This window comes from Mobula hypostoma, chromosome 11, assembly GCF_963921235.1.
Source record: "Mobula hypostoma chromosome 11, sMobHyp1.1, whole genome shotgun sequence".
Classification (NCBI taxonomy): domain Eukaryota; kingdom Metazoa; phylum Chordata; class Chondrichthyes; order Myliobatiformes; family Myliobatidae; genus Mobula; species Mobula hypostoma.
In genome coordinates, this window is record NC_086107.1 from 25,108,832 (window position 1) to 25,180,920 (window position 72,089).

General features: G+C 40.9%; 1 protein-coding gene and 1 long non-coding RNA gene across 2 annotated transcripts; one reads left to right on the forward strand and one right to left on the reverse strand.

The window, feature by feature from the left end:
- Positions 1-14,183: 14,183 nt before the first annotated feature.
- Positions 14,184-30,536, reverse strand: LOC134354249 (uncharacterized). Its single transcript, XR_010019746.1, has 4 exons — positions 30,399-30,536; positions 18,440-18,520; positions 16,862-16,892; positions 14,184-14,793 (listed from the first exon to the last, which is right to left on the reverse strand). It is a non-coding gene; the product is annotated as an uncharacterized LOC134354249 (long non-coding RNA).
- A 105-nt stretch (positions 30,537-30,641) lies between these two features.
- Positions 30,642-56,340, forward strand: lin7c (lin-7 homolog C (C. elegans)). Its single transcript, XM_063061763.1, has 5 exons — positions 30,642-30,711; positions 38,858-38,976; positions 39,622-39,693; positions 42,346-42,555; positions 53,277-56,340. The coding sequence occupies exons 1-5, from the start codon at positions 30,675-30,677 to the stop codon at positions 53,436-53,438; spliced, it is 600 nt and encodes a 199-aa protein (XP_062917833.1). The 5' UTR covers positions 30,642-30,674; the 3' UTR covers positions 53,439-56,340.
- The last annotated feature ends 15,749 nt before the right edge of the window (positions 56,341-72,089 follow it).

The window sequence follows — 72,089 nt, forward strand, 5'->3', positions numbered from 1 at the left end:
CCACTCGGACTGGCTAACTCAAGGAAGGACAGTACTCATAATGAAGGACCCTCACACAGGAGCAACACCATCAAACTACAGGCCTATAACCTGCCTGTCAACAGCATGGAAGTTCTTATCAAGCATCATATCAAGCTGAAGGAACATGTGTGTAAATTCTTGAGCCCTGCTCAGAGGGGGATTGGTAATGGAACGAGAGGCTCCAAGCACCAACTACTGGTAGACAAAGAAGTCATGTGAGACTCCTAGAGCTCCAAGCACTAACTACTGGTACACAAAGCAGTCATGTGAGACTCCTAGAGCAGGCAAACCAATCTAAGCACAGCCTGGATCGACTACCAGAGAGCATACGACTCAGTACTCCACACGTGTCCTGGAATGCCTGCCTCCCTACAAGGTCCACAAGACACCAAGGACCTTCATCAAGAACTCATGGGGCCATTGGAGGACAATGCTAGAAGTTAACTCAAAGCCAATAGCACAAGTGACCATCAGATGTGGAATATACCAGGGAGGTGCACTCTCCCCAGTGCTGTTCTGCATAGGTTTGAACCCCCTCAGCCAAATCATCCAAATGAGTAGATATGGGTACAGGTTCAAGTGTGGAGTGACCATCAGCCACCTCCTGTGCATGGATGACATCAAGCTATATGCCAGAAATGAAAGAGACATTGACTCACTAATGCACCTGACAAGGGTGTACAGCAGAGACATTGGGATATCAATGGACTGGAACAGTGCAGCCTGATGGTAATGAAAAGAGGCAACTTCATCAAGACTGAAGGAGTCAAGTTAACTGAAGGCCATATCCCAGAGGTACACGATACCTAGGGATCCTGCAGGCGCATAGAAGCCACGATGAGCAAACAGGGAAGGCTGCAAATTCAAGTACCTCCAAAGAGTGAGACAGGCCCTAAGAAGTTGAGCTGAAAGGGATCGACAAGATCAGAGCCATCAATACATTCACCCTACCAGTCATCAGATACCCAGCTGCAATAGTGTGCTGGCGAAGGAATGAACTGGAAGCCGCTGACGTCAAACCCAAACTACTAAATATGTACTCCCATATATATTTTTTTTACATATTTCACCCCATATGGGTGGTGTATATGTTTATTTTTCTCTCAATCTCAGGTCCTCTACCAGAGGCCTGGGAGCTTGATGACTCGGCGCGGTACCCTCGCTGTTCCTAGCACTGCGCTCTCCTGGACCAAGATCTCAGATGTTGTTCCCGGGATTTGTTGGAGCCACTCTCCCAGTCCAGGTATCACAGCTCCAAGTGCTCCTATCACCTCTGGGATTATTCTGGCTTTAACCTTCCACATCCTTTTTATCTGCTCTTTCAAACCCTGGTATGTCTCCAGTTCCTCATATTCTTTCTTCCTGATGTTTCTGTCATATGAGATTGCAACATCTATTACGATTGCTTTCTTCTGTTCTTTGTCCAGTATTACTATGTCTGATTGGTTGGCCAGCACCTGCTTACCAGTCTGTATTTGGAAGTCCCACAGGATCTTAGCTCTGCCATTCTCCACTGCCTTCTCGGGTGTTTCCCATTTGGACTTGGGAGTGTCCAATCTATACTCAGCACAGATGTTCCTGTACACAATTCCTGCAACTTGGTTGTGCTGTTCAGTGTATGCTGTCCCTGCCTGCATCTTGCACCCTGATACTATGTGCTGGATGGTTTCAGTAGGTTTCTTCCATAGAATATATCTTGAGTTTTGCCAGGTTTGATAGACCCCTGCTTCATAAGATAGTTCCTCCGTACTACCATATAGATCTTATATATATAAAACTATAAGACCATTAGATATAGGAGCAGAATTAGGCCATTTGGCCCATAAAGTCATTTCCACCATTTCACCATAACTGATCCATTTTCCCTCTCAGCCCCAATCTACTGCCTTCTCCCCATATCCCTTCATGCCCTGACTATCAACCTCTGCCTTAAATATACACAAATACTTGGCCTGTGGCGACAAATTCCACTGATTCACCACTATCTGGCTAAGGAAATTCCTCTTCATCTCCATCCTAACTGGATGTCCCTCTATGCTGAGGTCGCATCTTCTGTCTTAAGACTCCCCGCCATAGGAAGCATCCTCTCCACATCCACTCTAGTGCGGCTTTTCAACATTCAATAGATTTCATTGAGGTCCCCCCTCATTGTTATAAATTCCAGAGAGTAGAGGCCCAGAGCCATTAAACACTCCTCATATCAAAAGCCTTTCAATCCCAAAATCACTTTCATGAACCTCGTTTGAACCCTCTCCAATGTTAGAACATCCTTACTTAAATAAAGGGCCCAAAACTGCTCACTATACTCCAAGGGAGGCCTCATCAGTGATTATAAAGCCTCAACATTACATCCTTGCTTATATATTTTTTTTATTTCTGCCCAATTAGTAAGATGTCTTGCAAGTGTTTAAGAACATCTGCTATTGCAGATGTTTGGGCATATCCCAGCTGCCAGAAGTATTTAAATCACTGCCTCATAATTGTTTTGCTGTGGGCCTGGGAATGATTTCTCACTGATTTATTTTTGTGTGATTTGAAATAGAAAATAGTCCCTCATCTTTGTCTGACACTTCCAAATATGTTTGATATTTAATACAAGTAGATTGAAGGTTCAAATGAATTACAAGATGCAGTTACATTCTGACTAAATCTTACATATCAAAATTAAGATATGGATTTCAGCAGCGTGAAATGGCGTGTTGCTGGAACTCCAAAACCAGTGGTGGGCAGAGTGAAAATCTGTTTCAAAGATAAAATGTTACATTTTAAAAATTCGCCATTGTTTGTATATAGGCACTTTCAGCCATATTCTATCACTTTCAGTCACGTAAAGGCTCCAATCACAAAGAAAAGTAGACCAATTTACAAAATCTTTTACATTAATAAAGAGTAGCAAAGCCCATACAATTCTCTTGTGCAATGTGACATCTGAAAAGAAGATTTCTAGAGGGTATTTGTTAAATTCTGAAGATTTTTCATAATATATTTTGCTTAAATATCATTTAATTTGTCAACTCTATCATCAACTAACATTGTTCTTGCTGGCATACAAAAGGATTTTGTTTTAACATTTGCTCAGATCTTTGGACCTGTTTGCTTCAAGTTCTTCATCCAGTTAAATTTCTTTTTCATCTCCAATTCCTCTATAACAAAGTCCTTGGTAACTTCACTGAGCAATAGTGACCAACCCCAGTGTGTCATAGGCTGTTCTCAAACATTGGGAGGTGTATAAAGGCTGCATGTGGCAAATACCCCACTGAATCCCCATCCTCAAGTTTCTGGCCTACAGACCAAACATCTGAAACTGGAAACATGACGAAAGTGGGAAATCAGATGCAGGAGCCAAAATGCTGTTTTCACTCTACATAGCACAATGCACCCCGGCTGTGAATGTAATAATTCAGGAAAAGGCTCATTCAACAAACAATGTGGGTTAAGACTGGAAATATTTTAGAACAGAATTGAATTTCCCATTTGTCTGAGTACCTAATCTGAAAGTTATATAATTTTTTAAATCTTTTTGACTTCTTAAAAGCAAAGATTTGGTAACACTTAAGATAGGAAGTCACAGAAAGATGATGGAGGAGCAGTCCTTTCAGATCCCCAAGACTTTTTGACAATTTCATTAGATCAGGGCTAACTTGCGACCTAGCTCCATACCTGTCCCATTTCTTAACAGTTTACTTAAAATATGTGTCAGCTACTTAGAGCATCGAGGCAGGACAGCTGGTTTTCTGTTACTAAAATGCAACTGGACCAATGATCTGAAGCAATTGCTTTTTATTATGGTGTCCTCACACTGCTATAAGCCTATAATAAACATTCTTCAGTTCCTTTCTATGTTCCTCTGAAATTCAGACTTAACATTGTCAAATCTTATACAATGTGGTGAATTATAACAGCTGTTGGCCTGCATACTGACAGGCTTGGGCACATCCATTATGATCTTGAGCATTTCTTAGAGCACGGTTTTATTTTACTACTGACTGGAAATGTGTCCATGTCCTAGACAAGTCTGTCAGACTCAAAAATGAGGAAATTAATTCATAATCAGAGGACACAAAGTTGAGAAAAGTCTTCTTATAATCATTAATCTATAGCAGACATTTACCAAAGATTTACTTCAATGCAGTTTTTACTATGCTGCATTTGCTGCCTTATTTAGATTAAACATCTTATCTAGAAATGAACACAACATTCTACATGCTAATGAAAAACAGCAATCAAGAACTTAACCCCAATTTCCTTACACCTGTCAATCCTTCTGTCTGCTAAAACAATTTATGCAGCTTAGTATTTTAGCCTCTAACCTTCCCTGCCACAGAGAGACAATCTAATCCTCTAATTGTAATTAAATTTTATTTTCGTCCATGTCATAACCAGATGGCAACTAATGACTATTAGTCTCTGTATGCGTGCACAGTGAATAAAGATGTGGGAAATTATATTTATTAAAAATGAGATTAATGTGCCACCAGAAAACTTTAGCATGCACTAATAAAATTGATTGTGAAATTAGCCTCCATAGCATCCAATTTTTGGGAGCTTGATGAATGCCAATCTGCTGTCAATTTAACTCATGGGTCTTGCACATAAATATGCAGGATGACTTATGCGGTCTGCATTGTTGAGAAGGGCATTCGTGCTGGTGATGCTTACCAAGATTGATAGAATAGGCACACCACAATGTCATTTGTGTAATTCTGATATGAAAACAGCAGAGTTAAACTCGAATCAAGTAAAGCAGCTAATGCCGTATATTTAGCTTGCATGGAGGATGTTTGGCTGTAGAAATGACCCTCACCTTCACTATGTGAAGGAGTCATCCAATACATGCCAAGTTTCTTGCTCATTGATTTATGCTGTGCTGGCTGTAAAAGATTATATATCGGTCTTCCTCTCAGCCTTGAGGTAGTTTGTTCATCTACCTTGGCTGGTGCTGCAGAAGATGAGTGCTGACTTCCAGCTTTAGCAGAATACTTCGGTGTCTAATATAGGTGATTTGATGACACTTGGTATTCCCACTCATTAGCTTCTGTAGAGCCTTGAAACCGTGTTCCCAATGGGAAAATGAGGAGAGAGCATGCAGATCAGTGTAGTTTGTCAGACGGGGAAGGGAGGAGTGAAGACAGACATTCTTCAGGAAATCCCCCTTCCCTAAGATAGTGATGACAAACACAGTCCCATTGTAACCATGACTACTGTGATAGTATTGGGTTTGCTAATCCTGAAGTTCTAAACTTAAAAAAAGCCCTATTGATGTAAACAGCCACAAGTACTCTCACTACAGGGAGGTAATACTGTAACTACTCAATCTTCAAAGATTAATTCACTTCTCTCTTTATTCTCCATGGTGAGTTTAGCCGCCTAATCCCACTGTTTGAGTGGCAGGTCCTTCCTCCCTACCAAGGAGAAGATTCCTCCAGCTAAAAAGGTATTTGAAAGCACAGTTCATTTCTTTTCAGTGATACACATTTAAATCCAAACAACATTCTTAAAACACATTTAAAACTCACAGGGGAATTCTATCTTAAATATTTCCAAATTACAAATCGTTTCTAAAGCACAAAGCATTTCCATTGACTTATACTGCACCCGTAGAGTAGCAATAAACCCAGGTGCAATGACCAACATCCTACTTTCTACAGACAGTACTGCTATATACAGAGCTCGTTTGTAAAGCTACTCTACAGACAATGCTTTGTTTTAACTTCAAAGTGATCACTGTTTGCCATTTACATTTTATGAACTGAAGACTGGCTCCCATTTACAACCAGGAGCTGATCAAAGGATACAGTTCAAAGTAAATTTTTTATCAAAGTACATATATGTCACCAAATACAGCCCCGAGATTGATTTTCTTGTGGGCATACTCAATAAATCCAATAACCATAATAGAATCAATGAAAGACCACAACAACAGGGCAGACAACCAATATGCAAAAACAACAAATAAAAAAAGAAAAAATAAATAATAATAATAACAATAATCCTATCTATTAACAACCAAAAAAAGAACAACCATTGTTATCAAAATAAACAGAGGCATTTTCCAAGGCAACTCTCAAAGTCCACTATGGTTCTGTTTAGCTTTACATCCGCTCTCTAATTTACTGAATTGGGCAAAAACTGGCTATCAAATCAGAAACAAATGAACTATACCTTAACGCACCTTTTATACATAAATGATTTGAAATTATATGCTCCTTCATCAGTTAAACTAAAGCAATTAATTCAAATTGTAGAACTATTTTTGAAAGATATAAACATGAAATTTGGACTGGATAAATGCAGAAAATTAAAAATAAAGAAAGGTGCAATTGAGCTAATAGAATACAAAACAGCAGGATACAATTAAAACCTATAGATTAATATGAAACATATGGATTATCAACAAGGAAAGAAAATAGATCATGGCGCGATAAAGGAAAAACCTCTAACAGAATTTAATTCAAGGCTTAAGAAAATCTGCCAAACAGAGCTCAACAGTAAAAATATAACAAAAGGCAATTAAACACTTTCTCTCTACCTATATCAATGTATTTTTTGGCATAACATCTTGGTCTGAAACACATTTGGAAAATTTACAAAGGAAAATAAGAACTGAAGTGACAAATTTTAGAACACGCTATGTACATTTGAATATGCTTAGATTAATGCTACCTGGGACAGAAGGGGGAAGAGGAATAACAGACGTTAAAAACCTACACAACAGTCAGATAAAATTTCTTAGGATATACTCTTATCAACGAGAACAAGACTCAGCACTCCACACAAGCACACGCAATTCATATAAGAAGTATACACCACTAAACTTAAATGAGAGCACAACCCAGAAAAGTGAAGACATTATCACTATTGAAGAAAATGTTAACCAATGGAAGAGCATGGCCCTCTATGGAAGACATCCTCACGATCCGAGCAGACTAGATGTCAACAAGAAAGCATTGAACGCCTGGCTCAGAGTTGGAGACTTCTTCCCAGAAACAGAAGGGTTCATTGTGGCAATGCAGGGGCCAGGTGGTTAACAAAAACACAAAAAAAAATCAAAAAATACATAATAAAACACCAACAAATTCAAGATAATAAATGCAGAATATACAGAGAAAAACCAGAAACAATCCAACACATTACAGGATCCTGTAACAGTTTAACACAATCTGATTACTTACACAAGCACAATTAAGTGGCAAACATCATTCATCAAAAGCTTGCTGTAAAATACAAACTCATAAAAGAAACCATACCTTACTGTAAATACAAGCCTGAACCAGTTTTAGAGTCAGAACACCACAAATTATATTATGACTGATCAGTTATTACAGATAGGACAATCCATGATAACCATCTGGATATAATAATACAGGATAAACAAGCAAGAACAACTTATTTAATAGATACAGCCATTCCGAACAGACATAACTTACTGAAATCAATGAGTGAAAAACACAGAAATATGCTGAATTAAAAGAGGAAATTGAAAGACTTTGGGACTTGAACAAGGTATGCATTGATCCAACAGTAATACCTACATCTGGTGTCATCACAAAGGCACTACACAATAGTATTAAACAATTAGGGCTAAACAGTAATATCTATGTAAATTTTCAGAAAGCCACAATACTAAACACCACTAGCATAGTCCAAAACTTCCTAGTAATTGACAAATGAACATGCTTGGCTATGTGCATACCTCAGGTTTTACCAGCTTGAGCTGAGAAAAAAAATAAGTAAATAAATAAATAATCAATAAATATTGAGAACGTTATATGAAAAGTTCATGAAAGTGAGCTCATAGTTTGTGGGAACAGTTCAGCGATGGGGCAACAGGTCCACAGCAGATACCATTTCTTTGGCTCTTCACTCAATACCGGAACATCTGGACTGCAAAGATGAATACATCAGGATGCTCTTCATCAACTACAGCTCAGCATTCAATACTATCATCCCCTCAAGACTAATCAATAAGCTTCAAGGCCTTGGCCTGAATACCTCCTTGTGCAATTGGATCCTCAATTTCCTCACTTGCAAACCCCAGATATTTCAGGTTGACAACAACATCTCTTCCACAATCTTCATCAGCACAGATGCACCACAAGGCTGTGTGCTTAACCCTTTGCTCTACACTTAAGACTCTGTGGCTAAGCACAGCTCCAATGCCATATATAAGCTTGCTGACAACACCACTGTTGTAGACCAAATTAAAGGAGGTGATGAATCAGTATATAGGAAGGAGGTTGAATATCTGGCTGAGTGATGCCACAACAACAACCTCTTACACCACATCAGCAAGATGAAGGAGCTGATAATTGTCTTCAGGAAGAGGGAACCAGAGATCCATGAGCCAGTCCTCATCTACGGATCAGAGGTGGAGAGGGTCGGCAACTTTAAATTCCACTGTGTTATCATTTCAGAGGACCTCTCCTTGGTCCACTATGCAACTGTAATTATGAAGAACGCACAGCAGCACCTCTACTTCCTTAGGAGTTTGTGAGGATCCAGCATGACATCTAAAATTTTAATGAATTTCTATAGGTGTGTGGTGGAGAGTGCATTGACTGACTGCATCATAGTCTGGTATGGAAACACCAATGCCCTTGAATGGAAAAATCCTGCAAAACAAGTAGTGGATACAGCCCAGTCCATTACGAGTAAAGCCCTCTCCACTGTTGAGCACATCCACATAGAATGTTGCTCCCTTAACCCCATTCGGGACTCCAAACAGTCCTTCCAGGTATGGCAACAATTCACCTGCCAATCTGTTGGTGTCAGCTATTGTATCCGGTGCTCCCAATACGGTCTCCTCTACATTGGTAAGGCCCGACATACTGCTTTGTTGAGCACCTCCGCTCCATCTGCCAGAAGTGGAACTCCCCAGCGGCCCTCATTCCCATTCTGCCATGTCAGTCTATCGCCTCCTCTTTCGCCACAATGAGGCCACCCTCAGGGTGGAGCAGCAATACCTCATAGTCCATCTGAGTAGTCGCCAATCTGATGGCATGAATTCTGATTTCTCATTCCAATAAAAAAATTTCCCTCCTCCTTCCCTCTTCTTCTATTCTCCACTCTGGCCTCTTACCTCTTCTCCTCACCTGCCTATCACCTCTCCCGGTGCCCCCCTTTCTTCCTTTTCTCCCATGGCTCACTCTCCTCTCCTATCAGATTCCTTCTTCTCCAGCCTTTCACCTTTCCCACCACCCTGGCTTCAACCTGCACCTTCTAGTTAGTCCTCCTTCCCCTCTCTCCTCACTTTTTATTCTGGCATCTTTCACCTTCCATTCCAGTTCTGAAGAAGGGTCTCGGCCTGAAACATCAACTGTTCATTCATTTCCATAGATGCTACTTGACCTGCTAAGTTCCTCCAGCATTTTATGTGTGTTGCTCTGGGTTTTGACGATCTGCAGAATTTCTTGTGTTTATGATACAGTTGGAAGTTTAACTTAAACTGTCAGCTTACAAGCGTCAGCTGCTGTGTTTAGAAAGCCGAGCTTGGCAAAAACGTGAGGCCCCTGGCCCAGGAAGCGAATATCCAACACACCATAGGCCAGATGAGACCCATAAAGCTCGTGTTGGGTTGATTATGTTTAGAAATAGATTTCAAAAGGAAAAAGCTGCAGATGCTGGAAACTTGAAACAAAAGCAGAAAATGCTGGAGATATTCAGCAGGTCAGACCGAATACGTACAACCAGAGACTGTAAACATTTCAAATGAGAAAGGTCATCTTCAAATCTTGACTGTCCTCTCCCCACAGATGTTACCCATCCTGCTGAGTATTTCCAGCATTTCCTGTTTTGAAAAAGTTTTCATTATGCTTTAACCAAACCTTTGAGAATTTTGAACTATTTTCAGTGCTGTATATTCTACATTGCCTTTGGATTAACCAAAACTGCTCTTCACATTGCCTAATAGACTTGAAGGGTTTGCTAATTCCCTGCAGGTGAAGATTTTCATTTCTCCTCTCCTCATTTATCAAGAGCTTTGTCATGGTGTCCGGCAAATTAACAAGATTTCTGGAGCAACTGGAACTAGTAGTAGAAGTCATTATTCTTAATATATCTTTATAAGTTATTCTTCTCCTTACTTTTCACATGACGCATATTACAGCCTGTTCTGTAAAATTATTTTATTTCTAAATGTTTCAAGGTTCAATTTGATAAGCAAAGGGTGAAACATTGCCAGAGTTGGGACACACTGCAGAGTTGAGATCAGTTAAGATCGTACTGTAAGGCAGAGCAAACCCGAGGGGTTGTGTGGTCTGGTCTGGTCTGGTCAGATTCAGACTTACTCAGATTTATTCATCACATGTACAGGGAAACAGAGTGAAATGTATCATTTGTGTTGACAACCAACACAACCTCAGAATGTGCTGGGAGCAGCCTGCAAGTGTCGCCACATATTCCAGCGCCAACATAGAATGCCCGCAGTGCTCAGCAGAACACAGGACGTAACAAATAACAATATAACAGCACGAGAAGCCCTTTTCCTCCCTCCTACCCACCAGCACACATGGACAGTCCTAAAGCTCCAGGACTGAATCAGAAACAGAACCAGGTTTACTATCACTGGCATATGTCGTGAAATTTGTTGTTTTGCAGCAGCAGTATAATTTTAAAAATATAAATTACAATAAGAAATATATATTTAAAACTTACAATTAAGTAAGCATTGCAAAAAGAAGAAAACAATAGTAAGGGCGATGGGGATCCTTAACGATGGATGCTACTTTTTTGAGGCATCGTGTCTTGAAGGTGTCCTCAAAAGACAGCCATTTCCAGTCCTGTGCAGTGGCCTCTCCATACCATACAGAATCATTTACCAGAATCAAGCGTAATATCACTTGCATGTATATGTCATGAAATTTGTTTTGTTTTGCAGTAACAGTACATTGTAATGCTGCAAAAAGAGAGGAAAATATACTGAGGAAGTGTGCATGGATTCATTGCCCATTCAGAAATCTGGTGATGGAGGGGAAGAAGCTGTTTCTGAAATATTGAGCCTGTGTGTCTTCAGGCTCTTGTACCTCTTCTGATGTCATGCCAATTCTCCTCAAACTCTTAATGTAATATGGCTGCTGTCATGCCTTCTTTGTAATTGCATCAATATGTTGGAGCCAGGACAGATCCTCTGAGATGCTGACACCCAGGAACTTCTGATCCCTCAATGAGGACTGGTGTGTGTTCCTTTGACTTCCCCTTCCTGAGGACCACAATCAATTCCCTGGTCTTACTGACATTCAGTGCAAGGTTATTGCTGCAGCACCACTCACTAGCTGATCAACCTCACTTTTGTACACCTCTTCGTCACCATCTGAAATACTGCCAACAGAAGTTGTGTTGTCAGCAAATTTATAGATGGCATTTGAGCTGTGCCTAGCCACACAAATGTGGGTATAGAGAGAGCAGAACAGTGGAGCTAACATGCATCCTTGAGGTGTGCCAGTGTTGACTGTCATCGTTATTTCCAATCCGCACAGACTGCAGTCACCTGGTGAGAGAGTCAAGGATGCAGTTACAGAGGGAGGTACAGAGGCTCAGGTTTTGGAGTTTGCTGATTAGAACTGAATGGTATGATTGTGTTGAGCACTGAGCTGTAGTCAATAAAAAGCATTCCGACATAGGTATTACTATTGTCCAGGTGATACAAGCACCAGTGGAAACCTAGTGAGAGGGCGGCATGTTCAAAGGCAGCGGTCTCTCAGTGGTCAACCAAAGAGCACTTTTCTTTTTAAAATGTGTATTTTTATGATCATAAGACTCTGCTGGACGCAAAGAGCTACGGGTATAGTAGGTCTACCTCATCAGTGATCTGCTTATTGTTCAGAGCAGCTGGCCAGGGTGTCGAAGAAGCCAGCAATCAGGCCAGAGAAGGAGAAGCCGGCCAGCAGGCCGGAGAGGGTTCGGGGAAGCTGACCTGGGTGCAGACCATGCTGCTGCCTGCAACTCGAAGGCATCGGAGTTGGTGCACAAAAGCAGCATGCAGTGTAATCATGAGTGACTGTATAGGGTATTTCTCTTGTGATTGCAAGACCGTGTTGTACATTGATAAAGTAAGATGTCGCAGGCCAGTTTCCCTTGTTTGGTAGTGAGACAGGCCATGAAGCAGCAGCTTAGCCTCGGTTATGGCAAGGACAAGGCCTCAAACCACAAGTTTGCCTGCTGCTGCAGTCCAGTTGAGGAGTGCCGGAGGCGGTGAAGCATGGCATCCATGCTCGGTTGGGGGCTGGTCTTTCCTGTGCTGCCCTCCAGTGTGCAACTGGTGGAATGACAGGCTGGATTGCCAGGAGTTGTACCAGCAATTTGCATATCGGTCAATGTTTTCTTGCATATCGATGTGTCTTCTCTCACTATTTTGAATGTATGTTATGCACCTTGGCCCCAGAGCAATGCTGTCTCATTTGACTATATCCGTGTATAGTTTGAATGATAATTAAACTTGACTCGATTCGATTCACTCTACCCCTGTCTCCAGCCTCCATTCTCCAGATTTTGGCTATCAGGATTCAACTTCCAGACTTACGATCGACTTTTAATGGATGCCCTGCCACTGCTGTCTCAGTAAAGCAGCTAACATAATCAAAGATCCCACCACACCTTGACCATTCTCTCTGCTCATCCCTCCAAACAGGCAGAGATAGCAAAGCCTGAAAAGACACATCACCAGCTCAAGAACACATTCTATTACATTGTTGTAAGACTATCGAATTGTTCCCTAATATGATAAGATGGAGTCTTGATCTCATTGCGACCTTTCAGCTTACTGTCTACCTGCACTGCGTTTCTCTGTGATACTTTATTCTGCACTGTTTTTGTTTTACTTTATAACACCTCAATGTACCATTGTGATGAATTCATCTGTTTTGGGTGTATGCAAGACAACTTTTTCACTGTACCTTAGTAAATGTGACAATAATTAACCAATTTTCCATAGTGTATCAGTATTATACTTACGGTATTATTATTGCCCGCATTTACCACTATTTACCTGTTTTGAAGCTAATTAAGTTTTTTTTTCCTCTGTAGGGTTTCTCTTACCATCATTCAGTTTGTTCAATCTCTTTCATCACTCCATTAAAGTTGGTCCTCATAAAGTTACAACCCTGGATATCAAGTTGCAGGAGTGATTTACTCTAGATTATGTTTAACGTAATTATGTTATAGTTGCTGTCAGCTCAGGGTACCACAACTTCCATCACCAGTTTTTCATTTGGTTCACTTACTGTTACCAGATCAAGATATATGTTGTCTCTCATGGAAACAGTAATGCATCAAGTCAGAACACAGTCTTGCAGACTACAAAAAAATCATGGTCAGCTAAAGTTCTCCATTAGTACAAACTTGATGTTGACACCGCTATTCTTTATTTCTTGATCAAATGACAGCACCTTTTTCATCATCTTGTGACGTTCTGGTGAAAGGAAAAGGTTTAGAAGTTACAGAGAAATTCATTCCCAGCTGCAGCCCAACATGCAACTTTTGCCAGCAATTGGCTTTGTGGTGCAGTTCTCAAATTCAGTTGTATTGATCTCAATTGAACCAAGCTTGTACACAGGGCAAAATAAACACCCATTACAATTATGTTACATATTAAATGACACAAACTGGGGTTGTATTTCCGGGCAATTTTCTCCACATCTGTAGTGCCTTCTAGCGAACTAACTTCCTGCAGTGCTTAACTCGGCATAAAAGACAACATATACCTTATTCCTTTGAAATGATTTTATTATACTGAGATGCGCATCTTTTTTTCTTTCATTTTGCGTACTTTTAATTGAATAAAATTGTGAACACTTAAGCAAAACCAGAACATGCTTGAAATGTTTAGCAGATCAGAATGCATCTGTAGGAAGGGAAACAGAGTTAACATTTCAGGTTAAAGAGCCTCCAATCAGAATTGTTGACTTGATTTTTCTTCCCACAGATACAGCCCAGTCTGTTGAGTATTTCTATCACTTTCTGATTTTATCTTAAGATTTCTAGCATCTGTAATTTTTTTTTAAATTTTCTCTGCACATTCTTTTTTCCTGTATGATTAATCAGCAAAATGATGCCAGTGAACAACATGACTAACTGCAACATCCTGCAGGCAATTTACAAAACTATTTCTTTTAAATATGATTATACTACGATTGGAACCTGTAATTTATATTTTGATGGTATGTTTTTGAGCTTTGCTATCTCCAAAGGAGTTCGGCAAGGTTTGGAGCGGAGTATAAGACCTGGAGCCCATGACTGACTCCATTGCTTCTCTCCAACTGAGGCATCAAGCAAGGGTGAAGTCAATGAGGATGAGAGCAGAGGATGGGCAGGTGCTCTGCCTGTGTTTGACAGAACCTTCTGCGTTTAACCAGCCTTCTTCTCCCTCTCATTAGCTGCTGTCGGAGGAAAGTGCAGGAGTCTTGGGATCCACATTGCAAGGATTAATCAAAGAGGCTGTGCGCTTGTTTTGAGTGACTTTGGAATTCGTGTTGCATGTGTTCCTGGATTCTGGTTACTCTTTTTTCAAATTGCTGTTTTTGAGCAGTTCGATCAGAGCAATCAATGAAGTCTGGATGCTTCAGCAACGAATGCTTTGCCCTGCAGCTTGTAGTGAGCTAGCAGCGCGACACGTAACTGAATTAATCTGAATATAACTGGATTCCTGGTTTGACATTTGATATCCTTTGTGTAATCTGCTTGCTTTTTGCCATTTGCGCAATTTGTTCTATTTCCACATGTTGGGTGTTTGATGTTTTCTTGAACGGCTTCCATGGTGTTTCTTTGTTTCGTGGCTGCCTGGAAGAGGACAAACCTCAGAGCTGTAATCTGTACACACACTTCAATAATAAATGTACTTTGAATCCTTGGATATACTAATATGACTCCTGCTACAGAGTGGTGGCTAGGAGTTCAGCCATTTTGTATTTATAATTAAGCACTTTACATACAGGGATAAATATTTTTCTCTTTTTAAGTTTATTATTAATGTTCTTTACTTTTTCATCTGTTTGTGATTCACTTCCGCATTTTAAGAATTTGAAATCTCTATCACTTATTTTCTACAAAGAAATGTCACCAATCTAATCTTTCTCCCTTGCTGAAATCATCTTAAACATATCCAGATATTTTCTAGCATAGTTTCTTTCCTTATACTGTACTCCCAACTATTGTACTGCTCATACTCAAAGTCCAGAAGTTATTTTTCCTCTTATTCATACAAATATTATTAACTAAGAAGTCAAATCTCTCTCAGTACCAAATCATCAATCAGGCAAAACCTCTCATCGGTCTTCATTCCAATTCTACTCCATTGTCATTTTTACCTCAGTGAAAAGTACTTTCACTTCAGTCAACAGGTTATATCTTCTTGTCCAATTACAGGGGTAGAAAGACAAAATCCAGGCTAACATTTCAATATGGCCCTGAGATAATACAGAATTCATCCATCATATGGATGAAGTATGAAGGGGGAAAAGTGTTCAAAGAACTACATATTCTCAACTACACTATGGTAGCAGAGAAGCAAGAACAAAGCCTGATTAAATGAAAATAGTTTGTTGGACACTACAGTAATAGTGCCTCAATGATCAATTTCTGATCTACTTCTGCAAATCCAAGACATGACTGGTTTCCACTGATACTGCATTAGAAACTGAGACACTGACCATTCAGACAATGAATGATGGTGGGATCTGCAAATATCCTTATGGAGTTGGCCTCCACTGCAATCCTCCATGGTCTCTAAGTCTTGAGCAAAACAACTGGATGATGTTGGGTTTTCCCATGATGTTGCTCAAAAAGCTGTCTCTCATGTTGCTCATCCACCCAAGTGCAGAGCAGCCATATCCAGTGATAGCAAATCCTGTCCTTTAGAACCTGAATTTCCCCCAATACTTCGGCTCAAAATTTAAATTCATAATCATTACCAAGATTTAACTTTATAGCTTTTTTGGGATCACTTGTTATGCCTTCTACAGACTATTAATGCTCTTGCCATTATTACAAATCACTTATGTTTTAAGATCAACAAATCACTCTCAGATTATGTAAGCTGTCATCAACTCACAGATCCCAAACTTGACTGATACCTGCTGTGTACAAATGTTTCTCAGATAGACAGTTTATGTTGAACATACTCCCAAGAATCAACTGACTAGATTAATTCCTCCTCCAGCTGCAATCTCAGATGTTGATGCCTCTCATTCTTCATCTTCATTTGTCACCAAAGCCTGCCCTTCAGGTAGTTTCGATGTCTGTGAGACTTAGGGCAGGATTAGGCCATTTGGCTCATTGAGTCTGCTCTACCATTCAATCATGGCTGATTTATTTGCCTTCTCAACCTCATTCTCCTGTAACCTTGACACCCTTTATAATCAAGACCCTATCAAACTCTGTTTTAAAAGTGTATACCCAATGACTTGGCCTCCAGAGCCATCTGTGGCAAAGAATTCCATAGATACACCACATTCTGCCTGAAGAAATTCCCCATGTCTGTTCTGAAGGGATGCTTTTCTATTCTGAGGCTAGGCCCTCTGGTCCTAGACTCTCCTACTATTGAAAACATCCTCTCCGTGTCCACTCTATGTAGGTCTTTCAATATTTGGTTGTTTCAGTGAGATCTCTCCTCATTCTTCTAAACTCCAGTGAGCACAGGCCTAGAGCTGTCAAACACTCCTCACAAATCAATCCTTTCATTCGCACGATCATTCTTGTAAACCTCCTCTTGATGCTCTTCAACGTCATTACATCCTTTCTTAGACATGGGGCCTAAGACTGATTGTGGGATGAATGGGTGCACCCTATATCTCTACTATTATCTCATCACAGGAGCTTGAGTTGTTAGCTTCTCTGAAGAAAAGCTCACCTTCAATAGATCTGCGAGTTCCCAATTTAGCCTGCAAAAGATGCGAGTTGAATCTAAATATAACATCGAACAATACGTTTCAACATTATTCTTTATTAAGCTTCTACACGTGTGATTTACTGTACTTTGCTCTTAGAACAACTTATATCCAGATTGATAATGCTACTATCCGTCCTCAAATAGTTTTCTTGCTAATGACTTTAGACATTTCAAACAAATATTTAGATATTAATGGAACCCAGGGATTCAGAGTTACTACAGAAAAGTGGCACAAGATCAGTATTGATCTTATTGAATGACGGAGAAGGTGAATGAGCATTTGAGACAGAGGAATGCCCATTTGACAGAGGAAGGAGATCAGTATTGATCTTATTGATTGACAGAGAAGCTGAATGCCTATTTGAGCTCCATCCTGGCGGGTCCGCACCCAGTTTGCCAGATACACTCCAGATCACCCAGCCACCCGCGACCTGTGCCCTGCATAGTTCACTCTCACTTCACTCTGCCGCGACAAGCTGTTCATTCTTCATCCTGCCCTGTGCACTGGCTCACCACTCTCCACCTCTCCATACTGGCCAGTTCACTTCCATGCGCCTTCTTGCTCTGTCTCAAATGTAAGGTTACTTACTATGTGGCACTCTTGATTTTGCTTTGTCCAGATTTCTTGTGACTGGGCACACTACGTTTTCCACCCTTACCCTATATGGTCCAGCCCCTATGTTGTCTGTACTGTTTCCTCCCTTCCAGGTCCTGCTTCAGCCCCACCCTGCTTTACACAAGGACACTGACAGTCAGCTCTGCAGGTTAGGAGCAAGGTCAGGCTGTTGCAAGAAATCTCCTATTGCTGTAATTTATTGCCTTGAATTGGACACTGCTCGAGTCCATGTCATAGTCAGACTTTCAGTACGAACACTCCTAATTAAACCACCGTACAGAGGGTCGGGAGAGTGTGCTTAAGAATTAATTAAAATTTGTACCCCTGCATTTAGTGAGGAAGAAAAGGGTACTTAGCATTGTGAGTTGAATTAGATGTTGAAAAATTGACGTGTATTTGTTAATTGTCCATTTTTCTCTTTGGGTCACCTCCCAATCAGATTATATAATTCAATTCAACAGCAGTTTAGGAAACCATCCCATTGGCAGTATGATTTCTCCACTTGTGATGGACAATGCAAGATTGAAATTACCACTTATTCTTATTCAGTAACTGGAAAAGTATAACCATCTAATTCAGTATTCTCATGACTCCTTTGAAATTATTCTACTCAGACAGTTTTCTATGATTATTTAAACCCCAGAATGTTCCAGTATGTTCTGATGTTTCTCCATTTTCCCAATCTCATTACTGGAATGGCAGCTTTTATCAAGCTCATTTCTTCTTCCTAATTTTTAATACACAGCTAAACCTTAGTGTGCAGATGCCTTTTTACTTTTAACAGCAATCGAGTTTATCTTCTAACACCCAAAATAAATTTTCCTGTCCATATTTTATTCTGGAAAATAACACATGATCCTAAATGTGTCAAGTCCAAAATTTCGGCAGGAAAATGTTAAATTTAAGCTGTCACGGTGTTTCACCTGAGGTTTGCAGGCCAGTTCTTACATTCATGAAGTTGTTGCATTCCTTGTGATATCTCCTTTACTTCAAACCAGTGTTGCCTGTTTCAAAATAAATGAACAAAAATCATTATCTCATTGCTCAAGGCCAAAACATATACTTTGCCACTGTAAGAGAAACATCCATTTAAAATTAAACACATTGAACAAAAGAGATCTCAGTGGAAGTGGTTAACTCCTCTGCAGGATTAGCCACACTGGAAACGTCTCAATCAGGGAAGAGTGAATATGGTGACAGTGCCTCTAATACTGTCAAAGTCGAGGTAAATTTATTAACAAAGTGCATATAGTATATGCCATAATATACGTACCACCCCGAGATTGATTTTCTTGCCAGCATTTACAGGAAAATAAAGAAATACAATAGAATTTATGAAAACTATACACAAACAAAAAAGGTGATGAACAACCAGTATGCAAAAGACAACAAATTGTGCAAACGTAATGCCCTGGTTCACATCTTTACTGTTATGCTGAAGGTGTTTCATTTAGCAGCTCTATGAGAGCTGTCTGCTCTGCCTTCAGCCTGTTTGGGTTATTGTTGAAGATGAGGGATGATGTGGAATGTCTGCCGTCCAATTAGTGGGAGGTTTTCTTGGTGAAGAACAATAAGGTTGGTCTTGGACTTTTGTTTGAGAGAAGATGCTGGGGAGAACCAGTCATAGCATACCATCCGGTGGGACACCTGTTTGTTCGAGATGGATTGTGAGCGACGTTCGGAAAGTGGTGCGTGCTTTCACGTTGACCAAGGGCCCAGCGAATGGTGACAGAGAAGTCCAAGATGAGCTCCAACCTGTGCATATTGGACTGCTTAATTAGAATGGGCCCTTTTTTTGTTATTCTTTACTAATCCTTTAGTTAAGTTAAGATTCATCAATAGAACTCCTTTAATCGTATGCAGTGTACTGTCTGTTTTGAGGCATTAATTTGTAACAGGGTAGCAAATTACACAGCATCCACACAATCCAGGGTTTGGAGTGGGATGAGCCGTCTCAATCTCACGAGTCTGGCGGGACTTGGCTTACACAGCCAAGGAAACGGGTGTTTCACAAATAAAAAAATAATAGTACTCAGAACATGAATTGTAGAGTCTTTGAAAATGAGTCTGTAGGTTGTGGCATCAGTTCAGTGTTGAAGTGAGTGAAGATATCCATGCTTGTTTGGGAGCCTGATGGTTGTAAAGCTAGTTCTGTTGCTAACCAATGAAAAAAATCATTAAGAAAGACAATATTATACATTACATGTCATTGTTCCTAAATTATTTCCAAAAATACCAATTTAAAATTCACAATTGCTAAGTGTTAATGGAATCACATATCTAGAATTAGAAACTGTTGCATGACCTCTGACACCATTGGGTCTTACACATGAACTCTGTCACCTTCAATATTCTTAGATTGAAAGGATCAAAAAGGGGATTAGACTTTACACAGCTTCTGTGCCCCTCTGAATGAAACAAACCCTTCTTAAAGAGACGTCCTTAAAAATAAAGAGATACTTTGAATTGGAAATAAACTCTTCTTAAATTCTTTAATTTAAACTGTCCAATTGATTTAAATTCTTTTATCTATCCCAAATCAAGTTTGTGCTTCTTTCTTACTTGACAAAAGCTCTGGGTGTATGAGTCAATCTAAAAACCTGGATTTTAGAATTAAACCGTGCTTTAAGGAATATTTGAATTAATACAACATTTAAAAAATTAATTTTAATTTATGTTGCATGAAAAATGCATTTTTAGTATAGCCAAATTAAAACTTTTTACAAAGAAAGTTCTGTTGATTTTAAGCTAGATATTTTGACTTACAGCTTCAAGATCACACCATATCACTACTTCCTCACCAGTCAATAACACCATTGGTATAAATAAAGTCTGTAATGCCTGTAATTAAAACTTCAATCTCTAGCCTTTAGTTCAAAATTCAAAGATTGAGGGTACAGGCTTAATTTTTTAAAAAGAATTAAAAACATTTGTTTTACTACTGTACGTTTTAGAAATCTTGATCTATGTAATGAATCAGGAGCTCAAACGCTTGCTAAGTGCTCCCAGAACATTCACAGCTTCATGACAAAATGTTCTCAAAAATGTACACATACAGCAACGACTTCTTCCAAGAACAAAAATAAGTTTCAGCTTTGAAGACATCAGTAAATGACCCTGAATACAAGCAGCCAAAACTTTGTGCAGATGTATTTTTCACATACCAAATGTTCAGTCAAACTTTCATAAATATTTTCACACAAATTGATTCTAAACTCCCTTTCCTCATTCACATTCATATTAATTCTTCCTTGCTACGGTGTTTTTCATAGCCCGGGGGTTAAGCCGTGCCTGAGCTTTATACCATCGAACAATTAGAGTTCTAAACCACTAAATTAAGATAGTCTCCTGTAAACTGGTTCTCAACTGCTACTCCTCCCTGTGTTCAGTCATATGGACCATAACTAATTCACAAATGTTCATGGTCTCACTCTTGGTTTCCTGCAAGTTTTATCCAACCAGCACTCAGTCCTCATTCTTTTAACCCTGAAGGAGAGTCTTCATTTTGTCACGTCAGGGCGATACAACACAAAAACAACCCTCAGCTGCTAAGTCCCTGCTGAACATTTCTACACTAATCCTATTTTATCAAATTTTCTTCTCCCCACATTCCCACCAACTCACCCCAGACTGCAACACTAACCTACACATTAGAAGTTTTTAAGCAATGCTGAATGCTTGCAATCCTTTGAGTGAACTTAGTAAAATCTTTCTTAAATTCATTATAACAAGGCAAATGACAAGAAATGTTAACTTGATAGGAGGCATATTGCTCATCAGTGCTCTCACCACTTTTATAAATCATATAAACAGATTCAAGGTTGCAAATCACTGTCTCATTGCCAAACCATTTAAGTTACTATCAATTCTTAAATCCACAATTAGCTAATGGTTGCTGTGCACAAATGTTCCTCAGTTGATCTGCGATGATATAGTTTCAAGAGTTAACTCACTAGATTGACTCCTTCTCTAGATGCAGCCCAGTTAGAAACATAGAAAACCTACAGCACAATACAGGCCATTCGGCCCACAAAGCTGTGCTGAATATGTCCTTACTTTAGAAATTACCTAAGGTTACCCATAGCCCCCTATTTTTTTAAGCTCCATGTACCTATCCAAGAGTGTCTTAAAAAACCCTATCGTATCCACCTCCACCACCATCACCGACAGCCCATTCCACGCACTCACCACTCTCTGCGTAAAAACTTACCCCTAACATCTCCTCTATACTCACTTCCAAGCACCTTAAAACTGTGCCCTCTCGTGCTAGCCATTTCAGCCCTGGGAAAAAACCTCTGACTATCCACACAATCAATGCCTCTCATCATCTTATACACCTCTATCAGGTCACCTCTCATCGTCCATTGCTCCAAGGAGAAAAGGCTGAGTTCACTCAACCTATTCTCATAAGGCATGCTCCCCAATCCAGGCAACATCCTTGTAAATCTTCTCTGCACCCTTTCCGTGGTTTCCACATCCTTTCTGTAGTGAGCCAACCAGAACTGAGCACAGTACTCCAAGTGGGGTCTGACCAGGGTCCTACATAGCTATAACATTACTTCTCGGCTCCTATACTCAATCCCATGATTGACGAAGGCCAATATACTGTATGCCTTCTTAACCACACAGTCAAGCAGCACAGCAGCTTTGAGTGTCCTATGGACCCCAAGATCCCTCTGATCCTACACACTACCAAGAGTCTTACCATTAATACTATATTCTGCCATCACATTTGACCTACCAAAATGAACTACCCCACACTTATCTAGGTTGAACTCCATCTGCCACTTCTCAGCCCAGTTTTGCATCCTATCAATGTCCCTCTGTAACCTCTGACAGCCCTCCACACTACCCACAACACCCTCAACCTTTGTGTCATCAGCAAATTTACTAACCCATCCCTCCACTTACTCATCCAGGTCATTTATAAAAATCACAAAGAGTAGGGATCCCAGAACAAATCCCTGAGGCACACCACTGGTCATCAACCTCCATGCAGAATATGACCAGTCTCCAGCCACTCTTTGCCATCTGTGGGCAAGCCAGTTCTGGTTCCACAAAGCAATGTCCTCTTGGATCCCATGCCTCCTTACTTTCTCAATAAGCCTTGCATGGGGTACCTTATCAAAAGCCATGCTGAAATCCATATACACTACATCTTCTGCTCTACCTTCATCAATGTGTTTAGTCACATCCTCAAAAAATTCAACCAGGCTCGTAAAGCACATCCTGGCTTTGACAAAGCCATGCTGAATATTCCTAATCATATTATGCCTCTCCAAATGTTCATAAATCCTGCCTCTCAGGATCTTCTCCATCAACTTACCAACCACTGAAGTAAGACTCACTGGTCTATAATTTCCTGGGCTATCTCTACTACCTTTCTTGAATAAAGGAACAACAGCCACAACCCTCCAATCCTCCAGAACCTCTCCCGTCCCCATTGATGACGCAAAGATCATCACCAGACGCTCAGCAATCTCCTCCCTCGCCTCCCACAGTAGCCTGGGGTACATCTCGTCCAGTCCTGGTAACTTATCCAACTTGATGCTTTCCAAAAGCTCCAGCATATCCTCTTCCTTAATACCTGCATGCTCAAGCTTTTCAGTCTGCTGTAAGTCATCCCTAAAACAGCCAAGATCCTCTTCCGTAGTGAATACTACAGCAAAGTACTCATTAAGTACCTCTGTTATCCCCTCCAGTTCCATACTCACCTTTCCACTGTCACACTTGATTGGTCCTATTCTCTCACGTCTTATCCTCTTGCTCTTCACATACTTGTAGAACGCCCTGGGGTTTTCCTTAATCCTGCCCACCAAGGCCTTCTCATGGCCCCTTCCAGCTCTACTAATTTCATTCTTAAGCTCCTGCCTGCTAGCCTCATAATCTTCTAGATCTCTATCATTACCTAGGTTTTTTGAGTCTTTCCTAAGCTCTTCTTTTCTTCTTGACTAGATTTACAACAGCCTTTGTACACCACGGTTTCTTGTACCCTACCATCCTTTCCCTGTCTCATTGGAACGTATCTATGCAGAACTCCATGCAAATATCCCCTGAACATTTGCCACATTTCTTCCATACGTTTCCCTGAGAACATCTGTTCCCAATTTATGCTTCCAAGTTCCTGCCTGATAGCCTCATATTTCCCCTTACTCCAATTAAACGCTTTCCTAACTTGTCTGTTCCTATCCCTCTCCAAAGCTATGGTAAAGGAGATAGAATTGTGATTGATCACTGCCTCCAAAATGCTCTCCCACTGAGGGATCTGACACCAGTTCATTTCCCAATACCAGATCAAGTACAACCTCTCCTCTTCTTGGCTTATCCACATATTGTGTCAAGAAACCTTCCTGAACACACCTAACAAACTCCACCACATCTAAACCCCTCACTCTAGGGACATGCCCATCGATATTTGGGAAATTAAAATCTCCCACCACAACAACCCCACTATTATTACAGTTTTCAAGAAACTAAATCCTTATCTGCTCCTCGATGTCCCTGCTATTGGGTGGTCTATAAAAAACACCCAGTAGAGTTACTGAACCCATCTTGTTCCTAACATCCACCCACAGAGACTCCATAGACAATCCCTCCATGACTTCCTCCTTTTCTGCAGCCGTGACACTATCTCTGATCAGCAGTGCCACGCCCCCACCTCTTTTGCCTCCCTCCCTGTCCTTTCTGAAACATCTAAAGCCTGGCACTCAAAGTAACCATTCCTGCCCCTGAGCCATCCAAGTCTCTGTAACGGCCATAACATCATAGCTCCAGGTACTGATCCACGCTCTAAGCTCATCTACCTTGTTCATAATACTCTCTGCATTAAAATAGACACATCTTAAACCATGGGTCTGGGCGCATCTCTTCTCTATCACCTGCCTATCCTCCCTCTCACACTGTCTCCAAGCTTTCTCTATTTGTGAGCCAGCCGCCCCTTCCTCCATCTCTTCAGTTTGGTTCCCACCCGCCAGCAATTCTAGTTTAAACTCTCTCCAACAGCCTTAGCAAACCTCCCCGCCAAGATATTGGTCCCCCTCGGATTCAAGTGCAACCCATCCTTTTTGTACACATCACTGCTGTCCCAAAAGAGGTCTCAAATGGTCCAGAAATCTGAATCCCTGCCCTGGGCTCCAATCTGTCAGCCACGCATTTATCCTCCACCTCATTCTATTCCTATACTCACTGTCATGTAGCACAGGCAGTAATCCTGAGATTACTACCTTTGTGGCCCTGCTTCTCAACTTCCTTCCTAACTCCCTGTAGTCTGTTTTCAGGACCTCCTCCCTATGTCGTTGGCACCAATATGTACCACGACCTCTGGCTGTTCTCCTTCCCACTTCAGTTGTTGTCGTTTCCCATTCTTTATTCACATTGTCTACTGTGGGAGATGTGTGATCAGCCATCAAGCCTCCCCTAAGCAGCACATTAATTTATGAGCAGCATCATCTGCATCGCAAGTTTTCACTGTTATCCTTTCACATGGATTTGTGCTGTTACCTTCTAAGAGAAGTTTTGTCCTTGAGAAACCCATGTGGCACCATATTGATGTTTATCCTGTTCTTCACATTTTGGGAGCTGTTTCTAACAATAGCACAGAACAACATAAACCAAGGTTCTTTTTTGTATTAAGTTTCTACAATCCTATGTTTTTGTACTTTTTCTTCTCTTTAGGGGCTCTTTTTCCCAGATTTACCATTTGCACCTCGACAATTCTCCAGCCTCCATACTAATTGCTAAACTGCATGGTGTCAGAATTGAGCAGTTTTCACTGTTGTTGACTCTCAGGTTTTAAGATTGCTTCTTTTTTTTTCTTGCTGACCAAACTGAAGTTTTCTCTTAGGAACAGGGAATTCTGGAAATACCGAGCAGGTTAAGCCGCATCTGTGAAAATACACTCTGTGGCTTCTTTATTCGGTTTGCCTGCTTGTCAATGCAAACATTTAATCAGCGAATCATCCAGCACCAACTCAATTCATAAAAGCATGCAAAAGTGATCAGGAGGTTCGGTTGTTGTTCAGACCCAACAAATGTGATCCAAGTGACTTTTTTTTAAGATTATGAAGACACGCAGTCCTCTTTTATTGTCATTTAGTAATGCATGCATTAAGAAATTATACAATATTCCTCCGGTGTGATATCACAAATCACAGGACAGACCAAGACTGAAAAGACTAACAAAACCAAATAATTATAACATATAGTTACAACAGTGCAACAATACCATAACTTCATGAAGAACAGTCCATGGCACAGTAAAAAGTTTAAAGTCCCTCAAATGTCCCACATCTCACGCAGACGGGAGAAGGAAGAAAACTCTCCCTGCCATGCCCGACCACAGTCCGACTCTGAGTCATCCGAAAACTTCGAGCCTCCGATCAGCTCTCCAGCACCATCTCTATCCGAACGATTCGACTTCAATCTCAGTCGCCAGCAGCAGGCAAAACCGGGGATTTTGGGGCCTTCCCTAGGAAGATTCTCGATCGCCCAGTAAGGGCGGCAGCGAACCTGCATTTCAGAAATTTCTACAGATGTTCCTCTGTGCTTTCACGTCTGTCTCCATCAAATCAGAATTGTCCACAGCCCCTATTTAATGGATATGATATCATTTTCACCGGAGGGCTGCGTGTGCGCGGCGCTCTCCTATCTCCTTCTCCCGCCTTTGACCATAGAATGATTGTTGGCACTAGATGGGGTGCTTTGGGTATCTCAGAAACTGCTGATTTTCCTGGGATTTTCACACACAAGTCTCTAGAGTTTACAGAAAATGGTGCAAAAAAAACCCCAAAAAGCATCCAGCGAGATGTAGTTCTATGGGCTAAACCGCCTCTTCAGGAGAGAGGTCAGAGAAGAATGACCAGATTGGTTCAAGCTGACAGGAAGGTGAAGGTGACGGTAACTCGAACCACCACACATTACAAAAGTGATGTGCAGAAGGGCATCTCTGAATACACAACACATTGAAACTTAAGTAGACAGACTACAGCAGCAGAAGACCATGAAGATACATGCAGTAGCCTCTTTATTAGGAGGTACTCAATAAAGTGTGTTAACTTTTCAGGGTGATAATCTTTCTCTCCACAGATGGATGTGCTCTCACTTGCCGAGTATTTTCTAATTTTATTTCAGGTTTGCAGCATCTGCAAACTTTCTTTTGGACATTCCTCGCTTAATTTTCGCTCCGGAAGGAGACCCCAGTCCTCTTTAGCTAATTTCAGGTATAACTCTATCAAGAATATTGGCTGCTGAAACTGAGGAACCTTTCTAGAGTTAAAGCACCAGCAAAACAGAACACATATTTACAATTGGCACCCTGCCATTGTTTTCCTTTCAGCTTACTTTAAAGAATTACAGTAAAGTTTGCAATTATTTCCTACCCAGACCACTTTGGAATCCTTAGTTGCAAACATCCAGCTAATGAATGTTCTTCAAAAAAAATACATTTTAATCAGGATCTGGTTTTAATGACAATTTCATGTTTTAAATGTGTAGTTAACCAAACTCACAGATTGTCTGCACATTTTCCCCAAATCTTTAAAAATTTAACAAGTAATTGCAGGAAGTCAATGATTCTTTAATATGAATTTGAATCTGTCAAGCTACAAAGAACCACCATTAAAGCTGGAAAAAATTAATGAAGCAATATCTATGTAAAGCTGAATTCTGGGGACAAAATCAATAAGGACATACTGTATTTTGGCTTGCAAGGGAGGATTTAAAACCACCTGAGTTAGTCTTTATGCCCTTTCAATTTGTGAATTTAAGTTCTAAAACTCTATTTTCTGCCTGATTGTACTACCCTGGCCTGTAATAATAAAACCTGGCTATTAAAATGAACAAAACCACCTGTTCAGATTGTCAAGCAACCTGCAGGTCTAATGTGCCTGCCCAGTGCTTAAAATCTGCTCATCGTCAAATTCTCCCCTACTGCATGCCCACTAGTTAACTGATTTAATACAAAATGTACTCTTAAAATTGGGCTCAATTCCCGCTCGTTCATTTTATTTATATGTGCCCCACTTAAAAGTGAAAATTACAAGATGCATTGTTTATAGGACATAACACAAGGAAATCTGCAGATGCAAGCAACACACATAAAAAGTGCTGGTGAACGCAGCAGGCCAGGCAGAATCTATAGGAAGAGGTACAGTCGACATTTCGGGCTGAGACCCTTCGTCTGGACGTCCTGACGAAGTCTTGGCCCGAAAGGTCGACTGTACCTCTTCCTATAGATGCTGCCTGGCCTGCTGCGTTCACCAGCACTTTTTATGTGTGTTGCTTATAGGGCATGGTTGCCTGAATCGCAGTCTAGAAACTTGTGACTGCCACTGGATGGCATCACTGCTCTGAAAGTTAAAATCGTGCCAGAATATTCTGTGAAACCCCAGCTCTCTCTCTTTACTCCCCCTCTGTAGTTTATACTACACGCTGGCTCTTAGACTACGTTATTACCAAGATCATTACTACAGTCTCTTATCCCCCCTTAACATGAATATTGCCAATGTTAGGTAACCCATTTTCCCCCTTTCATCCTCATTCCAATCCTTCCATTTTGTCCCCTTTCCTTGTACGTCCCATTCCCCCCTTTGTTCAGGTTTACCCCTGCCCCCTTTCTAGTTTGATCCACCCAGGACAGACACACACACAGAGTTTACCTACAGCTTCCCCAACCCCCATCTGGTTCTAACTAGTATTCACCTCTCCCCATATGGTTTCCATTCTCACCTCCTTTACTTCTCCAGCATTCCAGCCTTGGTGTTGCTGCTTGCCTCCGTCCAGCAGCTGTTTCCAATCTTCATGTTCCCCTCCTCTACCTGGCACGACTGCCTGTCATATTACACCCCTCCTCACTCGACCAATCACCTTACACTCCTTTCACTCTGCTCCTTTTCTCCTCTTTATAACGGCCTCTCTACTCTCAGTTGTGATCATAAGACTGTAAGATACAGGAGCAAAATTAGGCCATTTGGCTCATCAAGTCTGCTCTGCCGTTTCATCATGGCTGATCCACTGTGCCTCTCAGCCCTAATCTCCTGCTTCCCCCCAACTCGGATCCCTTCAAGCCCTGACCAATCAAGAATCTATCAACCTCTGCCTTAGATATGCATGAAGACTTGGCCTCCTCAGCTGCCTGTGGCAACAAATTCCACAAATTCATCACTCACTGATTAAAGAAATTCCTCCTAATCTATATTCTAAAAGGATACCCCTCCTTCGATCTTTGACTCGCCCATCATAGGAAACATCCTCTCTACATCCGCTCTACCAAAGCCTTTCACCATTCATTAGGTATCAATGAGGTCACCCCTCAATCTTCTGAATTCTAGTGAATACAGGCCCAGAGCTATCAAATGCTCTTCATATGACAAGCCATTCAATCCTGGAATCATTTTTGTGAACCTCCTTTGAACCTTCTCCAGTTTCAGCACATCCTTTCCAAGATAAGGAGCCCATAACTGCTCACAATACTCTAACTGAGGCCTCACCAATGCTTTATAGTCTCAACATTACATCCTTGCTTTCATATTCTAGCCCTCTTGAAATGAACGCTAACATTGCATTTGCTTTCCTCACTAGAATCAACCTGCAAATTAACCTTTTAGGGAATCCTGCTGAAGTGCCGTTTGCACCTCAGTTTCTTGTATTCTCCCTCCATTTAGAAAATAGTCAACCCTTTTATTTGTTCTACCAAAGTGCATGACCATACACTTCCTAACACTGTATCCCATCTGCCACTTCTTTGCCCATTCTTCTAATCTAAGTCCTTCTGCAGCGTCTCTACTTCCTCAACACAACCTGTCCCTCCATCTATCTTCATATCATCTGCAAATTTGGCAACAAAGCCATCAATTGTATCATCCAAATCATTGACATATAATGTAAAAAGAATTGGTCGCAACAGAGACCCCTGTGGAACACCACTAGTCACTGGCAGCCAACCAGAAAAGGCTCCTTTCATTCCCACTCTTTGCCTCCTGCCAATAAGCCACTTCTTTATCCATGCTAATACCATGGGCTCGTAGCTTTCTAAGCACCCTCTTGTGTGGCACATTATCAAAGGCCTTCTGAAAATCCAAGCACACAACATCAACCAAATCTCCTCTGTCTAGCATGCGGGTTATTTCTTTAAAGAATTCCAACAGATTTATCAGGCAGGAGTTTTTCTTGAGGAAACCATGCTGGCTATGGCTTATTTTATTATGTGCCTCCAAGCATCCTGAGACCTCGTCCTCAACAGTTGACCACAACAACTTCCCAATCATTGACATCAGACTAACTGGCCTATAACTTCCTTTCTTCTGCCTCTCCTCTCCCTTCTTGGAGAGTGCAGTGACATTTGCAGGGCTTCATACTGAAACATCAAGAATTCATCTTCTTCCCAGGCCCCAAAGATGCTGCTCAATTCACTGTGTTCTTCCTGAAGATGGTTTCTTTGCCCTGATCTCTAACTTCTGCCGTCTCTTGTGAGCCCAACTGTGGCTGAACCTCATTCAACTGGTTCATAAAGGTTTATCATGATCTCCTTGTTCACATTCACTGTGCCAGTGTAATCATCTACCCTGACACTTTCAATAACTTAAATATGTATACCTCTAGATCTATCAAAGTTGCTTGAATTTCCAGCATCTGCACAATTCCTCGTGTATACCGCTAGATCTCTCAACTTGTGCAGCCCTTTTAGGATATGCTGTATAGTTTATATTGCTTTTTTAACTCTTTAGAAATTAACCCTTCATATTCCCCCAGCATCACCTTTCAATTGCCAAACAACTGTCCTTTCTCCCATCGTGGTCTATCCTAAAAGCTTCAGAGTCGATTATGTCTTCATCATTTGCAAATTTGGAAAAGGTACTCTATGTAGCCTTTCAGCCCAACACGCACCTGCTTTAGTTGAGACTCCGGATGCACCTTTATCCTTGGTAAAGAGACTTCTAGGACATCAAGATTAACAAAAGATCAAAAATGTAAAGCCAATATGTTCCCTTGCCCCAGGTAAGCTACGGATTCGGCTCAAGTACGCATACAGACGACAGTGGCTGCAATGCGCCCACCCGGTACAGGTGGCGCTGTCGTAGAAGACTAGAGTGTCTTGTAACCATGAGGGGCGGGGCGAGTTGCGTCATTTCCGGTGTTGCCGTCCGACTCGAAGTGTTTGCAATGGCGCTGGTGATGGAACCGATCCGGCTGGACAGAGGTGGGTCAGAGCGGTGACCGAGAATGGAATGCACCCCCTAATGTGTTACTGGCTCCCCAGTAATGTATAACTGGGAGCCATCGGCCGCACGCCGGTCTAATGGTGGCAGCTTTGCACCGAGTGGTGGGAGGCGGTTGACGGCCACCCGGAAGTCTGACCTGTTAGTTGTTTATTTTATCTCGTTGGGGATCGACTACGAACAACCAGATAAACAAAAGTCGCGTAATTTAGTTAGCTCCGCGCATCTAGTAGCCGTTAAGGTGTAGATGTGTTTCATATAGGATTAGTGTGTCTGTTCTGACTCGGCATCGTTCCACGAACCAGCGAGCCCTGAGCAAGGTATCTTGGCCAAAACTCCGAGAGCTCTCCGATCTTACTAGGGTATTATATATTGCAAGGCAAACATGTGAATGAGTCGCTGAAAGGAATGCCATCATTGGTAATGCAGCAACACACATCAAAGTTGCTGGTGAACGCAGTACAGTATCCCCTGAATACAGTGAGCTTTCTTGGGAAAAAATGTGAGATGATTAAAAAACCTGCTGGTCAAATGCAGTCAATACTAGAGAAACATACATCAAAGTTGCTGGTGAACGCAGTAGGCCAAGCAGCATCTATAGGAAGAGGCGCAGGGTCAGGACGAAGGGTCTCGGCCTGAAACGTCGACTGCGCCTCTTCCTATAGATGCTGCTTGGCCTGCTGCGTTCACCAGCAACTTTGATGTATGTTGCTTGAATTTCCAGCATCTGCAGAATTCCTGTTGTTTGCAATACTAGAGAAAGCTGCCCAGTGTACATCTGTGGAATTTATTGCCATGAGCGGCTGTGCGGGCCAAGACTTTGGGTGCATTTAAGGCAGAGATAGATAGGTTATTGATCAGCAATGGCATGAAAGGGTAAGAGGAGAAAGCAGGGGAGTGGGGATGACTGGAAGAATTGGATCAGCCATGATTGAATGGCGGAGGAGACTCGAAGGGCCGAATGGCCTTCTGCTCCTATATCTTATGGTCTTATGTATATGCACATTATAATTTAGTGTGGGGAGAGCTTTGATTTTACCTATTCACCTTGGTTTCTTTTACTTAGCTATTGGAATTAGTGTACTATTGTCTCATGCACTGAGGTGCAGTGAAAAATCTTCTCTTGCGTACTGTTTCATACAGATCAAATCATTACATAGTGCATTGAAATAAAACATTTACATTGCGGAATGAAGTGTAACAGCTTCAGAGAAAATGAAGTGCATGTTAACAATAATGTCCAAGGTCACAACAAAGTAGATTGTCCATCTTACCTGGCTAAGGAACTACAGGTTTCCCCTGCCATCTGAAGGTAGAGCGTTCCTATGAAATGGAATGTCGTAAAGTGAAGAAGCAATTACCATTTATTTATATGGGAAAAATCTGTGAGCATTCGAGACCCAAAAAATAACCTACCAAATCATGCAAAATAACACATAAAACCTAAAATAACAGTAACATACAGTAAAAGCAGGAATGATATGATAAATACACAGCCTATATAAAGTAGAAAGACTTCTCTACAATCATTGCCACACTGTTCTTTGTAGCAAATATCTCACGCAAGCACTCTCGGCAGAAACACTCTCTCCGGTAACCTTTAAGCTATGAAGCTGCCAAATCATACCAAATAACACATAAAAATAGACAGCCGATATAATGTAGAAATAATGTACGTACAGTGTACAGAGGCGATTGTGCGTCGCCTCTGATCTGGGCCGACATTTACGTGCCAGGCGGCACCTAATTAATTAGCTTGTTTATTTTGGCTTTTTTCTTAAAGGTGTGCTGAGTGCGTCCCGGCTACCGCTACATTCTCCGCGGCAATGTATCGGTCCGCGGCCCAGGGATTGGGGTGGTAGGACATTGGGGTGTCATCTCATCGTCGTCTGTTTCCATCAGGGTAGGCAGGTCATCTTCGATGTCTGCCTGCCTCGATGTCGAAGGTCAAGGTTCGTCATCTGATGTGGAAGGCGTGAAAAATGACAGTATGCTTGACTGCTTAGCTTCGCGCATTTTTCTATCATACAGTTCTTTGTAAGCACTCAACCCATCCTGCAAATTTGCCCTAAACCTACGTACCCTTTCAAAATTAAAGTCATACTTTTCTGCAATCATTGTTGTCAATTGCAACGAAAATCTCACGCAGTTGCTTCACGTTCAGTTCCTGGACGACTTCACTTACGATCCGTTCGCTACTGCATTCAGTTTCGATTGTTATCCTTTCCTCTTCCAATTGCATCAGCTCTTCATCTACCATTTCTTGGTCTTGGGATGCCAAAACCTCTTCAGCATCATCTTCATCAACTTCCACAAGCCAAACTCACTTTGTCCTTACTTCGTTCACCACGATCGAAATGCTTAATTATGTCTAGTTTTACGCTGTGTAACACCCTTACGAGCTCTTTTAGGCTTTTCCGATACCTTAGAACTCATCTTGCTAACGGCTGCTCACAGGCATGTGCTTAAGCAATGCAGGTTAGAATGCAGTTCCGGGGAGGGAGCTTGGCTGCTCGGGGTGCGCGCTACCTTTTTTCATAACAGTGAAAACAGCTTCTGTTAGCGAAAACAGGGAACTAATGTAGGTCTTTCGTAACAGCAAGGTTTCGTAAAGCGAACGTTCAAAAAGTGGGGGACACTTGTATTATCTTAATAGTGGGGTAGAAGCTTATTCTTGAGCATGATGCTTTAGAGACGGAACACTACAGCACAGAAATGTGCCCTTCAGCCCATCTGATCTGTGCCAAACCATTAGTCTGCCTAGTCCCATCAACCTGTTCCTGGACCAAAGCCCTCCATACACTCCCCATCCATGTTGAAATCGACCCCGCATCCATCACTAGCGCTGGCAGCTCATTCCACACTTTTAGCACCTTCTGAGCGAAGGAGTTTTCCCTTAATCTTTTCACCTTTCACCCTTAACCCGTGACCTCTAGTTATAGTCTCTCCCAACATCAGTGCAAAAAGCCTGCGTGCACTTGCTCCATCTATACCCCTCATACATTTGTATACCTCTGTCAAATCTCCCCTCAGTCTTCTATGTCCTGGGGAATAAAGCTCTAACCTTTTCAAACTTCAGGTCCTTAAGTCCCAGCAGTATCATTGTCAATTTTCTCTGCACTCTTTCAATTTTATCCACATCCTTCCTGTAGGTAGGTGACCAAAGCTGCTAACAATACTCCAAATTAAGCCTCACCAATGTCTTACACAATTTCATCGTAACAGCCCAACTGGTGTACTCAATACATTGATTTATGAAGGCCAGTGTGCTAAAAGCTTTCTTTAGGACCCTGTCTACCTCTGACTCCACTTCCAATTTCAAGGAATTATAGATCTGTATTCCCAGACTCCTCTGTTCTACCGCACTCCTCAGTGCCCTACCGCTCATCTTGTAAGACCTAACCCAGATGATCCTCCCAAAGTGCAACTTCTCACACCTGACCACATTAAATTCCATCTGCCATTTTTCCAGCTGGTTCAGATCCCACTGCAAGCTTTGATAGCCTTCCTAGCTGTCCACTACACCCCAAATCTTGGCGTCATCGTTAGATTTGCTGATCCAGGTTGTTAATATAGATAACAAACAACAGATCCATCTTGTATATCTTGTACCCAACAGAAGTGGGAATGTCAGGTGGGCGGGGTCTTTGAGTATGTTCAGCCGCATGCTAAACACTGGAGGAACGCAGCAGATCAGGCAGCAACTTTGATAATGCTTGCTGCTTTGCTGAGGCAGCGAGAAGAGAAATAAGAGTCCATGGGGAAGTGACTGGATTTCATGATGTGCTGAGCTGTGTCCGCAGTCTCCTCGGTTGTGAATGTTGCTTACAGACCGTGGCATAATGAATGCTTAACCTTACAAAATAGATTGGGCAGGCTGTTAGCCATCATAGTACAGCACAGTACAGGCCCTTCGGCCCAGATAGTAAAGCATGACTTCTTTAATGTTCCTTTTTGGAATTAGCTTACAGTTTTAGGAGTACAGGTGAAGACTCTGAAGGGTAGGCTGTCAGAAGGTCTCTTGGAGCAAAGAGAATCAGATATTTGCAGTTGCAGTAGTTGACGTCGAAAGTTGCTGAGAAGGATGGTTATGTCATTGAAGTTTAACATGATGTTAACCATTACATTTTGGAAGAGCGATTGTGGAAGGAATCTTCGGTGAAGTGAAGTGAAGAAACCTGACCAGGAGTGTTGGAAGTGGTGATGAGAACTGATGATGCAGTCTCCTTTTCAAGAAGGAAGTAGTTTTATGACCTGGTGATTTTTGGAATGGGTCTAAGGAAACAAGTTCTTTTGGTGAAATTGTTGGATTTGAAGCATCAGAGAAGAACGAAATGAAATGGAGGTTTTGAAGGACGGACAAAAGACGTTGTGACCAAGGAGGAAGACAACTGCATTTTATGTATGCCTTGAGAAAGGAAAACGTTTGCATGCAAGCTTGTATCAAAATTTCAAAAATAAACTGCATATATCAGCATAGAGTCTGTCAGAAGTGCCATTTATCTTTAAACTGATTTTGTCTAGTTTCTTGTATTCAAGATATTTTTCCCAAATGAACAGGGAACTCATCTTGTATAGTAGTTAATCTTTTATTTCAGCAGCCTTATTTAACAAAATTATTTGATTTTTGTTTTGCTCAGTGTGGAACTTTGCTGTAGGTATAGATAACAAAAGTTACAATAACTATTCCTTTTTTGTATACATCCCTGGCTACTTTTTAGGTACGCTCGTTAATGCAGATATCTAAGTCTATCACGTGGCAGCAACTCAATAGATAAAAACATGCAGAGATGGTCAAGTGGTTCAGTTGTTCAGACCAAACATCACAATGAGGAAGAAATGTGATCTAAATGACTCTGACCATGCATTGGATGTTGGTACATGACAGAGTGGTTTGAGTATCTCAGAAACTACTGGTCTCCTGGAATTTTCATGCACAACAGTCTCTAGTGTTTACAGTGAATGGTGTGAAAAAGATCTAGTGTATGGCGGTTCTATGTGTGAAAACACCACGTCAATGAGAGAGGTCAGAGGAGAATAGCCAGACTGGTTCAAAATGGCAGGAAGACGACAGTACTCAAATAACCATGTGTTACAACAGCGGTATGCAGAAGAGCATCTCTGAATGCACAACATGGCAAGCCTTGAAGTGGAATGGCTACAGCAGCAGAACACCACAAATGTATTCAGTGGCCACTTTATTAGTCCAGGAAGTTCATAATAAAGTGCCACTGAATGTATATATCAAAGAATTCTTATAGATAGATGAATACCTTATTGAACCCAAGGGAAATTACAGTGCAACAGTAGCATTACAAGTGGACAGATATGCAAATATACAAATACAGGTTTCCCCCGCCATCCGAAGGTAGAGCGTTCCTATGAAACGGTTCGTACACCAGAATGTCGTAAAGCGAAGAAGCAATTACCATTTATTTATATGGGAAAATTTTGTGAGCGTTCGGAGACCCAAAAATAACCTACCAAATCATGCCAAATAACCCATAAAACCTAAAATAACAGTAACATATAGTAAAAGCAGGAATGATATGATAAGTACACAGCCTATATAAAGTAGAAATACTTCTCTACAACGATTGCCTGCACAGATCTCCGTAGTTAAAATCTTACACAAGCGCCGTTGGCAAAAACACGGCGCAAGCGCTCTCCAGTAACCTTTAGGCTATGAAGCTGCCAAATCATACCAAATAACACGTAAAAATACACAGCCGATATAAAGTAGAAATAATGTATGTACAGTGTAGTATCACTTACCGGAATTGGGAAAGCGCGGAGCACACTGATGGTGGTGTGTTAGACTGAGTCATCGGAGGTTGGGGTGGTGCAGTGGCCCCCACCCTCCGGGCAGTGAACTGATACCGATCCGCGAAGCATGCAGGGGTCCAGCGGTGGCCAGGGCGCATCCAGCACATCTTTAAGAAAAAAGCCGAAACAAACATGCTAATTAATTAGGTGCCACCCAGCACGTAAATGTCGGCCCAGATCAGAGACGATTGCCGATTGCATCGCCTCTGATCTGGGCCGACAATTACGTGCCGGGCGACACTTAATTAATTAGCATGTTTATTTCGGCTTTTTTCTTAAAGATGTTCTGTGTGTCTCCCAGCTACCGCTGCATTCTCTGCGAATCGGTATCTGTCCGCGGCCTGGGTGTTGGGGTGGTGGGACACTGGGGTGTCATCTCGTCGTCTGTTTCCATTAGAGCAGGCAGCTCATCTTCTATGACTGCCTGCCTCAATGTCGAAGGTCGAGGTTCGTTGGTTGATGTGGACAGCTTGCTTGACTGCTGAGCCTCGCGCATTTTTCTATCATACAGTTCTTTGTAAGCACTCAGACCATCCTGCAAATATCCCCTAAAGGGACGTACCCTTTCAAAATTAAAGTCAAACTTTATCATTACTCATTCGGTTTCAATTGTTATCCTTTCCTCTTCCAATTGCATCAGCTCTTCATCTATCAGTTCTTGGTCATGGGATGCCAAAACCTCTCCAACATAATCTTCGTCAACTTCCACAAGCCAAACTCACTTTGTCCTTACTTCGTTCACCACGATCAAAACACTTAATTATGTCTAGTTTTACGCTAAGTGTAAAACCCTTACGAGCTCTTTCAGGCTTTTCTGATACCTTAGAACTCATCTTACAGACGGCTGCTCACAGGCATGTGTTTAAGCAATGCCGGTGAGAATGCCATTCCGAATGGCTCGGGGCGCGCGCTGCTTTTCTCGTAACAGTGAAAACACCTTCTGTTAGTGAAAGCGGTACTAATATAGGTCTTTCGTAACAGTGAGGTTTCGTAAAGCGAACATTCGAAAAGCGGGGGACACCTGTATCTGAAGAGAAGTAAGAAAGAATAAAAAAGTAAGTTACCTCAAACAGTCTTAACAGGAGGGGGTCATCACTTCCCTGGCTATAGGTTGACTCATTATAGAGCCTAATGGTCAAGGGTAAGAATGACCTCATACTGCGCTCTCTGGAGCAGCACAGTTGTCTTAGTCTATTGCTAAAAGTACTCCTCTGTTCAGCCAAGGTAGCATGCAGAGGGTGAGAAACATTGTCCAGAATAGCCAGGATTTTCCATAGGGTCCTTTGTTCTACCACAGCCTCCAGTGTGTCCAGTTTGACGCCTATAACAGAGCCAGCCTCAGTTTATTGAGCCTGTTGACATCACATGTGTTGATGCTGTTGCTTCAGCACGCCACCACATTGAAGGCTGTGCTGGTGACAACAGACTGGTAGAACATGTGAAGGAGAGGCCTGTATCCTCCAAAGGATCTCAGTCTGCTCAGGAAGTAGAGGTGACTCTGGCCCTTCTTGTATACAGCCTCTAAATTGGTGCTCCACTCAAGTCTGTCATCCAGGTGCACCCCCAGGTACTTGTAGGAACACATTAAGGGCTGTAGGTGAGTGAATATATGTTAACTGGTCTGTTATTTCTAACTATTGAAGATACACTATGTTAAATTAACTGTGAAGTTTCTAATTCTGAGGAGACTTACTGAATTAAGATTATAAAATAATTTAAAAATAAGATCAAATGGTGTTCCCAGTTTATACTGTGTTATGAATGAACATCCCTATAACTGCAAAAACAAAGAGAATAAGTGATGCCTGTAAATATCTGTCCTGTGAAGTACTATAACCATTTTCATGTTTCAAGGAGAATTGTTCTCACTTTGAAATAATTAGTTGATTTTGTATAATTCATTTATGTTGCATTATGCAACTTTAAATTGCACGACTATTTGCAAGTTGAAGATGTGTTTAAATGCATAAATTGATGACAGATATGAAGTAATAAAGACACTATAGAAGTCTTTATGTTAGCACTGTGAAATCTGCTGGATTTTTAAGAAGTTTAATCTTTAAGAAGTAATTATCAAACAGGTTATAGCCTTATTTTCCTGTGTGGGGATATGTTTCGAAAGTACGATTGCAACAATACTCAGAAATTTCTAATTATTTGGAACATTGTGTCATAAAACTACAGTAAACACCAGTAATCAGGAGTTTAGAATGGTTTTGGTGGTGTAATGTTATTGTAATAATTAGCAAAATAATTTTTTTTGATTCAGCTTGACTGTACCTAAATCTGTCTGCTTTCCAGATGTGACTCGAGCTATTGAGTTACTGGAGAAGTTGCAAAGGAGTGGAGAGGTACCACCCCAGAAACTACAAGCTTTGCAGAGAGTGCTTCAGAGTGAATTCTGCATTGCTGTGCGGGAAGTATGTATTTGAACATTTTCTCCCTGTTGTATCATATATAATCCATTTCTTTGAAAGTTACTGAAGTTAATTAGGCCCATGTATTTTTACAGACCAATATTTTACAAAATCATATTGGCAATGCAAAAGCAGTATAGCATATTGTACTGTTGCTTAATTTTAAGGGCTTGGTACATGATTAAATAAACTAACTTTCTTATTTTAACCTCAATTATATACATAAAATAATTTTTAAAGTGCCCTAAATGCAAATATTTTCATACACAATTAATAATTCCATCCTTTGTCCATAAATTTCACAACATTTCTCAGTAATATTAAACCAGATTCTAAGTTGATAACAGTACATGGGTGTGTAAGATCTGGCTCATAAGAATCAGACAATTTATTATTTCCCAGTGGAAGCTATAGATTAAATTGCAAATGTTCTGCTTTATAATTTGTTGGCAGCCTATCTTGTCCAATTTTTACTTTTTAGAAAAACAAGATTATATTAATAAGAAGGAAAAGGAGCACGCTGTACAATTCTTCAGACTGGTCAACTGATCTGATCTTGATTTCAATTTCACCTTCTCCACTTGCCAAAAGCCCTTCACTTGTCTGTAGTCATAGTCTTGGCAGTAATATCCAATATTTTGCTTGCAGGTTTATGAGCATGTTTATGAGACTGTGGATATTAACAGTAGTCCAGAGGTGAGAGCCAATGCCACTGCAAAGGTAAGAAAGCGTCTTTTGATTCAATTATTGGAATTTTATTTTATTGAAAGCAATTAGAATTTTATATAGTATTTGACAATATTTACATAATTAATCATGGAGAACCAGTATCTCTAAGTTTGTGCTGCAAAAACACCACATTTAATCTAAGGATGTGAGCATTACCACAGTCATATGTACTGCCAGTCGTTAGATGCCTTTATGTCATTTGTAAATGAGCACATGTGAACTGGAGTTGCCAATTCCAAGCCAAAAATATGTGTCAGGTTCTGTTTCCCAGGCAGTACTAAAACCCTTTTTAACAACAGATGGGTGGCTTTCATAGTAGTTTTCTTCCTTTGCAAATTTGGTTTGCTACATTAGGATTAAAGCATAAGTTTTTGGTCATTATTCACTTTTAGTGGAGGAAAGTTAACTAATTGTTGCTGGAAACAAGGCTGTTAAATGTGGTCTGGAGTAAAAGGCCTTTGAGTTCAGTTACAGGATGCATTTCCCAGAAAGAGCTTAATATTTCATGTTTTCTTCATTTTCTTCACACTTCCGTCAATGTCTCCTACTTTCTACCACCTACCTATCCTAGAAACATTTTACTGTAACAATTAGTCATAGTCATACTTTATTGATCCCGAGGGAAATTGGGTTTCGTTACAGTTGCACCAACCAAGAATAGAGTATAAATATAGCAGTATAAAACCATAAATAATTAAATAATAATAGGTAAAGTATGCCAGATGGAAATAAGTCCAGGACCAGCCTATTGGCTCAGGGTGTCTGACCCTCCAAGGGAGGAGTTGTAAAGTTTGATGGCCACAGGCAGGAAAGACTTCCTATGACGCTCTGTGTTGCATCTCGGTGGAATGAGTCTCTGGCTGAATGTACTCCTGTGCCCACATTATGTAGTGGATGGGAGACATTGTCCAAGATGGCGTGCAACTTGGACAGCATCCTCTTTTCAGACACCATGGTCAGAGAGTCCAGTTCCATCCCCACAACATCACTGGCCTTACCAATGAGTTTATTGATTCTGTTGGTGTCTGCTACCCTCAGCCTGCTACCCCAGCACACAACAGCAAACATGATAGCACTGGCCACCACAGACTCGTAGAATATCCTCAGCATCGTCTGGCAGATGTTAAAGGACCTCAGTCTCCTCAAGAAATAGAGAGGGCTCTGACCCTTCTTGTAGACAGCCTCAGTGTTCTTTGACCAGTCCAGTTTATTGTCAATCCGTATCCCCAGGTATTTGTAATCCTCCACCATGTCCACACTGACCCCCTTGATGGAAATAGGGGTCACCGGTGCCTTAGCCCTCCTCAGGTCCACCACCATCTCCTTAGTCTTTTTCACATTAAGCTGCAGATAATTCTGCTCACACCGTGTGACAAAGTTTCCTATCGTAGCCCTGTACTCAGCCTCACCTCCCTTCCTGATGCATCCAACTATGGCAGAGTCATCTGAAAACTTCTGAAGATGACAAGACTCTGTGCAGTAGTTGAAGTCCGAGGTGTAAATGGTGAAGAGAAAGGGAGACAAGACAGTCCCCTGTGGAGCCCCAGTGCTGCTGATCACTCTGTCAGACACACAGTGTTGCAAGCACACGTACTGTGGTCTGCCAGTCAGGTAATCAAGAATCCATGATACCAGGGAAGCATCCACCTGCATCGCTGTCAGCTTCTCCCCCAGCAGAGCAGGGCGGATGGTGTTGAATGCACCAGAGAAGTCAAAAGACATGACCCTCACAGTGCTCGCTGGCTTGCCCAGGTGGGCGTAGACACCGTTCAGCAGGTAGACGATTACCCGGCGAACCAGCACATATTTGGGATGTGAGAGAAAAAGCATGCACTGGGGGTAAACCTGTGTGGACACAAGGGGAATGTACACAGTTCACACAGGTAGGTCCAGAAATCAGGATTGAAGTTGGACCACTGGAGATGTGAGGCAGCAGCTCTATTAAATGTGACACTGAATATTTAGAAATGGGTAGCTTGTAACTCCTGTACATAATTGAATGGGAGATGTGCATCTGTAATTATGAAGCCACTGGCATATGGTGCACATCTAATGATGAATCTATTTGTTATTTCCTCAGGAAAACTACTTCAGACAGCCGCCTGAGAATCTAGATTCCGTAATATTTTGCTGAAAGCAACGAATTAATTGAAATTGCTCTGAAATCTATTTTGAAAATTGGTTCTGACAGCTAACTGAAGCCCTTTAAAAGAAAACCACACACAAATAATGATTCATTTTGGGTACTTTTTGAAATACAAAAGAAGAGGCTGAATATGAAACTTAACATTTAAAATTAAATTCATCAATGTGTTTATTATAAAATAAAAACACAGAAGTGCTATAGCACTATTCTTTGAGAGACTAAATCCAATCTTTGAATATATATCTTGAAAGGCTGTGGATTATTGAAATAAGCTAAGTAGGGGCAAAGGGGGAGGGCAAACATGGAAAGTGACTGCAAAGAGTTAAAGTGTTGTTGTTGGGGGAACAGGGTGTGTAGAGTGTGACTGAAAAAGAACTCTTTACTTTTTTAACCTTGTGTATATTGTATGTAATGAGAAAGTGCGTGATGCTTATAGTGTAGAGGTCTGAGTTTTGTAGTATTTAATGTGATTATAAATAAGTAAATTCTTTCATCAGGCAACAGTGGCAGCATTTGCTGCCAGTGAAGGTCATTCACATCCAAGAGTTGTGGAATTGCCCAAAACAGATGAAGGTCTAGGATTCAATATAATGGGAGGAAAAGAGCAAAACTCTCCCATTTACATCTCACGCATAATTCCTGCTGGCATTGCTGATCGACATGGAGGGCTGAAACGTGGAGATCAACTCTTATCAGTAAATGGTGTGGTAGGTATATAGTGCATACTTGAAAGAACTTGAGTTTGTATCATATCTTTTCACATTCTCTATGCATCCCAAGTGTTTTTTTTACTTGAATTGCAGCTAGAAACATGTTTAAATCTGCACTTTAAAGAAATCTGCTGAAAAGTTGTGTGCAGAGGGAGCACTGGGTATATGATCAGCAAATGTTTTTGTTCATTTCCTCGGTAAAACAATGGCTAATTAAACTGAACAACCAATTTAGCAGTTACAGTTGACCTATGCATCTTTGAGAGAGAAAAAAGAAGAGTTCTTGGTAATCAATACCCGTATATCCTTCTCGAAAGCATTTATCTTAAAGGGTTGAAACAGAATAATCAGAAACTATTGTCATAAGTTTGACTCTTTGTAGACGTTCTGGATTAAAGAGTGTTAAGCTTTTCTAAGAACCAGCTTCTTCAAAATCAGGAGATTAAAAAATTGACAGAGAAGTGCATGTATATTGACATACTTCTGACCATAAGCAAGTTCCTTTTTTATTTCATCAATGTCATATTTAGATGTTTCTCCTTTTCCATTTCTTCCTGAATCCCTAATCACCTGTGTTAATATTTATCTTTTGCACCATTCTGAAGGCATGCATGAGTGGATAATGTCTATTGAAATAGAGATAATTAATATCTGTTTTACTAATATCTACAGTACAGTGCCAAATGCTTTCTGTGCTTAGCGATTTGGAAACAAAAGCAGAGTTAAGATACTGTAATTTATTTCAACAACATTGAACCATCAATGATTGCTAAATTAAAATGTTTTTAAACCTTATAGGGAATCTAAATTTGTTACTGACTTCGTTTTTATTAGTTATATAACATATATAGCATAGAAATGTGCCCTTCAGTCCAGCAAGTGTGTGGTAACCATCCACGACTTATTTTTACACTAATCCTACCTATCCCACATTACTCTCGCGTCATTTCTATCATTCACCCTCTAGATTCTGTACTTCTCTTACACACCATGGCCAGTTTGCCCACTGAACTGCACACTTTTAGGATACTGGAGGAATCCCTTGCAGTCACAGGGAGAATGTGCAAACTTCACTCAGACAACATCCGAGGTCAGAATTGAACACAAGCCTTTGATGCTTTGGGGCAGTAACTCGTTTAGCTATGCTGACCCGGCCCCCGCCCCCTGGCATAGTGTTCCTGTGTAAGGAAATATTTGTATCCGAAAGAACAAAATTTTTTGGATTTCTGAAATTCAGCATGGAAAACCATAAGAGTCTGTTCAGAAGTGTTCTTTCAAAATAGCAAGGGGGAATTTTGCATTATTGATTCTTGCATTTCAATATTTTGAGCTGTCCAAGTAATCCAACAACTGCTCTTCAAATTAATGATGACGCACTTTATCGCATAAGAAAATGTATTGGGTGCAGATATGGCACCGTGGTTGCAAACTATATGTTTTTTGGCTGATATTTATTTTTATTTGGGTTTTTCACGTATTTTTTATTCACAGATCCATTTTAAGATACTTAAGTGTTAAATCATAGGCAGAAGCTTCAAACCAACATTTAACATTTAACATATTTGCAAACAACAGGAATTCTGCAGATGCTGGAAATTCAAGCAACATACATCAAAGTTGCTGGTGAACGCAGCAGGCCAAGCAGCATCTATAGGAAGAGGCCTCTTCCTATAGATGCTGCTTGGTCTGCTGCGTTCACCAGCAACTTTGATGTATGTTGCTTTAACATATTTGCCTAATTTTGTAAAATAGAAAACCAGATTGATATCATGTGGACATGGTATGGACTAATTATAATACTGCTCTCACTCATAAAGACAGTGACTCTGCCCCTAAAGCAAAGGAACCAGGTTCCTGGAGGGGAAATTAAATAGAGAAACAGATAATTATGTTTATTAGCTATTGGAAAGCTATAATTGCAATTTAAGTGCAAAGTAATGAGAGGAACTGTGGTGAGGTATTGATGTGTTAAAACCGTTTTAGAAAATGGGGCAGTAACAGGTGATAATTGGAAAGAGTGGACGTAAACACTTTTTCTATTTCTTGTCATTCAGTTAAATTTTAGTTCATACAAAAATGCTTTCACATTTGCCCAATCTTTGAACATTTTAAGAAGGAAATTTAAAATAACATCATTGGACAAGAATGGTTGTCAATTTGATATTTCTACACGAGTACAGTATTAGACAAATGCTGAATAATAAATTAATGCTGGGGGATAAAAATCAGACTTCCAACATCTACAGTATTTGATTTTTGAATAGTTAGCTATTATTATGCAATTGTGTTCTTGAATGCTTGAACTTGTTGAACTTGTTTTAAAACATGCACTGATGTGAACATTCTGTATAGGCATTTATTTCTTCAAAAAATTACAATTTTCTTGAATGGATTGTAACCATTTCTTTGTGTTGGTTCACTTCAAGACACAAAAAGCCTTCCCAATGAGGTTCTGTACCTAAGTGATTCTTTGAACCAAAATTGGAAAATCCATTTATGTGCACAATGGGTCCATGCATTGTTGCTCCATGGTCGATTTTTAAAAAAATGCCAACACTTAAAATTTAGGATAATTTACCATCTCATGGCACTGCTATGGTGGATTGGGAAGAAATACAAGTTATGACTTTGGTACTGATTCAAGGCACAGTGCAGCTGCTATTATGTTTAATCATTTGAGTGACCATTTAGGAGTGAAGTTTTTTTCTTGTGTAACACACTGTAAGGTTTTACTGCTAATGTAATGGCCTCCCTGTACTGTTTCACTGCTAAGGTAATGGTTTCTCTGTAGCAGCAATGTTTGGGTTATGACTAGAGATCATGGGAGCTTTGGAATGTATGTTAGCCAATGAGAAGCATGTTGTTCTTGCTTGTGTGTGTGGGAGCAGGGATTTCGCGGTCTTTTGTTGGCGAGAGATGGACAGGAAAGACGCGAGTGGAGAGAGTTGGTAGAATGCCGGACGGCGTGGAGTAGGAGCGAGGGTCCGAAGGTCACTGACGCTTGGAGAATGTTGATGGGGGGCAGATGGATGAATCCATGAACTCCATCGTGCACATTAGACTGTTTCATTAAAATGAGCCCTTTTTCTTTTTATTTTCTTTACAAACCCAATAGTCGGATTAAGATTTATAAAGTTCAGTCGTTTAATTGCATATGGTGTACTGTCTGATATTTTGCGGTTCGGATTTGTAACCGGGCAACGCATCATGCAGCATCCACACAAACGAGATTTCATAGTTTGGCTGGGCCAGAGGCTGTCTTACGCTAGACAAACACATGCTGGCCGAACCTCAAGGTTACAATTGTTGGGGTATCGTTCAGGGATTGATTCTCTTGGATGCTGTGTGATTGCCCTGAGCATTGAACCAGTGGGTTGTGTGTTTAAGTCTGCTGGTATGGATGCTGCTGGGGTGGAGCGGTGGTGTGCCTCCGTGGGGTTACTGGTAACCAATGCATGTTGAGTGGGGTGGATATTCGTACCCCAGATGAATTGTTAATTCGATATTTGAGTACAGTTAAAGCTGTTGGCAAAGTTGAGGTTGTTGCGCAGAGGTTTGCTCAGACCTTGTTTTACTTCAGGCTAGCGATGGTGTAACGGCGGTGGAACTGCCCGCTTCTATCGGTGCCCCAGGTGAGCCAGGGCTATGGCATACTGTCAGGGAGAAGGAGAACATAGCAGAGCAGGCTGGGGTGGAGTCTTCAAAGACAGGGTTCGATCATTTCTGAGGAGTGAGGGGAAGGAGTGGCCTTGGTTGGAGTTGCGGAACCAGATCTTATACCGGGTCACATCACCCCTGGACCGACCTCAGCGGTGCCAGCTAGTTCTGCCAAAGAAGTATTGGAGGAATGCGTTTAAGTCACTTCATGATGATTTTGGGCATTTGAGGGTGGAGAAGACCTACGGATTGCTCAGAGACCAGTTTTACTGGCCCCAGATTAAGTCGGAGGTTGAAGAATAGTGCAACCTGTGCCAGCAATGCCAGCAACACGGCGAAAGTCTTAGTCATCATGGACCACTACCCCAGATATGCGCAGGCTTTTCTTACCAAGGACCAGAGGGCGTCTACAGTGGCCAAAGTGTTCTGGGAGAAGTATTTCATTTATTATGGCCTTCCCAGGCAAATACATAGTGATCAGGGATGGGATTTCGAGAGCAGGCTCATCCATGAGTTACTGGGCATGCTTGGAGTCGAGAAGTTGAGGACCACTCCCTATCATCCGCAGGGTGATCCCCAGCCTGAGAGGTTTAATTGGACCTTTGTAGACATGCTCGGGATCCTGGAGATCAGCAAGAAGAGCAGGTGGAGTCAACATATTGGACATCTGGTTCATAGTTACAACTATACTTGAAATGAAGCTACATCCAGGTATATTGCAGTTCAGATTTGTAACGGGGCAACACATCACACAGCATCCACACAAGTGAGATTTCTGTTTGGCTGGGCCAGAAGCTGTCTTCCCTTAGACAAACATCTGCTGGCCGAACCTCAGGGTTACACTTGCAATCAGTTCCATACTGTGTTGTTGTAGGACAGGCTGTTTAGCATACAGTTCCCCTGAGTGAATTCAGTTTAGTGTAAAATTAGTGCCAATTCTGAGAGTGAAAAGTTCTGAGAGCATACTGTGAACCACTTGAATACAGCACCAAAATCTAATGACCCTGAGAAATTAACTTGGATTTGCTTATCTTAGAGAAACTGATGCACTAAATTACATATATAAAAGATTATCCTCATGTTTATGTATTTAGATTGAAAGAGCTGTGTGTTATTTTTGTTGCTGATGGATATCATTACTACCACTTATTCAGCTTTAGTGGTTTTGTATTAAGAAATAAAAAATTCTGCTTTCTGCTACTTTTGAATGTTCCAAAATATGTACCACTGTAAGAGGGAAGGGAGAGAATTAATGTTATGCTCTGTTTCTTTAAAGTTTACACAATTATTTGGCAGTATGTTTTATTTTTAAGTCAATGCCTAAAACATTAGTTGTCCTCATTTTTTTTCTAGAATTTTCAAAGAGTGAATACTGTGTTGATGCAAGGATTTTTGTTCACTTTTTATTCATGAGATGTGCAAATTGCCAACAAAGCTGGCATTTATTGCCCATCCCTAATTAGTCCCCGTGTGGTTTGCTAAGCCATTTCAGAGAGGTTGAGAGTCAACTGCATTGGTGGGTATGGAGCCAAGGATAGACCAGACTAGTTGACACATCTGTTTTGACCTGAAGAAAAAGAGCATTTTTGTACAATCTAGTAATTTCATGGTTAGCTGTTGATACTAACCTTCTATACAAGATTTATTTATTTACCCGAAATTCAAATTCCCTTAGGTCAAGTTGGGATATTCAGACATGATTCTGGAAGGAGGGAAGTGTCCAGAGTTTTCTGGACTAGCTCAGGCTTCAATTAGAAATGTTAAACATTTTTCTTTGCTACCTAATATAGAGTGCCTTGAAAAGGTATTCAGCCCTACAATTGCTTTTCACATTTTACGGTACGGTCTCGTCTTCTAAATTTAAAATATATTGAAGTAGGATTTTTGAGCTCATCTACAAAACATTGTGAATCGTGTCAAATCAAAAGAAAAATTCCAAAATCTGTCAACAATTTACTAAAAATTAAAAACCAAAATTGTGAGGCTGAAGAAGTATTTGTCCCCTTTGAAATTACTACACTAACTTTTCTCAGATGCAATATATTACCTTACCAACTCACTCAATTTGTTGATGTAGAAAATTGGGGGATCGCCTGTTATCAATGAATTCATAGGAATAAATACCTCCTCTCTCTGTAAGGTCCAATGGTGTGGTAGATTTTCAACAGACCAAATCTAAATGAAGACCAGACCAACCCCACCAAGCATTGAAGGCCAATCAGGGAAATGATAATGGAGAAGCACAAATCTGGGCAAGGGTACAAGATCATCTCAAAGGCACTGAGCATACCTCAAAGCCCAGTGCAGTCCATTGTGGAAAAAGTGGAAAAAAGATATGAAACCACAGATGCGCTACCTAGGTCAGGCTGCCCCTTTAAACTAGGTCCCGGGAGAAGAATGGTGCTTGTAAGAGAGGCTACTGTGACACCAATAGTCACTCTCAGTGAGCTGCAGAAGTCAGAGGCTGCAATTGAAGATGAAGTTCATGGTTCCACAATCTCTAAAAAAAGATGTTTATTGAAGAGTGGCAAGGAAGATGCCCCGGCTAAAAGAAGAATATCCTTGCCTGTAAAGGTGGGGAAGAAGGAAGAGCCAGCATAGAAATTGCAACAGCCCATTCATTGAATAGTGTCAACCCATGGATGCAAGTGCCTATTTATATTAATGTTTTTAATTGCTAGAAGATGATTTTAAATGTAAAAAGATTTTTTTAACAATCACCTTTATTTGTCACGTACATCAAAGCATACAGTATAATGCGTTTTTTGGTTCAACAAACAACACAGTAGGAGGATGTGCTTGAGAAAGCCCACAAGTGTCATTGTGGTTCCAGTGCCAAAATAGAATGCCCATAACTTTACCAACCCTAACCCGTATGTCTTTGCAATGTGGGAGGAAAACAGAGCACCCAGAGGAAACCCACACGGTCACGGGGGGTGGGGGAGGGGAAAGTACAAATGCCTTACAGACAGCAATGAGAATTGAAAGCTGTTTGCTGATTGCTAGCACTTTAAAGTGTTAATGCTATCCGCTTACTTTCTATTAGACATTTCCAAAAGCCTTTGACAGTTGTGAGCTGACAGAGGCCACCTTAGTTTTCTGGGTCTCCTGGGTCTAGCCTCTGTTGCCTGGTTGCATCGTGGAGCCTGCAAGTTTGATCCTCTCTTTTCAGGCTTTGTTGGTGTGAGTGGCTGGCAAATAGAGGATAATCCTTCCCAATGGCATTTGTTTTACTGTTGTGCATATTTGGAGCAATATGCTAGAAAGATTGATAGGGTAGTTTTGAAGGCATATGGAATGCTTGCCTTTATTATTCAAGGCATTGAGTTCAAAAGCCAGAAAATTATGTTGCAGCTTTATAAAACTCTAGTTAGGCCGCATCTAAGGTATTGCATACAGATCTGGCTGCCCTATTATAAGAAGGATCTTGAGGCTTTGGAGAAGGAGCAGAAGAGGTTTACCAGGATGCTATTTAGATTAGAGTGCATGTGCTCTTTACTTTTTTTATTTGCTGAGACACAGCGCAAAATAGGCCTTTCCGGCCCTTCAAGCCACACCGCCCAGCAATCCCTGATTTAACCCTAGCTTAGTCACAGGACAATTTACAGTGACCAACCTTCCTACCAACCAGTACGTCTTTGGACTGTGGGAGGAAACTGGAGCACCTGGAGAAAACCCACGCAGTCACGGAGAACGTACAAACTCCTTACAGTCAGCAGCAGGAACGAGAGGTTAGACAAAGCAACACTTTCAGTACGCTGGATGAACTCAGTAGGTCGGGCAGCATCAGTTAGAAACAATGAGTCGACGTTTCGGGCTGGAACTCTTCGTCAGGACTGAAGAATGAAGATGGGGAAGGATTTGAAGAATGCTTGTAGCTTCAGTTGAAAAACCAGTAATTTGAAAGACAAAGGGGTGGGGGAGGGGAAACATTGACGCCAGAGCCCTGAAAACAATGGGTAGTAGAAGAAGGAGGCGGAACCATGAGGGAGCTTGGGGAGGGGGTAGAGTGAAATAGGGATAGAGGAAGGGAAGGGGAGGGAATTACCGGAAGTTGAAGAATTCTACGTTCATACCAAGGGGCTGGAGACTACCTAGACGGTACATGAGGTGTTGCTCCTCCAACCTGAGTTTAGCCTCATCATGGCAGTAGAGGAGGCAATGTATGGACACATCTGAATGGGAATGGGAAGCAGAGTTGAAGTGGGTGGCTAACGGGAGATCCTGTCTGTTGTGGCGGACGGAGTGGAGGTGTTCGATGAAGCGGTCCCCCAATCTGCGGCGGGTTTCACCGATGTAGAGGAGGTCGCACCGGGAGCACCGGATGCAATAGATGCCCCCAACAGACTCACAAGTGAAGTGTTGTCTCACCTGGAAGGACTGTTTGGGGCCCTGGATGGTTGCAAGAGATGAGGTGTAGGGACAGGTGTAGCACTTACACTTACAGGGATGAGTGCCGGGTTGGAGATCAGTGGGGATGGACGTGCGGATAAGGGAGTTGTGGAGGGACCGATCCCTGCGGAAAGCGGACAGGGAAAGATGTGCTTAGTGGTGGGGTCCTGTTGAAGGTGGCGGAAGTTGCGGAGGACAATGTGCTGGATCCGGAGGCTGGTGGGGTGGTAGGTAAGGACAAGGGGAACTCTGTCCCTGTTGTGTTTGCGGGAGGATGGGGTGAGGGCCGAAGTGTGGGAAATGGAGGAGATGCGGGTGAGGGCATCATTGATGATGGTAGAAGGGAAACCACGATCCTTAAAGAAAGAGGACACTTGAGATGTCCTGGAACGGAAAGCCTCATCCTCGGAGCAGATGTGGCGGAGACGGAGGAACTGGGAATAGGGAATGGCATTTTTGCATGTGGCGGGGTGGAAAGAGGTATAGTTGAGGCAGTTATGAGAGTCAGTGGGCTTGTAGAAGATGTCAGTGGACAGTCTGTCTCCAGAGGTGGAGACCAAGACATCGAGAAAGGGGAGAGAAGTGTCCGAGATAGAGGAAGTGAATTTGAGGGTTGGGTGGAAGTTTGAAGTAAAGTCAATGAAATTGACGAGCTCAGCATGGGTGCAGGAAGCAGCACCAATGTAGTCATCAATGTACTGAAGGAAAAGTTGGGGAGCAGTACCAGAATAGGTTTGGAGCACAGACTGGTCCTCATAACCAACAAAGAGGCAGGCGTAGCTGGGTCCCATGCGAGTTCCCATAGCTACACCCTTAGTCTGAAGAAAGTGGGAAGAGCCAAAAGAGAAGTTATTAAGTGTGAGAACCAGTTCCACCAACCGGAGGAAGGTAGTGGTGGTGGGGAACTGGTGAGGTCTATTATCCAGGAAGTAGCGGAGGGCTTTGAGGCCTTCTTGATGGGGAATGGAGGTGTATAACGATTGGACATTCATAGTAAAAATGTAGCGGTTGGGACCGGGGAATTGGAAGTTATTGAAGAGGTGGAGGGCATGGGATGTATCCCGGATGTAGGTGGGGAGGGACTGAACGATGGGTGACAAAATGGAGTCCAGGTAGGCAGATACAAGTTCGGTGGGACAGGAGCAGGCAGAAACTATGGGTCTACTGGGACAGTCAGGCTTGTGTATCTTTGGGAGGAGGTAAAACCGAGCGGTACGGGCTGTGGGAATAATGAGCTTAGAGGCAGAGGATGGAAGGTCTCCGGAGTTGATAAGGGCGGTGATGGTGCGGGAGACAATGGTCTGATGTTTTTTGGTGGGGTCCTGTTCCAGTGGTAAGTAAGAGGAGGTGTCAGAGAGCTGCCGTTTTGCCTCAGTGAGGTAGAGGTCCGTCCACCAGACTACTACGGCACCACCTTTGTCGGCAGGTTTGATGATGAGGTTGAGATTAGTGCGGAGAGAGTGGAGGGCAGTGCGTTCAGAGGGAGTGAGGTTGGAACAGGAGAAAGGAGTGGTGAAGTTATTTTGTTTTGAAGGTATATGGAAAAAGGGAGGGGGAGGGAATTACCAGAAGTTGGAGAATTCCATCCTCCACCTGTTCAATAACTTCCAATTCCCCGGTCCCAACCACTACATTTTTACTGTGGATGTCCAATCCTTATACACTTACGTTCCCCATCAAGAAGGCCTCAAAGCCCTCTGCTACTTCCTGGATAATAGACCTCACCAGTTCCCTACCACCACTACCCTCCTCCGGTTGGCTGAACTGGTTCTCACACTTAATAACTTATTTTGTGTTTACGAGAGGTTGGACAAATTTGGGTTAATTTCTCTGGAGTAGCGAGGCTGAGGGGAGAACTGATAGAGACCTATAAGATTGTGAGACGCGTGGATAGTATAGACGATATCTTTTTCCCAGGGTTGAAATGTTTAATATCAGAGGGTATGCATTTAAGGTGAGCGGGGATAATTTCGAAGGAGATGTGAGGGGTGAGTATTTTACACAGAGAGTTGTGGGTGCATGGACTGTGCTGCCTGGAGTGGTGGTAGAAGTTGTACATTAGGGACTTTTAGGCGACATTCAGATAGGCACATGAATGTGGCAAAAATGGAAGGCTATGGTCGTTATATAGGCAGAAGGGGTTAGTTTCGTTGGCCATTTGATTACTAATTTAATTGGTCGGTACAAAGAGCCTGTTCCTGGACTGTGCTATGCTCTACTGATCCTTCCTGAACAAGACTTATTTTTTTTCAAAAAGCGTGGACTTATTGTTTTATTTTTCATGCCAACAATGTCCCAGCATGTCCCACTGCAATTAATATTTTTAAAATGTTATCAATATATAGGCAAAGGTCTTGTGTTCCTTTGAGATATGTTGTCCATATTTTTGTTGAGGTAGACTTGATAATCTTTGCTTCCCTTCAAATATTACATTGGGATTTTAGAGTTGACTTGAACAGGTGGAATTTGCTCCAATAATCAGAATTGCTTCAATAATATGCAAAACGTCATTTAATTATATCACTAAGTCCTGAATTGAATCTATCAGTTATCTCTGGATTTGTGCACAAATACTTCCAACTGGGACAAAGTAGTACTTCAAAGGTATAAATGATATCCTACAGTATCCAGTTTAATACTAAAATGTAATTTCATATGCTTATTTTTAGAGTGTTGAAGGGGAACACCATGAAAAAGCAGTCGAACTCCTAAAAGCTGCCCATGGAACTGTTAAATTGGTTGTGAGATACACACCAAAAGTCCTGGAAGAAATGGAATCAAGGTTTGAAAAAATGAGATCAGCAAAACGCAGGCAGCAAATCAACTATTAGTTATTCTAATTCTTCACTGATTTAATGCGACTATTCCAAAATGTGTGAGATGAGATGATCAGGCAACATCATGTGGTGAGATGAGGTGAGATGATCAGGCAACATCATATTTAAACCTTATATCCACATTGACAGTGTATCACTACAAATTTTTGCTCAGTGAAAATCCAGTATTAACTTTTCAATGAAGATACTTTTAATTATTTAAGATACTCATTTTACAATGAACATAATGAGTTCCTGCATTTTTCCCAATTTGCATATACTTTCTTGAAGCAAAGATTGACAGTATGCTGTTGGTTTAAAGTTCAAAGTAAATATATAATCAAAGTATATATATGTCATCATATTCAATCCTGAGATTCATTTTCTTGTGAGAATACTCAATAAATCCATAATAGAATAACAACCATAATGGAATCAATGAAAGAGGGCACCAACCTGGGCATTCAGCCAGTTTAGAAATGAATAAACATTGTGGTGTACTTCAACAAATTTTGAACAACGTGTGTTGAAAGGAAGTGGATAGGACACAGGCTACGATTTTCCACTTAAATTCTCCTTATCTGGAACCTGGTCACTAATTTTTTTTGATCTGTGGAAACAGGAGAGTTGCTAAATTCATCTATATCTAAGTGGTAAATGCATAATGTGGCTGCTAGAAGATGGTAATTTGGGAAGTTACTCGAGCTGTTCCAGTACTACTTGGATGTCCCAATGAGTTCAGCATTGGTCAGTTATGCTGCCAACAAAATGGGGAGGAAAATATAAAAGGATACTGGGTGCCTATATTTGATTTAGGATCATTTGATGTTGACATCGCTAATGATTAGGTTTAATCTCATAATTAAGAATTGCCCATTTTAAGCTTAATTTCTTCAGATGAGTAAGAACAGAAAATGCTTGGGAAAAAATTCTGAAGTGTCTCAACCTGAAACAATCTGCCTAGAATATTTCTAGCATTTTCTGTTTTCTGGAATCTACAGTCTTGTAATTTTTCCAAACAAACTTCTTTGCTGTAGATCTTAGAAGAGATCACATTTCTTTTAATAACTGAATTGCTGTTATGCAGTTCCAATAAAGTTGTTGACAATGATAATAAGTCAGTTACAGTCCACATTAAACATATTGGTGTCTCATATTGCTAATTATCTGATTTTTGGCATTTCGGCTACATTTATCAAGTGAAAGAAAGTCGAGCTACTTAATTTGACTTTGGATCTGATATGCATGCCTTTCAGAGAATTCCAGACTCCCAAAGCAACTGTCTTTCTATCCTTGCCACCTTGACCACTCCTGACCCTAGTAGTGCAGCGAGCCTATGGAAAAAAATCTAAATCGGTCTCAACTGACCTTTATATAAAATTAATTACAGGATTTCTTAATTTCTCAAACCACTAATTTTACTTCTATCTCCATAGAAAGACATTATTAAATTTTCTTAGACCAGCAATGAATACACAGAAACTTATGTTAGTTGACTTCTTACTTCAGGTTTTCTACCACTTCTGCTACTAGTTTTTACAGAACAAATTTTGTATTTGGGCATCATAATTTTTGTACCGAACTTTATTCTAAAACAGACAATTTAGTAGCCCTGCAGTTAAAAGCAAAAAAGAAATTAATTCAATAACTAATTATGCAATAAAGACTAAAATGAATTTCAGCCTAATATAAATGTTCTATGGTGCCAGGAACACCATGTGGATTGTTTGAATGAGTGCATTTTTAAAACAAGGTTTTGGTAGCACTGTTCCTATTGTCTTGGTTAGTACTACACTGATTACCAACACTTGTGATTTCCACACAAGATGAAAGTACAGAAATATTTAATAGTATAAACTAGACTACTTCATTTTGTATATTAGAAAGCTAGAGTGTTTTAAACTTTTAAAATTCTGCTTGTTTGAAATGCATGCTCTCTTGTCTGTGGCTGTGGCATATAATGCTGTACTCTAATGTGCCATTTTTATACATGGGCTTAAATATTAACATCAGTATCCAGTACCTTTTGCTCGTACGTACCTCTGGATTGTTTGGTAAATTGTTCTTGTGTCCCAACAGCGCAGTTCCTAAATTCAGAAGTCTATATATTAAATTATTTACAAAGTATATATTTCATAATCATTATCAACCCTCTTGAAACTTGTGGTTGAAGTTCTTTTTAAACTAATCTTTTTTCCTTGTCTTTATTCAAAAGAAACACTTTTGTTAAAAGTCAAAAATAGTGGGTTTTGAAAGTTTTTAATCAATTTCTTGTGCAATATTTGTATTAAACAATGTCTAATAATGTCATATTGATAAAATGTTAACTTGGTTACAGAACGCTACATCTCAATCTTTAAAGTTTTCTTGGTTCCAATTTTGTATGAAGACTTCATTTACTCCATGCACTGATGTTATGCTTTGATATTATGCTTTTATTTGGATTTTGTTGATCTTTTTGAGGATGCTTTCAAAATCTCTGACACCAAATGTAAAGAGTGAATCATGCAGATAAAGTGGGCTTTCATTCTAATTTAAATAGTGTACTTGATGTTTTGAAGTTGACCAAATTAATGCAACTTGAAATATATAACACTAATAGCATAAATTTACTGCAGCATTTAATATTAATGCTAAATTTCCCTATATTGAGCAGGATAAATGTATTGCTTTTAGTGACTTTTTATGCCAAACCGAGTGTGAATAATGCCGTATTTTGTTTGTGTGTATGTATATATTAGAATTTTTTCAAAGGTAAAGACATAGTGTATTGAGGGGTTTGATTTCTAACCAGTTTAAAAATTATTGTATGGATTTATCTTTTAATCCTATCTTTGTCTACCTTTACTTGTGAATATTGCAATTTGTATTCAAAATAAAATGAGAGGCAACAGTATGCTCTTCCAAACTTCATTGAAATATTTGCAAAATATAATACAATAATCATAAGATATAGGAGCAGTATTGGCCTATTTGGCCCACTGAGTCTGCTGATCATGGCTGATCCATTTCCCTCGCAGCCACAATCTCCTGCCTTCTCCCTGTAACCCTTCATGACCTGACGAATCAAGTATCTATCAACCTCTGCCTTAACCATACCCAATGACTTGGCCTCCACAGCTATCTGTGGCAATGAATTCCACAGATTCACCACCATCATTCCTCATTTCTGTTCTAAGTGGGCATCCCTCTGTTCAGAAACTATGCCCTCTGGTCCTAGATTCCCCCACCTTATGAAACATCCACTCTACCGAGGCCTTTCAACATTATATAGGTTTCAGTGAGATCTCACCGCCCCCCGCCCCCCCCCATTCTCCTGAATTCCAGTGAGTACAGGCCCAGAGAAATCAATTGATCCTCATATGGTAAGCGCTTTCATTCCTGGAGCATTCCAGTGAACCTCGTCTGAACCCTTTCCAATATCAGCACATCCTTTCTTAGATAATGGCCCCAAGCTGCTAACAATACTGCAGTGAGTGCCTGACATAGCCTCAATGTTACATCCTTGCTTTTATATTTTAGTCCTCTAGAAATGAATGCTAATATCGCATTTGCCTTCCTCACCACAGACTCACCCTGCAAACTAACCCTGCACGAGGACTCTCAAATCCCTTTCTAAGTCAAAGTAAATTTATTATCAAAAATACATGCATGTAAATTTATTTCTGTCAGTTTATCCTCCCATTCCATAAACTAAAACGTGATCATTTCCAGTTATCACCTCTTTTATATGCACCACAAAACTACCAGATTGCTAATATCCTATGGTGAAGTATGTTGGCATTCTGCTGCCAGCCAGCTGTGACCTTGCCTGATATCCTGAGACTGCAACCACCTGTTCTAGACTCTGTAGGGTCAGGAAAATATACTTTCTGAATCCAGCTTGTCAGAATTTTACAGGTTTTAATGAGATCTCCTTCCTTTCTTTTAAACCTGATTGAATACTTGCTTAGTTGACATAATTCCTTCTTGTATGTCAGTTCCATCATCCCGGGAATTGTTCGCTGAATATTTGTTGCACTCCCTCTACAGCAGAAATATTTATTCTTAGGCAAAGAGAGCAAAACTGCACACAGTACTCCAGCTGTGGTCTCATCAAGGCCTAATATAATTGTAGAAAAGTGTAATACAGTAACTGTTTCTGAATCTGGTGATGTGGGACTTGAGGCTCCTGTACCAACTTTCTGATGCCTGGATGGTGGGGGTCCTTGATAATTTATGTTGCTTTCCTGTGACAGCACTCCTTATGGATGTGCTCAATCGTAGGGAGGGCTTTACCCATGACGGACTGGGTTGTATGCACTGCATTTCGTAGGCTTTTCCATTCAAAGGCGTTGGTGTTTCCATACCAGGCCAAGACACAACCGGTCAGTATACTCTCCACTACACATTTATAGAAGTTTGCTAAAGTTTTAGATGACACACTGAATCCTCACAAACTTCTCAGAAATTAGAGGCACTGCCATGCTTTCTTTGTAATGGCACTTACGTACTGGACCCAAGACGGAGCCTCTGAAATGATAACACCAAGGAATTTAAAGTTGCTGACCCTCTCCACCTCTGGTCCCTTGACGAGGACTGGCTTAAGGACCTCTGGTTTCCTCCTCCTGTAGTCAATAATCAGCTTTTTGGTTTTGCTGACATTGAATGAAAGGCTGTTGTGGCACCACTCAGCCAGATTCTCAATCTCCTTCCGATCTGCAGGTTTGTCGCCACCTTTGATTCAGTGATGTCGTCAGCAAACTTAAATATGGCATTGGAGCCGTACTTAGCCTCATACTCATAAGTATAAAGTGAGTAGAGTCAGGGGCTAATCACACAGAAATCATATAATTTCAAAATCGATTTCAGCCTAAGGATTAAACTTTAATGTGGTTCATAAATAATAAGTGGGGAACATTTTGTGGTTAAGAGTTTATGCTTAACCATGGTAGAAAGTATCCCACTTGGAATTTGATTTTTATACTGAAATTCAGTGTTCAAGCAAGTTGCTGGTGGGGTATTGATTATCACACCAAATCTGAACATATTTCTGATTCCTAAAATTATTGAGATAAATAGTTCCGTTTCTATCCCTTGTAAACTACAATGGCTTTTTAGATCTTTCTTGTTCTATACTTCTACTCACTGAAATGGCCCAGAATAAAATCAAAGCACCACCTCTGCTTGCAAACAAACCACAATGGCTATGCTACCGCTTAGCACCACCAGATGGTATTCTCAGTTGCACTTCTTAATGAATTATCTCCAACTCCCTGCATCCCAAATAATTTCAAACACAGAACGGGAAAGCACCAGAGCAGATCTTTCAGCATGCAATGTTGTGTTGGACTAATTAAGCTAACAACACCCAATTAAACTAATCTCTTCTGCTTGCACATTGTTATTGAGTCATTGGATGAAGTAATTTGGAAACAGGCCCTTCATCCCTCCATTCTCTGTATATTCATTTAGAGGCACTATCTAGTACACCCATCTGGGTGTGTGTTTTTTGATTGTCCCACATATCTTTTAAACTTTGCCCCTCTCACCTTAAGTGCAGGGACTGGAGCATGACATAGGAGCATTATTAGGCCATTTGGCCCATCGACTCTGCTCACCATTTTGTCACGGCTGATTTATTATCCCTCTCAACTCCATTTTCCTGCCTTTGCCCCATACCCTTTGACACCCTTACTAAACAAGAACCTATCAACCTCCGCTTTAAGTATACACAATGACTTCACCTCCACAGACGTCAGTGGCAACGAATTCCACAAATTCACCACCCTCCAGCTAAAGAAATTCCTTCTCATCTCCATTCTAAAAGTACATCCTTTTAAACTGAGGCATTGCCCACTGGTCCTAGACAACCCACTATAGAAACCATCCTTTCCACTTCCACTCTATCTAGGCATTTAAATATTCAAGAGGTTTCAAAGAGATCCACCCTCTTTCTTCTAAACTACAGTGAGTACAGGCCCAGAGCCATCAAACACTCCATTAGGACTGCTCTCTTCAGGAATTGCCAATTCTCTCATCCCAACAGTATCCACCCCTCCTCAGCCCCTGGCACCTTCCCTTACTGGAAGAGATTTAACCTTCATCCAAGAACCTATTGAACACTGATACATTGCATCGTTGCCTCTTCTACATTGTTGAAACATTTTGCAGACCACCTACACCTTGTGCACAATGGCCACTTGGGTTTCTGGTTGCATGTCATTTTAAATTGCCACCCACACAGCAACCTGCCTGTCCTCAACTTTCTTTGCTACAGAGAGGCTGAACGCAAATTAATCAAAATTTTATATTCTGCTTAGGTAGTTTCCAACACAATGGTATGAATCTTAAATTTTCCAATTTCAGATAGCTCATCCCATTGTTCTCCCACCCACGCTCAGCTGTTTACCAAGTTTCCTTCACCCTTTGCAGAGGAGGTATGAGACCTGAAGATCCACACTCAATGTTTTTGGAACAGCTTCTTCTCTTCTGCTATCAGATTTTTGCACAACGAGCACAAATCACTATTTCGCTTCTGTGTTATTTTTTGTAATTTACCCTTTTTTTTGTCTTGCTGCACTGTAGTGCTAATAAGTGATTAGCACCTAATTCTGATTCTGTTCATCTCTCCTAGCCCCTCCCCAGCTGGTTTCATTCACCCATTGTTCCCTCTCCATCTGGCTCCAGCTATCATTGCCTGTCTCTGTCCTGTTCTCCTATACACTGCTATTGCCGGTTCTTCTCAGTGCTGATCCTGCATCTCAATCTGAATTGTCGATTGACCCACAGTGAAAACAGTGTTCTGTTTTTGTTCCAGGTTCTAGCATCTTTTGTCCTTATACCTACCAGTTTATGAAATCATATAAATATGCTAAAGCAATGAAAGAATTTCAGAAACAGTAAAATGACATTAAAATTTATTTACAGTTACACGACCCAAAGGTGCTAGTGATTCAAATGTTTACTTAGTCTTTGGTGCAGTTTGTTGATGTTTTTATAAATATAATCCACTAGATGGCAAACTTACATCAAACTTTAAAAATAATATGGTTTCCTTAATACTTTGATGATACTGATATAATTGGAAAAATAAAAAGTATATATATTTTGGGACAAAAAGATGATTTGAAGGTCAAAGGTATTTTTGTTTTATTTTAGCCCCACCTTGGTTGCCTTTTCTCATTTCTGGAATATTTCCGTAACACCTCCTGCTGATGGTCTTGTATTCGGTAGGCACCACAATCTCCTCCAATGACTTGCTCTTTGCTACTGCATCATTATCTCTGGAGCTTTAACCTATTCTCAATTTCTTGGATCACTGAAAGTCTTGCCCCCCAACGTCCTTTACCTAATGACCGAACACTGCTCTCAAAAACAGCCACAATTTTCATATTATTCTTTAGTGAAGTCTCTGTTGTAGGCTCCTCCTGACCTAAAAATTATTGTAGTTTCTGCACTCTATTAATACTGACCTCCCGCACAATTCAGTTTGTATCACTTCACTCTTTTCAGGTATAATTTTAGCTTCTGAAGTTCTGGAATTCCTCTCCTTCGTTATTCCATCTCTGTATGTCCTACTTTTTCAATACCTCCTTAAATTTACCTCTTTTTAGTCATGTCTTCCCTGTGATTGTATTTAAAGCACTTTAATTGCTATCATTCTTGTTCTATACCAAAGTGTTTTGCTCTATACCCGAGGAGCAATCTCCGGCCTTGTTCTTTTTCTGTAGTGCAAATTAGGCAATAGGGGAGAAGGGAGGGAGAGTGGGAAAGGGGAAGGGGAGGGGAAGAGGGAGTGAGAGTGGGGAAGGGAAGGGGAGGGGAAGAGGGAGGGAGAGCGGTAGGACCAAGATATCTGATTTCACATAGAATGACAGGACCCACCTGCACCTGTACCTCGTCAATATCTCACATCTGAAGTTGACTTGTGAGAGATCTTCAATTGGGTGAGGAGAAACTTCTAGCAGTTAAATATTAAGTGATAGCCTTCTTCCCCATCACCATTCAACTGCACCCCCTGCTATTGATTCAATTCCTTTTGATGACCACTGTCTAAAGATGAGCCAAATCATTTAGAGCTTTGGCATCCTTATCTGGTCCACCATCCTCCTTCCATCATAAAGCTTGCTTTTTTGCCATTTCTGTGATATTGCTTATGTTTGCTGTTGTCTCAGCCCAACACCACTGAAATATGCATTTCTGGATGTGTTGCACACAGGGACTTGGAGTTCATGTGTTAATACCCTTACCATTGCATCTAAAGCTTGTACATTCAAGCCTCAAGAGTTAATGGCATGTACTGTAATTGAAGAATGCATTCTCATGCATTAAATGGTTCAATTTGATATCAGAGAATGTGTACAGTATTCAGCCTGAAATTCTTATCTTTGCAAAGACATCCAGGAAACAAGATACCCCAAAGAATGAATGATAGTAATATCAGAACCCTAAAACACCCAACGCACAAGAATCGACCTTTCCTCTCCCCCTCCCCCACTTGTTCCAGCAAAAGCACCCCGCCCCCCGCATACCATGTAGGCAATAACAAAAGCCCCCAAAGAGACCTTGATCCGAGAGTCCATCAAAAACCACAGTCCATCCCAGCACTTACCTCGGCAGGTACCTCGGAGGGGCTCTCTCTCACCATCACTCCTGCAGCAGTGAGAGCGGGAGATAGCAGCTCGCTGTTCCGATGTTACAATTCTCCTCGTCACTTCTCCAGATCCCATCCCGACTCGGGGACTGACAGGCTCTCACCCTCCATCAGTACTGATGGAAAGCTGCATTATCTCAGGTGACATGAGGTTGAATAAAGCCCGGAATGGATGAACAGATCCTCTGGAGCTGTTCCAAATAAATGCTTGGCATTTATCGCTGGTGTCCTGACCCACAGGTATTTCTCACTCATTGTTACTGAAAATAGACTAGCTGGATATTATCACACGTGCAAACTAAATGACTCAGTTGACTGGTGCATGTCATAATGACTACACTTCAAACGTGCTTTTACGATGTCCTGAACATGCAAGGCTTTCTTTTCCAACTGAATGCAAAATGCAATCTAACTGCAAACTAAAGTCACTTCTGGCACGTATTCCTCTGTATTGTAGGCTTTAAAGAAAAGTTAGAGTAAGCAAAATAACTGAACACTGAAGTTATACACACAAAATGCTGGAGGAGTTTGGCAGGCATTGAGTATTTAATTATAATCAATGCAATTGATTCATGATTTCTGTGCAATATATACACATCATCTCACCCAGATGTACTACTAACACACTACAATACTCTGATAAAACATAAATTGGTTATGTGTATTAGAAGATGATAATACATTTTTTACCATATGGTAAGATGAACACGGGAACAAGGCATCAGCAATTAATGTGAGATTAAAGATTGCCTTTATCTGTCAGATGTACATGAAAACATAAAGTGAAGTGTGTTATTTGTGTCAAATCCAATCAGAGAGGATTGGGCTAAGGGCAGCCTTCAGGACTCAACCATGCCAGCATAGCATACCCACAACGTACAAACCCCAACCGTGCATCTTTTGAAAATATGGGAGGAAACCAGAACACCCAGAGGAAACTCACATGGTCACAGGAAGAACATACCAAATCCTTACAGATAGCGGAAGCATAGAAATCTACAGCACATTACAGGCCCTTTGGCCCACAATGTTGTGCTGACCTTGTAACCTACTCTAGAAACTGCCTAGGATTTCCTTACCTCATAGCCCTCTATTTTTCTAAGCTCTATGTACCTATTTAAGAGGATCTTAAAAGACCCTTTTGTATCTACCTCGACCACCTTCACTGGCAGTGCATTCCATGCACCCAGCACTCTCTGTGTGAAAAACTTACCTCTGATATCCCCCTTGTATCTACTTCCAAGCACCTTAAAACAATGTCCCCTCGTGTTAACCTATTCTCATATGGCATGCTCTCCAACCAAGGCAACGTCCTTGTAAATCTCCTCTGCACTCTCTCTATAGTATCCACACCCTTCCTGTAGTGAGATAACCAGAACTGAACACAGTACTCCAAGTGGGTTCTAACTAAAGTCTTATGTAGCTGTAACATTACCTCATCGCTCTTGAACTCAATTCCATGGTTGACAAAGGCCAACATATCATGTACCTACTTAAGAACACCGTCAACCAGCGCAGCAGCCTTGAGTGTCCTATGGACACGGACTGCAAGATCTTGCTGATCCTCCACACTGCCAAGAGTCCTACCATTAATATTTTATTCTGTCTTCAAACTTGACCTACCAAAATGAACCAAATCACACTTATCTGGGTTAAAATTCATCTGCCACTTCTCAGCGCAGTTCTGCTGTGACCTCTGACAACCCTCCAGACTATTCACAACACCCCCAACTTTTGTGCCATCAGCAAACTTACTAACCCACCCTTCTACTTCCTCATCCAGGTCACTTATAAAAATCACAAAGAGGAGGGGTCCCAGAACAGATCCCTGTGGAACACCACTGGTCACCATCCTCCGTGCAGAATACAAACCATCTGCAACCTCCTTTTGCCTTTTGTGGACAAGCCACTTCTGGATCCACAAAGCAGGGTCTCCTTGGATCCCATGCCTCATTACTTTCTGAATAAGCCTCGCATGGGGAATCTTATCAAATGCCTTATGAAATCCACATACACTACATCCACTGATCTACCTTCATCAATCTGTTTTGTTGCATCCTCAAAAGATTTACTCAGGTTCATAATGTCTAACCTGCCCTTGACAAAGCCATGCTGACTATCTCTAGTCAGATTATGTCTCTCCAAATGTTCATAAATCCTGCCCCTCAGGATCTTCTCCAACAACTTGCCCACCACTGAAGTAAGACTCACTGGTCTATAATTTCCTGGGTTATCTCTACTCCTTTTCTTGAACAAGGGAACAACGTTTGCAGCCTTCCAATCCTCTGGTACTTCTACCATCCCTATTGATGATGCAAAGCTGATCGCCAGAGGCTCAGCAATCTCCTCCCTCACTTCCCACAGTAGTCCCAGTTGCTAAACTAACTTAATACCTTTCAAATACGTTTGCAAGAGAGACATGAAGTCACTGAAAATGGACGTCAAGAGGTGGGAGGACATCGCAAGCAATCGCTCTCATTGGAGGCTGGAACTACGCAGAGGTCTAAAAAGAGGAGAAGAGAAGCTGAGGCTTGCTGCTGAAGAAAAGCGCACTCGTCGGAAAAACAGCACCAAGACAACACTGGAGGACAGTACCTTCAAGTGCAGTCGCTGCAGCCGAGACTGTCACTCCCGTGTGGGACTCCACAGCCACAACAGACGCTGCTCTAACACAAACTGAAGCAAGACTTTCCAGGCGCAGATCCATGGTCTCGCGAGACTAACAGATGCCACCACCACCCCCACCAGCACCTTTCAAAAGCTCCAGCACATCCTCTTTCTTAATGTCTATACACACAAGCAGTCTACTGTAAGTCATCCCTACAATCACCAAGATCCTTTTCCATAGTGAATACTAAAGCAAAGTATTCATTAAGTACTTCTGCTGCCTCCTCTGGCTCCTTGCACATTTCCACTCTCACTCTTGATTGGTCCTATTCTCTCACGGCTCATCCTCTTGTTCTTCACATACTGGTCGAATGCCTTGAGGTTGTCCTTAATCCTGCTCGCCAAGGCCTTCTCCTGCTCGCCAATGGCCCCTTCTAGCTCTCCTAATTCCATTCTTGAGCTCCTTCCTGGCACCCTTGTAATTTTCTAGAGCTCTAACAGTACCTAGTTTCTTGAGCCTTTCATAAGCTTTTCTTTTCTTCTTAACTAGATTTTCTATGTCCTTTGTACACCATGTTTCTTTTACCCTACCATCCTTTCTGTGCCTCAAAGGAACATACCAGGCAAATGTTCTCTGAATATTTGCCACATTTCTGCCATGCTTTTCCTTGAGAACATCTGTTCTTTTGTGGAAGAAAGTCTAAGTAATTAAATCCCTGTATCCTATTTATAGAACTTCAGTATTAACTATCTTCAAGCTCCATTGCATTTTATGGTGTACTTGTGTTTGATACTCACATTGAATTTTCTTTTTATCATCACTTGCATTGTCAGTTATCATTATCAACAGTTACAAATACGTAAAATGAAAAATAGCTTCAATCTGCCTGCAACTCTATATTCTGACCACTGCTTGGAGCCAAATATCCATTTATGATGAATAATTTTCTTGCTATTTAAAATTGTTAAATTTCATAGTAGGGGATAGGATAAGATAATGTCATTGTTGTATGGTCATTAGGATTGCAGGTGCTGAATTACTTGCCATGATTTGCCAGTCAAGAGAAGGACACAACTGGTTTTACGGGAGACAGCAATCTTATGGTGCAAAGCCAGCAAGTCATCATCTCAGCTGCCGAAATTGGAAACAGCCATAGGTGGCAGTTGTAGAACAAGATGAACAGCAAAGCAACAGGTTAAAAGCAGGTTAGGAATGAAGGTAGAATGCTGATCTAAAACATGCAGTCGAAAAATAGAACAAGAGTAAGAATGGGAAAATTGTTGATACAATTGCATTACTCTCTCATCTTGGGATGGTTTCATTCATAGCTACATCACACCCTAAAAAAGCTACTCATTAAAATTTTGCCATTGGTTATGACACTTTTCAGTCGTAATTTTATATGGATATGAAGATTTCAAGACCTTTTTGTTTGTATAATGTTTATGATTCATCTTTCAGGTCTTCAGAAGCAAGGTAAAGGTGTAACTCCAAAGTGCATGCTAGCGTAGATTTGTAGGAGATAATTTTAAAGTCTCATCTGAGGCCCACACACTCCCTAATCTGTTGATGTCTGTTACAAGCTATTTTAAAGTACCTTGGACTATGTTATCCTCCTCCAGTTCTGCAACCTATCAAGATAATGGTTTCCACCAACACAGAATTTTGATCTTCCTACTGCTTAAGTCACAAGCTCTGGAATTCCCTCCCTCAGCCACTTCAACTCTCATTCTTAAAAATTTTTCTTAAGCCTACATTTCATATGGGTTTCATATATATTTCATATGCAGTAGCCCCCCCCCCATACGAAATGGTATGGATGGGGCGGGGGGGGGGAGCAGAATTACTGATCAGGATCCAAAGAAGCTGCAGAAGGTTGTGAACTCATCTCCATCACGGGCACTCACCTCCCCAGCATCCAGAGGATCTTCAAGGAGCCATGCCTCAAAAAGGTGGCATCCATCATTAATGACCCCCATCTCCCAGGCCATGCTCTCTTCTCATTGCTATCATCAGAAAGGAGGTACAGGAGCCTAGAGGCACACCCTCAGTGATTCAGGTATCACTTCTTCCCCTTTGCCATCAGATTTCTGATGGACATTGAAACTATGACCACTACCCCACAACTTTTTTGGCACTATTTATTTAATTTATATACTGTAATTCACAGTTTGTCTTATTATGTATTGCAATGTACTGCTACCAGTGGTATTAAACCAGATTCTGGGACCAGAAAAGGTAACCTGACCTTTGATACTGTTATTGAAGAAAATTCAAGAGATTTACTACCTTAAAGGCGCTCTGTAAATGTTGTTGTTGTTGTAGTAGATGCATGAATCCTGAAGAACCAATGCTGATAAGATCCTTCAAGGCAATAGAAAAACACACCAACCACCTGCAATAAAGCTGATTTAAGCTAGACACAAAAAGTGCTTTGAATCATGTTACCAGCCCTATAGCATCTTCAACTGTCATTTGGCTGGAGCAGGTATTTTGTTTTTCCTCTTTCTATTTTATCTTCACAAGGTATGAATGGTAAACAATCTGTGAGCTTAACTGGTCCTATTCTTAGAGCTCTCCCACATTAGTCATGTTTATCTTGATGAAGAAGAATGCTCTTTCAAGAGGAGGTGGGGGAAGAAGCCAGCTGCACACGACAACATGACTAACAAGAACAAAGTAAGGGTGAAAAAAATGCTAAAGTTATTGAACTCTTCCTCTGAGATAACTCTGTGTCCATGTTAATTTCAAATATTTAGTCTGGGAACATTAAGTTCTGTGAATCCTAGCTTCTTGATTGTATATTGTCATTCTATGAAAAAGAACAGAGATTGGGATGAACTGGCTTGCTCTTTGTAAGAGCCAGTTCAATTCTGATAGATTGAATGTCTTTCTCCTATGCCTTACTTTTCTTTTATTCTATACACTATGTTGTTTGGTTACCCTTTTATTTTCTGCTCTTGTTCTGTGTACCGAGATGCTCTGAAAAATACTTATCTTGAATTGTAGAAGAAGAATTATTTTATGGTTTCATTGTTCTTTACTGCCCTATTTAGTACTTATCTTCCAGAAATACCACTGGCTAAGGTCGTAGATTCATTGGTTTCCAGCTCAACGTGCTAGGCTGAAAGTGAATTTCCACGTGTTCCACATGCTCACTCTGTCTGAGTCGAACCTGGCTTTGTGAAAAACAGACCAGCAAATAGCCCAAAAATAATACTGAACAAGACAACAGTCGAGAAAAATAAAGTTTTGCTTACGATTTATTGAAGTGGAGAATAAACATAAAACTGGTCAGGGTGCAATGGACTATTGAAAACTGAACACACCAAAATGAAAGCCGAACACAATATTCAGCTTAGGATACATGGGTTACAATATTCCCTCAGTAGCCTCTTTACTTGGTAGCTCCTGGGCCTAATAAACTGGCCACTGGGTGTATGTTTGATCATATTTGTTCCACATTCTGATATTCGATTTGAACGACAATTAAACCTTTTGACCATGTTTGCATGCTTTTATGCATAGAGTTTCTGCCACGTGATTGGCAGATTAGAAATGTGAGTTAACGAGCAGGTTTACACGTGTACCTAATAAAGTGGCCACTGAATATAATTAGTATTCTGTTCCAGTCAAGCTCCCAAATTCACTCTAAGCAGAATTGAATGCTTCCAAATTTCATTTTCCAAAATTTTACTTTTAGCTCTGCAAACAGAATTTGTTGCCTGTGCAGTGTAGTCTCCAAAAAAAGCTGCATTGTTGTTAGTAATTTACAGATGCTCTCTTGATATAATGGTTCTTTTTGAATTAAAATATTTCAATCTATTTGCATAACGCCAATATTTATTTAGGAGGAAGTAGCCTAATGTTGGCATATTTGGTGTGCAGCAAAACATGAGTATTTCCTTCTTCTGTTCTGTGGGTGAATATTACTAAAGCTTCATCTGACTGTTTGGTCCTACATTAGATTCTGCGCAGGTAAAGCGGGAACAATCCAAGAACCAAGAATTTGCTTCTCTCTCCTTTCTACAATATATTTCTGTCATTCCATTACTCAGTAGTTTTGTTCACAATATTATTGTTTGCACGTGTCAGGTACTAGCATTAAATCCTTGGCTTGCATGTCTTTTTCTGATAATAATCCTTTCTCACGACTAAATGAAGTGTTTATATCTATTGCAAATACTCTTCCAACACTCTAAATGCAACAGGCTTTCTTGTTTACAGACTAAAATAATCACAGTAACTCTCTTAGCTAAGCAGCTAAGGAGAGGGCAACATTACGTGTGAAGCTAACGGGAGAATAAAAGGATAGAGTGGGACACTGGAACATTTGGAAACACTGGAAAGAATCGAATTGGATTGGCCCGTCACCCAGTGAATATGACTGCCATGCCTAATTGCAAGGGATTGATCAAACTAACCGTCTGCAAGGAGGAACGCATCCAGCAAGGTGTAGCCATGTTTCATTAGCATTGAAACAGAGACATCACACCCCACAGAAGCTTTTGACGGGAGGAAAATCTGACAATGGAGCATGGTCTCCTGTCAAAAACCTTTAAGGTTATTTTACAGGATAACTTATATGTGTATGACATTCAGAAATATTTAAAAAGATTGAATGTTAAATTACAATAATTTTAAAAATCAGTTTAAAACTAAATTAAGAATTACAAACACACTTGAACAGTAGAAAGCTGAAGGAATTAAAGTAAAAAAGACAAAAAAAATTGAATAACTTTTCCTATTAGTGAATCTCAATCAAAATGGATGCATTCTTTAACCTTATGCCAGATTTGACCTGTTTAGAGCTATAGAGGGTCGCAGTGAGTTCATGCCAGCTGTCAGTCTTTTACAGTAATCCCATTTTTATGGATTGAATCTTCAACTGGAGTGAGGTGTTTTTGACAGCATGATGGGTGAACACTTTAAGATGGGGCTCTGCTCTGGGATTCCATGTAGACTCCAGTGACAAATTGAATAATATCTGTTTCCGAGCACATCCTGGGCCCATTTGTCTGAGAACTATTTTCAAGAGAATGGTCCAGCACAATTCAGCTCAACGTTTTGGTAGAGGTGGGATTCTGTATCTACTAAGATGACGGTGAAGGCAGAGAAAGGCTGAGATTTTGCTTTCCATGCCAGTGCAACCTAACCCTAATCTTTCAACAACCATGTAGTGGCTACCTGTGCATTAACCTCTCCACATTAAATAATAACTTAGGAGAACATTATACTCAACTCGAGTGACTGCACTATATTAAAAATTGGGTGATAGAGTATTACCTAGTTTGTGTGAACTTGGGGTGAGAATCTACACCAACTTTAAAAAAAAGCGCAAATGTCATCTTAAACTTTGCCTTAAAGAGGCAAATTCGCCAGTTTGAATTGGAAGCAGCAAATGAGAGCAGCGGCTGTCACTGATTTGAAGAGGAGAGGGCCAAGAAGGAACAAGAACAAATCAGATGACTAAGGGAGAAGAAAAAAAACACCAAGAATTAGAAGGTGTGCTGTGGACCTGTGAACTGGTTCCGGGGGGATGTTGAAAAGAAGAGACTAAAGTGGAAGAATGATTAGATTTTTTTGAAAGAAGATATGTTCTAGTGATATCATGCTGTTTCTCGTTTTTTAATTGAAAGGTTAATGACTGGCAAAGAATAAAATATCTATATTTAACTATAACATGTAATTTTCATTCCAGAAATTCATCATATTTTTGCCTGAAACCATTTTATGTCTCTCTTCATGCTGTTTATTGGCTTCATTCCTCTGACACCAGTGAAGAAATGACTTGTGAAGGAATAATTTAGGAGTACTTACAACTCAATCACGTCCGATGTAATTATGTGTTCAGGGTCAGATGTATTTGTCACATGTATATCAAAACATATAGAGAAATGTGTCATTTGCATGAACAACCTACAGACCCAAGGATGTGCTGGGGGCAGCCTTTGGCACATATTCCGTTGTGTTCAAATGTCATAACCTGAAACCCAGGGCTGTTTTCAAATTGTCGTTTCTTTCAGCTTATGTCATCTCTGTGGAAGTTGTTAGTCGGCTTTGGCTTGTTTTCCAGACTAACATCGATGATTGCATAACACAAAGCAGAAAAAAAAACAAGTGGTACTACTTTACCTCTTGCCTGCCAGAAATGTAATTTTATGCGGTTGAAAAACAGCATCACCTAAGTGCTGTCAGCTGGAAGGGTGAGACAGAACAGGTTATCCTAGCTGAAAGAATCACCTCCTATCACTCATATGCACATTGTTCCCATGCTGTTGAGAAGAAGTCACCATCATTAATTCTGGGTCAGGCTGTGTTTGCTTTGCATAATCGTGAGGAAAAAAATGTAATTGGCCATTTTGTTTTTGCTGTGGACAGCCCAGACTTTCTTATCGTAAGGTTCTGTTATCAACGTTTACATTGTGCAATTTATCTAAAAAACTATTTCCAAATAGTATTGTGTTATTTGTCTCCAGCTTTTCATGGAGCCTGAAACATTCCTTTGCTATACCTAGTACAAATGTAACATTGTAACTATTATGAAGTTAGTATTTATTTAATACCTGAACATTATAACATTTCACCATTGTTTTAGGTACTGCAAATATTTCACTGCTATATAATACAAGCCATATGTGATGGGTTCAGGTCACTATACAATTAACTATAAAATTGTTTTCAAGTTTACTACATTTCATATATGTTAAGAAGGGTTATGGAATGCTTGCTCTTATGAGTCGAGGCACTGAATTCAAAAGTCAAGAGGTAATGTTGTAACTGTATAAAACCCTGGTGAGGGCTCATCTGGAATATTGTGTACAGTTCCGGCTGCCCCACTATAGGAAGGATATTGAGTCTTTGGAGAGGGTGCAGAAGAGGTTTACCAGGATGCTGCCGGTTTTAGAGGGCATGTGCTGTCATGAGAGGCTGTGTAAACATGGGCTGTTTTCTTTGGAGCGGCAGAGGCTTGAGTGGAAATCTGATAGAGGATTATAAGATTGTGAGAGGCATAGATTGAGTAGGCAGTGAGTATCTTTTTCCCAGGGTAGAAGTGTCTAATTCTGTACCAGAGCACATGATTTGAAGGTGAGGTGGATTTGGTTCAAAAGGGAGGTGAGGGGTTAGTTTTTTACTCAGAGAGGGCTGGTTGCCTGGTACAGTGGTAAAGGCAAATACATTGGAGGCTTTTAAGAAACATTTAGATAGGCACATGAATGTGACGAAGATGGGAGGGATATGGACATTGCACAAGTAGGAGGGATTAGTTTTGGAGGGTTTCTGATTTGCTTTTTAGATGGTTCAGCATAACGTGGGCCAAATGGTCTGTTCCTGTGTTGTAGTGTTCTATATTAAATGTTTAACTTTCCTAACTTCAAGTGTATCGAAGTTAATTGATGTTGCTCATCATTCCTTCTGCTGA

Excerpts from the sequence above, each read along its gene's own strand:
- lin7c (XM_063061763.1), top strand. The coding sequence starts at position 30,675 with ATGGCGCTGGTGATGGAACCGATCCGGCTGGACAGAG. Across the intron at positions 39,694-42,345 it reads GAGCCAATGCCACTGCAAAG|GCAACAGTGGCAGCATTTGC; the intron begins GTAAGAAAGCGT and ends TTCTTTCATCAG. Across the intron at positions 42,556-53,276 it reads TCTTATCAGTAAATGGTGTG|AGTGTTGAAGGGGAACACCA; the intron begins GTAGGTATATAG and ends GCTTATTTTTAG.